We start from the raw sequence: 72,089 nt of genomic DNA on the forward strand, positions 1-72,089 counted from the left end.
ACGTTGTCTTGGTGAAGAAAGCCAATGGCAAATGGCGAATGTGCGTAGACTACACAGACTTGAATAAGGCTTGCCCTCGCGACGCCTACCCCTTACCCAACATCGATTGACTCGTAGACGGAGCGGTAGGAAACAAGGTGCTTAGCTTTTTAGATGCATATTCAGGTTATAACCAAATCCCCATGGCCACAGCAGATATGCATAAGACCGCCTTCATCACAGACGATGCCAACTACTTCTATAGGGTCATGCCCTTTGGCCTCAAAAATGCTGGGGCAACTTACCAGCGACTAATGGAAAAAGTCTTCAGCCACCTAGCAGGACACTGTGTCGAAGTATACGTCGATGACATGGTTGTCAAGTCCCCAAGCCATCATCAACACGCTGAAGACCTGGCGGCAGTGTTCCCCGCGCTGCGTCAATATAACCTCCGCCTAAATCTCGACAAATGCGTATTTGGCGTCGACCGGGGAAAATTCCTTGGTTTCATGCTAACCCAACGCGGCATAGAAGCTAACCCTGAAAAGTGCAAGGTTATCATCGAAATGCGCAGCCCCACTACCGTCAAAGAAGTCCAACGCCTCATTGGCCGCCGCACAGCCATCTCTCGCTTCCTACCCAAACTAGCTGAACAAACTCAACCCATAATCCAACTCCTAAAGAAATCTGCCTGGTTCACGTGGACTGATGATTGTGAACAGATCTTCCAAAAACTCAAAACAACCCTAACCTCACCGCCTATCCTCCACAAACCAGACACCAGCCAACCCCTGCTGGTATACATCACGACCACCGACTATAGCGTCAGCGCAACGCTTGTTCAAGAAGTAGAAGGCACACAACATCCTGTGTATTTTGTGAGCAGAACACTTCAAGATCCTGAAACCAGGTATCAGATGGTAGAAAAACTAGCCCTATCCTTGGTCTACACAGCACGTCGCCTCCGCCCATATTTCCAAAATCATACCATCACCGTCAAGACCGACTACCCAATCCAAAAAATATTACAAAAGTCGGATCTAGCCGGACGCATGTCATCATGGGCCATGGAACTGTCAGAATTCAACATCCGCTATGAACCCCATGGCCCCATCAAAGCCCAGTGTCTTTTAGACTTCGTCAACGACCTACAACAAACACCCATTGAGGACTAGTGGACGCTTCATGTAGATGGCTCCTCAAACCCAAGGGGTGCCGGCGCTGGCATCGTCTTAGAAGGCCCCAACGACATCCTCATCGAGAAATCCCTCCACTTTGCTTTCAAAACGTCAAATAACCAAGCTGAGTAGGAAGCCATCCTCGCCGGCCTTTCCCTAGCCCGTGAAGTCGGCGTCAAGAAGCTAACATGCAAAACTGACTCCAAACTCACCGTAGGTCATCTAAATGATGAATTCCAAATCAAAGACCCCATCCTCCTATAGTATTACCATCTGGTTCGTGTGATTATTCAATCCGCTTTCGAACAAGTCCGTGTCGAACACATCCTGAGAACCGACAACGTTAGGGCCGACATCCTTTCCAAATTAGCCAGCACCAAACTCAGAAACCGTAATCGATCCCTACTACAGCAAACACTCTCCACACCTTCCATCACACACACTTGCCAAATATTAACCCATAACCCATCAAGCAATGCCACCCCCTCCCAAATCCAAAACTAGACCACCCCCTACATTCAAAACGTCAAAACCGGCAACCCCCCCTCAACACGGACAAAACTTGGCTGGCTAAAGCCGCCAGGTACACTATGGTAGGCGATGACCTCTACAAACGCGAATACGGCCAACCCCTACTCAAATGTGTCACGGCAGAGCAAGCCCAATATATCATCAAAGAACTACACGAAGGAATTTGTGGTTATCATTCAGGCGCACGCACCATGGCTACAAGAGTTCTGATAACGCTGTCGTTGACGCGATCAAATTAATACTACTTATCTATAACAACTTCAGTATTGTTAAGAAAGTAGTCAACAAAATAGTAAGGGTAAAGTAACCCAAAGTCGTCTCCCAACGAACACAGAATTGATTTTTAACAAGTTAGTTCTTATAAAACTATACAAGAGTTAGTCAAATAAAATTATAAAAATATGAAGGATAAAGATAAGAAGATAAAATAAGATATAAACAATAGTAAAGAAAATAGATTGATTCCATTGCTTTTCCAAAATAGATTCATCATCGGTTATCTAAAGATTATTGCTCAATTAATTATTGTTGTAGATTTACAAATTAATCAATGTAAAGTCTCAATGAATTTGTTGGCGTTCTCACTTTTAACCAAAGTACAGTCTCAATTAAAAGTGAGAACTTTTAGATTATCCACAGTAAATTCAACCAAAGTACAGTCTCAATCAAATTTTACTATGCCTAATCATGTCTATTCTTTTATCTCCTCACCAAATAAAAAGCTTAATTAATCAAAGTAAAGTCTCAATTAATTTTCGTTAGAGTAAATACCTTTAATCAAAGTAAAGTCTCAATTATTGGTAAAAACTCATTTAATCACATGAAAGTTTCTAAATAAAATCAAAGTAAAGTCTCAATTCAATTTAAAAACCCTTGAACTCATATGACCAACATGCATATAGATTTAAAATCATTACTTTTTATGTGATTCAAAGATAAAAGACATAGATAAATTAAAACCTCAACAATAATAAAAAGAACAAAGAAATTAATTCATTCTAACCTCAGAATCCATAATGAAATTACAATGGAATCAACCCAAGAAGTTTAGAACTCCATGAATGCAAAATAAAGATAAAAGAAGAATAGAGAGAAGAAAAGAGAGAGAAAGAAATTAGGCCCCCCTAAGGGTTCCTAAATTCCGACGTGCCGAGCTTGTTTTCTGCTTCTCCCTTGGTCTCTTTATATAGGAATTGGACTGGGCTTTTCTGGTGCTAAAATCTCTCAAATATCTTTTAAAATAAAGATAAATATAAATATTTAAAAATATTTAGAGAGATATATACTATTTGACAAATATAGTTGGTTGATAATATCAATATCTAATATAATTAAATTAATTAATTACTTAAAGATATATGATAAATTATCACCAATTAATATTTGAATTAATTTTCCAAATCAACCCTTTGCAATCTCCTCAAATTATCTTCTAAATAATCCAATATCTTCAAGATATATTTGTTTGTTGTGGATCTAAAAAGATTCCAGAAGATCTTGTCATATTTAAAAAGATTTGGTAGTTAATATCTTTTAATATTTTATGATATAATTAAATAAGATAATTATTTAAAAATATCAAATAAAATATCTAAAGATATCTTTTTCCCAAATTATCTCTATCATAAAGATAAAGAAAACCGCAAGGTCCAATTTTTTTGTTCCTCTCTTCTTGGTTTAGCCAAACTTCTTCACTTTTTCAAGTTTTTCTTGCCGTCTTCATGCAATGCTTGGCTTGAATTTTTGTGCTTTTGATAATTCCTTATTCTTGGATTTATCTTTAAGGTGTCATAAAGCTTTAATCAATATATTTCCACACCTCCATGAGCTCAACTTAGCTGCAGCTGCACTAACACACCTCAAAATTTCCAACGAACATTTATGCAACTAAAAAGCTATTTTTAACATGTTTTTGTATCTCAAGCTCAATAAACCCAATTATAGGAAATCCCAATTAAATCAATCTTTAAGCACACAAATTCAATTAAATACCTATAATTAGACATTAAATGAGGGCAAAAATACGCACTCATCAAGTTCTCAGAGCCGGATACTTCTGGCCCACTATAGAAGTAGACTGCCAGGATCATGTCAGGAAGTGCAAGCCATGTCAGAAGCACGACAACCTTATTCATTAGAAACAGGAACAACTACACCACATACTATCCCCATGGCCATTCGCTAAGTGGGGAATGGACATCCTCGACCCCTTCTCACCTTGCAAGGGGCAAGTGAAATTCCTAATTGTAGCCGTTGATTATTTTACCAAATGGATCGAGGCCAAGCCGCTAACCACCATCACGACCCAGCAAGTCCAGCAGTTCGTGTGGAAGGACATTATATGCAAATATGGTGTACCACATACCATTATAACAGACAATGGCCGACAATTCATTGACAAGCACATCACAAGCTCTGTAGAACATCCATAAACCAATGGGCAAGCAGAGGCAGCAAATAAAGTTATCCTCGTAGAGCTGCGCAAGAGGTTGGATACCGCCAAAGGCCGATGGCCTGAAGAGTTAATAGAAGTACTATGGGCTTACAGATGCACCCCCCAATCATTAACAAACGAATCCCCATTCAGCTTAGTCTACGGCACAGACGCCATGATACCAGTAGAAATTGGCGAACCATCCCTGCGCCGAGAACTATACGACCCAACCCACAACCACCAAAACATGGCCTTACATCTTGACCTCCTACCCGAACTCAGAGAAAAAGCCCAAATACGCAATCTAGCTGCCAAACAACGAGCTGCCAGGAAATATAATGCAAATCTACACCCACAATCATTTGTCGTCGGGGACCTAGTATGGAGAATGACCAGCAGTGCTAGAAAGAAGGATGGCAAGTTCTCCGCCAATTGGGACGACCCGTACCGCATACGAGAAGATGTAGGAGGAGGAGCTTATCGCCTAGAACAATTATCTGGGGAAGAAATTCCCAACACATGGAATGTATCCCACCTCAAGTTCTACTTCAGCTAAATGTGTATTGTAATCGAACCAATACTTGTAACTCCGGGTGTACTCTTTTTCCTCACTTGGTCTTTTTTCCCTAAGGAGGGTTTTGGCCAAGGAGGTTTTAACGAGGCACCCCTATTCAATAAATAAAAAGAAGGGTTCCCTACTTTATGACTCTATGTTTTTATTCTTGCTTAATTCGTTTAAGTTCCCCACCCTTACCCCAAGTAAGCGGCCTGGGTCGAACACCCTTTACTCGTTGGTTAATTCGTTTAAGTTCCCCACCCTTACCCCAAGTAAGCGGCCTGGGTCGAACACCCTTTACTCGTTGGTTAATTCATTTAAGTTCCCCACCCTTACCCCAAGTAAGCGGCCTGGGTCGAACACCCTTTACTCGTTAGTTAATTCGTTTAAGTTCCCCACTCTTACCCCAAGTAAGCGGCCTGGGTCGAACACCCTTTACTCGTTGGTTAATTCGTTTAAGTTCCCCACTCTTACCCCAAGTAAGCGGCCTGGGTCGAACACCCTTTACTCGTTGGTTAATTCGTTTAAGTTCCCCACTCTTACCCCAAGTAAGCGGCCTGGGTCGAACACCCTTTACTCGTTGGTTAATTCGTTTAAGTTCCCCACTCTTACCCCAAGTAAGCGGCCTGGGTCGAACACCCTTTACTCGTTGGTTAATTCGTTTAAGTTCCCCACCTTTACCCCAAGTAAGCGGCCTGGGTCAAACACCCTTTACTCGTTGGTTAATTCGTTTAAGTTCCCCACCCTTACCCCAAGTAAGCGGCCTGGGTCGAACACCCTTAACATACAATTGCTTACGCCGTACATAACATACACCACAAATCGTCAAAATTCGATATACACAATAACATACAGAAACTAATTGCATTAAGCATAAACGCAAATAAATGTACCAACGCAACGAACATATTGTACCAGCTAATACAGACATACGCTCAATAATACTTTTACAAATTTAAGAAATCAATGTCCTACTCTGCTAAATCATGGGCCACCTCTGCAACCTCATCCGCTTTCCTCTCCTCCTCTGCCGCCTTCTCCTCCACCTCCCCAACATCCTCCTCATCCTCCCTCACCAACTTACCATCAACTATGTCCTTATCCACATCGAACCTTGAATCTGAGACGTCCACATCTGGATGGAAGAAGGCCGCCTGCCGCAACCCCTTCTCAAAACCATTGACATGCTCCTGGATGATGATGTTCTTCAGATCATCAAGTTCCCCAACAGCCCCATCATACTTATCCTTCAAGTCCTCATAATCTTCCCGCCAAAATAATACCCCAGACCAATCGACACCATCATTACGAAGGATATGACACTTCAAAATGACGGCGCCAAAACTTTTTCGATTTGACCAACTGACACCCCTTCACCTACCTTCTGACGGTTACAACTTCTTAGCCTTAACATTGTTCACCACACTTAAAGGCTGGGGGACTGGTGTACCACACCTAGCCGGTTCTGCTAGCATATTAACACATATGACCCTTGACCGACAACTCATATCGGACAAGGCTGGGGGACTAGTGTACCACACCTAGCCAAACTAGACCAAATAAGTAAACAATGTGCATATCAAGGCAGCCAAGTATCCAGCCTAGGCCGGCTTAGCCTAACCTACACCAACGTAAGCCATCAAGACAAATAGTCGGCCTTGACTGACTACTCCAACATATCTGCTAAGTTTAAAACCTAGGCCGAGCACTCTAAAGAACTCAACATAATGGAAGCGTCCACGTCTAATAAACCTTAAGGGCCTGGGTTTGGGCCCTGGCCCACTCACAAGCCCCACCTAGAGCCCAAGTCAAGGCCCAGCCCATGAAATGGTCAAACGTCATTAATGCTTTATAAATACACGTGGACCCCATCATTTAAAGGTACGCATTCATTAATCACTGATTTGACTTTCAGAGAACTTTGACTTACTTGAGCTTCAGAGACTCTTCTGCAGGTAACCCCTCCTGGGTCCAAGCTAACATGTATCGACCGGGAAGAGGCCAACTGAGGAGATAGCGGACTACATGGTAAGGTGACGCTTGTGCCTAACTTATCTTATTTGTTCTTCTGCAGGAACAACTTGATTGGGTGAGAGAGGTAGGAGTGTGAACTTCTTGCCTTGGAAGGAGAAAGCATAGGTGTTAGCATGGCCATCATAAAAGACTTTTCTATCAAATTGCCATGGCCTACCTAGCAAAATATGAGTTGCTTCCAAAGGCACAACATCACATAACACCTCATCTTTAAAATTTCCAATTGAAAAGTTAATGAGGACTTGTTGAATTACTTTAATGTCTTCTTCCTTAAACCATGATAACTTGTAGGGCTTGGCATGAGGGATAATTTTCAAGCCAAGCTTGTCCACAACCCTTGTGCTAGCCATATTTACACAACTTCCATTATCTATGATAAGGGGACATAGTTTGTCATTGATATGGCACCTTGAATGAAAAAGGTTTTGTCTTTGAGAAGGGTCAAGTTCCTTGGAAACTTCTCTTAGTTGGTGCTTTATCATTAACAATCCACATTCAAGGGGTTTAATTCTTTTGTTAACATGAAAAGCCAAGGTAGTTTGCTTCTTGAAGATTTGATGAAGACGGAATGAAGCTCTTTTGAACTATCTTGAAGCCATAAACATTGGAATGAAGCCTACATTGAGGAAGGAAAGGAGATTTGATGATATCCATGGTATCAAGGCTGGAATATGTGCTCTCCATGTAGTTACATCATTAAGAAAGTGTACTCATAGTTTGTAATTCATGTTGTAGACCTTAAAGCATTAATTAGATGTAGTTTGGTCTTTGTTGTGTTTTTAATCTGTTGAATGGTTTTTCAACAGGTTAAAATGTCTCTTTTAATCTGTTGAATGGCTTTTTAACAGGTTAAACGGTTGGCTGCAGTACTCTTAAACTGCAACAAATTCAATCAGTTGATTTAGTTGTTAATCGACTGATTTCACTTAAGTCAAGTGAAATCAACCGATTGATTTGAAAATCAACCTATTGAATTTCGTAACAGTTTGATTATAAAAGTTGTGATTTTTGAAAGAAAGGTCTGTTGATCATTTTAGAGCACGAATTGGTTCTGGAAATTTATGGAAACTCTCTCCTTCATGATCATAGGTGTTGCAGCTGTTGAAGATTGATCTTGGATCAATTCTTGAAGCTTTTGGCTTGGTTTGAAGCTTGGAGAAAGTGGTTTGTGGTAGGCAAGGCTGTGCTATCACTAAGGTTTGATCTTTCTCAAGCTTTGTGTGTGTGCCTGGTGGTTTTCCAGGTCTGCAAGAGGGTTCTTGTTGTGCTGGTGTGATTCTTGTGTGATTGAAGAGTCTTTTGTGGTGTTTTTGCATATTTTGGAAGTGTAAGGGTGGATTCTTTGTAAAACTTTTGAAATAGTGCAAAGTCAAGCTCAAGTTGCCTTGACAAACTGGATGTAGCTCAAGTTTGAGTGAACCAATATAAAAATTCATGGTGTCCTCTCTTCTCTAACCTTTCTCTCTTGCATTTTCATTTTAAAGTTTCAAGAACTTGTGCTTGAATCATCTTTTTCATGTTCTTGCATGTTTTCATAGCATCTGAAGCATTGAGCATGTTTGTATAATCATTTGGAACTGATCTTGATCATTCTTGAGCATTATTTTTGGTTTAAAATTCAAATTCACATTTCTGCATTTTTCCCAGTATTTCAGTCGACTGTTTTTCAGTTTCAATCGATTGATTATACTATAACAGAATCTGTCTAGTAAAATCAATCTGTTAGCTCTGTTTTTGATCGACTGAAAGTGTATAGTTCAGTACTGTTTGCATCCTAACTTGGTGATCTATTTGATTCAATTAAAGGACATTTTTAGTTTGCAAAAGTAGCCTAAAGTTTTAACTAGCCAATTCAACCCCCCCTTCTTGGCTTTTCAACCATTTCAAAACTAACAATTGGTATCTAGAGCAAGGTTCTTGAAATTTGATCAAGTAAGGTCCTAAATCTGTTTTGAACTTCTTGAAATGGCTGAAAACAAGTTACCCTTTGGTGAAGGTGTCTCAATTCATAGTCCCCCTATGTTTAGTGGCATTAATTACCAATTTTGGAAAATTAAGATGAAAATCTTTATTGAGTCAATAGATAAAGGGATATGGGATGTAATAATAAATGGACCATATACTCCTAAGCATATTGTTGATGATGTGCAGGTTAATAAGCCATGGACTCAATGGAATAAGGAAGAAAGGAGGAGAGCCCAATATGATTGCAATGCAAAGAATATCCTCACTTCATCTCGCAACATGGATGAGTTTTTTCGTGTTTCACAATGCAAGAGTGCCAAGGAAATGTGGGAGGTTCTTGAAGTGACTCATGAAGGAACCAATGATGTTAATAGAGCTAGAAAGCATGCCTTGATTCAAGAATATGAGCTATTCAAGATGAAACAAGGAGAATCCATAGTTGATGTGCAAAAGAGATTCACTCACATAGTCAACCATCTCATAGGCTTGGGTAAGAATTTTGACAAGGAAGAGTTAAACATCAAGGTGCTAAAGTGTCTTGATAGATCTTGGCAACCAAAGGTCACGACTATCTCAGAAACAAGAGATCTATCCACTTTGACTATAGTCGCATTGTTTGGTAAGCTTAGGGAGCATGAGATTGATATGCAAAGGCTTAATGAGCTTGAGTCAAGCGAGAAAAAGGTCAAGAACATAGCCTTGAAGACTAGCACCAAGAAAAATGAGGAAATTGAGGATGAGGTGGCTGAATCATGTGAAAGTGAGAACTTGAATCTCTTTGTCAAGAGGTTTGGTAAGTATCTCAAAAGGAAAGGTATCAAAGGTAATCCCAAGAGGTATACTTCCAAACACAATGAATCAAACTCTTCTAATTTTACATGTTATAACTGTGGAAAACAAGGACATATCAAGATTAAATGTCCAAATGCTAACAAAGAAAATGAGAAGAGTGTTGATAGGAAAAAGGAGAAGAAGCCAAAGGAGAAACGTGCATACATTGCATGGGTGGACAATGATGATTCAACAACAAGTAGCTCCTCACAAGATGAGAGTGAAGAAGCCAACTTGTGTCTCATGGCTGGTTATGAGTCATCTTCCTCAAGCCAAGTAAGTTCTATAGACTTAAATGACTATAATCAATTGTTGCATGATTTTGAAGAGTTGTATAATGAAGCAAACAAGATTTCTACATTAAACAATCGGTTGAAAGGCTTAAACAATTGGCTGGAAAACAAAGTTAGTCAACTGGAAAAAGAAACAGTTGATTTAAAAACTGATTTGGAACATTTGGAAATCATTTACAGTAATTCAACCGACTATTTTAGAAATCAGTTAACTGAAAGATCCTGTGAAAACTGCACAGTTTTGAAAAATCAAGTGAAATACCTTATAAAAACCTGTGCAAGGTTCACAAGAGGAGAAGCAAACTTAGAGGCTATTCTTGGTTCACAGAATTGTGTGTTTGGCAAAGCTGGACTTGGTTTCAATCCCTCTTTTCAAAAGAAAACCAAGAAGTTCTCTAGTTTCTTTTCTAAAAGCATGCCAAGTGACATGCCATTCATCTCATGCAACCATTGTATGCAAAAAGGTCATGTTATTAAGAACTGTCATGCTAGAAAATATGATGTTCCTAAAGGGATTATGAAATGGATCCCAAAAGGATCTAGAAAGGCATAACCATGATGGACCCAACCTATCAAAGGGTACCAAATAATCCAAATCTGTTTTGCAGGTCATGAAAGGTGATAAGAAAGATTTGTGGTACCTTGATAGTGGCTGTTCAAGACATATGACAGGAGATAAAACCAAATTTGCAAAGTTGGAGTTGAAGGAGGAAAGGTTTGTAACCTATGGAGACAACAACAAAGGAAGAATCCTTGGAAATGGAGTCATAGGCAATGGATCCTCTTTCAACATCAAGAATGTGCTGTTGGTTGAAGGACTCAAACACAATTTGATAAGTATAAGTCAACTATGTGATAAAGGCTTTAAAGTCATGTTTGAACCAAATAGTTGTTTGATATATGATGCACATGGTAGTATTGCTTTGATAGGCAAGAGAGTCAATAATATATATCTACTTGACTTGCATAATGCATCATTTAACATCCATTGTTTGCTTACAAAAGAAGATGATACTTGGTTATGGCATAGAAGACTTTGTCACATACACATGCAGCATTTCAATCGGCTGAATAGAAAATAGTTGGTTGAAGGACTACCAAAACTCAAGTTTGAGAAGGATAGAGTGTGTGAAGCATGTCAAAAAGAAAAACAAACTAATGTCTCTTTTAAATCCAAAAATGTTGTTTTAACTGAAAGACCTTTAGAGATGTTTCACATGGATCTATTTGGTCCATCTCGAACCATGAGTCTTGGTGGCAATCTTTATGCATTAGTCATTGTTGATGATTTCTCTAGGTACACATGGACTTTGTTCTTAGCTGCCAAAAATGACACATTTGATGCTTTCAAAAGACTTGCCAAGATGCTTGAAAATGAAAAGAGTTCCAAGATAGTGTCTATTCGAGGTGATCATGGTGGGGAATTTCAAAATGAAAAGTTTGAACACTTTTGTGAAAAGCATGGTATCAACCATAATTTTTCTGCACCAAGAACACCACAACAAAATGGTGTTGTTGAGAGGAAAAATAGATCACTTGAGGAGCTAGCTAGAACCATGTTGAATGAAAACTCACTACCTAAGTACTTTTGGGCTGATGCAGTCAACACTGCTTGCTATGTCTTAAATAGAGTGTTGATTAGGCCAATTTTGAAGAAAACCCGTTATGAGCTTTTCAAAGGGAGAAGGCCTATTTTAAGTCACCTAAAAGTATTTGGATGTAAGTGCTTCATCTTAAATAATGGCAAAGAAAGTCTTGGCAAATTTGATGCAAAAGCAGATGAAGGTGTTTTTCTAGGCTATGCTACACAAAGTCATGCATATAGAGTCTATAATAAGAGATTGATGACTGTTGAAGAGTCTATGCATGTTGTATTTGATGAAACTAACCCAAAATTGCAAGATCAAGTGTCAAAGAATGCAGATGAGGAAGATATACTGCAAGAGCAGATTTCTGCTGCAGAAAAGTCCACTACTGCAGGAAATCAGTTGGCTGAAAAGGAAAAACAGTCGACTGAAAAAGCTGCAGACAGCAAATTGCCCAAGGATTGGATCCAGCCTAGAGGTTTATCAAAGGACAACATCATAAGTGATATCAAACAGGGAGTATCTACTAGACGTAGGATTGTATTTTGTGAACATGTTGCATTTGTATCTCAAATTGAACCTAAGAATGTGAATGATGCTTTGAATGATAGTAATTGGATTGTGGCTATGCAATTTGAACTCAATCAATTCACAAGAAATGATTTGTGGTCTCTAGTGCCTAAAACTAATGACATGAATATAATTGGAACCAAATGGGTTTTTAGAAACAAAATGGATGAAGATGGTAATATAGTAAGAAACAAAGCTAGACTAGTTGCTAAAGGGTATAATCAAGAAGAAGGCATTGATTTTGATGAAACTTATGCACCTGTAGCTAGGCTAGAAGCTGTGAGATTACTCTTAGCATATGCTTGCATGTGTAACTTTAAATTGCATCAAATGGATGTGAAAAGTGCATTCTTGAATGGTTTCCTAAATGAAGAAGTGTATGTATCACAACCTCCTGGATTTGACGATCATCTCTATCCTAACCATGTTTTCAAATTGAAAAAGGCCTTATATGGTTTGAAACAAGCACTAAGGCAATGGTATGAAAGGCTAAGCAATTTTCTCTTATCAAAAGGTTATGCTAGAGGTGCAGTGGATAAAACACTCTTCATTAGAAAACATGATAATGATGTTATACTTGTTCAAGTGTATGTTGATGATATCATCTTTGGTTCAAATAATAACACATTGTGTGAAGAGTTTGTTGCAGCAATGCAGGGAGAGTTTGACATGTCCATGATAGGTGAGCTTGCCTACTTTCAAGGGCTGCAAGTCAAGCAACTCAAGCATGGAACATTTTTAAATCAATCAAAATACTGTTTTGACTTGTTGAAAAAGTTCAAAATGAAGGATTGCAAGGAAGCTGCCACTCCAATTGCAACAAATTGCCTTATGGATGCAGATGAGGCTGGCCAACCAGTAGATTCAACCAAATATAGAGGGTTGATTGGGTCTTTGCTCTATCTTACAACAAGTAGGCCAGACATTCAGTTTGGAGTATGCTTATGTGCTAGATTTCAAGCAAATCCTAAGGAATCACAATTTAAGGCTGCAAAAAGGATTCTAAAGTACCTCAAAGGAACAACCAATGTTGGTTTATGGTATCCATGTGATTCTAACATATCTCTTAGTGGTTTTTCAGATTCAGACTATGCAGGGTGCAAATTGGATAGTAAAAGCACAAGTGGTACTTGCCATTTGCTTGGATCAAGTCTAATCTCATGGAATAGCAAAAAGCAAGCTTGTGTGGCACTTTCCACAGCTGAAGCTGAATATATTGCTGCTGGACATGGTTGTGCACAAATCATATGGTTGAAACATCAACTTTTGGACTATGGTGTAAGGCTAAGCAAGGTACCTTTGTATTGTGATAATACTAGTGCAATCAACTTAACCAAGAATCCAATACAACATTCTAAAACCAAGCATATAGAGATTAGGCATCATTTCATTCGTGATCATGTTCAAAAGGGAGATTATGAAATCAAGTTTGTTAAAACTGAAAATCAATTGACGGATTTGTTTACAAAACCATTGGCTAGAGATAGGTTTAACAAGCTAAGAACTGAACTAGGCATTTTAGACATCAAGAATGTGGTCTGATGTGTTTGTAGCATGTTAATCTTATGTACTAATGCATTGGTTTCATAAAAAATCTGCTGCTGTATGCAAAAGCTAAAAACTGTCATAGTCAACCTGTTGATTTTGCATTTCAACGTGTTGATTTCACTTAAATCTGCCTCTGTTTGCAAAATTCATGATCTGTCAATTTGCTGTTTTTGTATTTCAACATGTTTATTTCACTTAAACTGCCACTAGATGATGAAAAATTGATCTGCTATGATTTTTGATCTACTGTTTTCATAATTCAGTATGTTGATTTCATTAAAACTGAATCTAGAAAAATGAAGTTCAATTTTACGATTTTCAATCGATTGATTTTCAAAATCAGTCAGCTGATTTCACTTAACCAGATTCTGCTTTTAATCTCTGATGCTCTGATGCTGTTTTAGTCGACTGATTCTATTTTCAACGTGTTGATTTTACTTAAACTGTGCTTTTATTCACGAATTGAATTGTTAAGCTGACTCAGTCAAAGAAAGCATCTTTTTGTCAGGTACTATCTACTATTAACTGCCCATTTCACCAGCCATGTGTTACTTTTACTGAATTGTTTGACCAAAAAGCATTCTAGTGTACAATTCCAATGTGCATGCAGCTCACATGATCTGAACTGATTGATTCTCTCATAAAAACACATTGAAAACATTTTGAATGCACGAGATACTGTTTTGGACATTATTAAATTAATTTGGGTAACATAAAACGAATTAATTAGAAAATTTTGCACCATTTAATCAACTATTTCTGAAAATCAGTTTGTTGAATTATAAATACTACACTTGTGTTGCTGCACTTTCATCATACATCTCTTAGAAACAGCCATACCAACACTCATCATGCCTCGTCGTTCCCAAAGAGCTACCCAATCTGATGATGAACACTCCACTCCTCCTACTCCAAGGTTTCCAAATCATGAAAGCCATGGGAGAATTGAAGCATGGTTTGAGGATCATGAGGACAACATTCAAGTGTTCCTCATTGAGATGAACAGGAAGCAGATCAACATTCCTAAGGTGCTGAGGTTCTCACGGCTAAGAGCTGAAGGCTTTGAGAGCCTATTCCAACAACTAAAGCATCAAAAGTTGAAGTCTTTCCTTGAACTTTCAGGGAAAATATATCCAGACTTGGTGAAAGTGTTTTTTACCAACTTGGAGTTCAAAAATGATGTCCTATTGTCCAGCATCAAGGGTGTTCAAATGGAGATCAACAAGAGAGCTTGGAAAGATGTGGTTGGACTCAAACCAAGGGGTGTGCAAGTGAGAAAATGTGAAACTGGGGCTATTCCAGAATTCAACAAGATGCAATACTATGGCCAATGCTTGAGAAATCCTATTGCTGAAATCAAACACTTCCATGTTGGTGGTCTCAAGGTGGATCAAAGGTTACTTGGTATGATTGTCACAAAAATCCTTGTTCCACATGGTAGCAACCATTCAACATTGAATGAGGGAGATTTGATACTCATGTACTGCATTCAACACAACATTCAAGTGGATTGGATCTATGTGTTTCGTGATCACATGCTCAAGGCCAAGAGGCTCACAGATTTTAGGCTTCCATATATGGTTTTGGTGTCTAAATTCATTGAATACTTTGGTATTGATGTAGAGGATGAGCTAGAGGAGTCAACTGGACTATTAAACCATACCTCCAACCAAAATCTGCACAAAATGGGCTTTATCAAGGTGGGAAATGGATGGACAGTTGCTGGAGCTGTTGTTGGTGGTGCACATGACCATGAAGCCGGTCCAAGTGGTGCAAATCAGGAGGAAGAACCAACTGCTGGACCCATGGACTTGATTCCCTACAATCCTCCAGAGGATAGAGGCCCTGTGTACTCACATTTTGAAAGGATGGTGTTGAACCAGCTACATGAGCTCAATGTGTCTCAACATGAACATCACAACTATTGCAATGAGAGGTTCAATGCATTGGATGGCCAAATCCATGATATCCAGGATATGCTCCACTCATTCTAGACTAGAAATGACCCTCATGATGACTGAGTGTGGTGGTTGTTTAAGATCATGCATTGCATTCTTGTGTTTGTGATTTTTCAATTTGAGTTTTGTCAATTTCAGTTGGTTGTTTTTTCATTTCAGTCGGCTGATTGTATCAGCTTTATGCATCTGTTTTCTGTTTTCAGTTTCTGTTGGCTGTATTTCCTTCCAGTATTAATCAAATGATATGCAATGCTTGTTATCTTTATGCATTTGTTCTGTTTGATGAATCCAAAGGGGGAGAAAAATTTGAAAATGGATAATTGATCACATTAAACTAAGCATTAAAAATTGGAATCAATAATCAAATATGTATTTGAACCCATATTATTGATAAGGGGAGCTTGATCACAGTTGTATACTTGCTAGCTTGTGTGTATTGCTGCTGTAAAATGTGTTTCAGGTTCACAAGCTTCAAGCTAAGGTGTTACTTCATCAATTGGTTTCCAACAAATGGAAGAAGCATTTTGCAAAGGAAGATAGAAGAAGATAGATGGAATAAAGGTTGGCTTCATCAAATCAGGGGGAGATTGTTGACATGAGAAGCCAAGGTGGTTTGCTTCTTGAAGATTTGATGAAGATTGAATGAAGCTCTTTTGAACTATCTTGAAGCCATAAACATTGGAATGAAGCCTACATTGATGAAGGAAAGGAGATTTGATGATATCCATGGTGATCAAGGCTGAAATGTGTGCTCTCCATGTAGTTACATCATTAAGAAAGTGTACTCATAGTTTGTAATTCATGTTGTAGACCTTAAAGCATTAATTAGATGTAGTTTGGCCTTTATTGTGTTTTTAATCTCATGAATGGTTTTTCAACAGGTTAAAATGTCTCTTTTAATCTGTTGAATGGCTTTTTAACAGGTTAAAAGGTTGGCTGCAGTACTCTTAAACTGTAACAAATTGAATCAGTTGATTTAGTTGTTAATCGACAGATTTCACTTAAGTCAAGTGAAATCAACCGATTGATTTGAAAATCAACCTATTGAATTTCGTAACAGTTTGATTATAAAAGTTGTGATTTTTGAAAGAAAGGTCTGTTGATCATTTTAGAGCACGAATTGGTTCTGGAAATTTATGGAAACTCTCTCCTTCATGATCATAGGTGTTGCAGCTGTTGAAGATTGATCTTGGATCAATTCTTGAAGCTTTTGGCTTGGTTTGAAGCTTGGAGAAAGTGGTTTGTGGTAGGCAAGGCTGTGCTATCACTAAGGTTTGATCTTTCTCAAGCTTTGTGTGTGTGCCTGGTGGTTTTCCAGGTCTGCAAGAGGGTTCTTGTTGTGCTGGTGTGATTCTTGTGTGATTGAAGAGTCTTTTGTGGTGTTTTTGCATATTTTGGAAGTGTAAGGGTGGATTCTTTGTAAAACATTTGAAATAGTGCAAAGTCAAGCTCAAGTTGCCTTGACAAACTGGATGTAGCTCAAGTTTGAGTGAACCAGTATAAAAATTCGTGGCGTCCTCTCTTCTCTAACCTTTCTCTCTTGCATTTTCATTTTAAAGTTTCAAGAACTTGTGCTTTAATCATCTTTTTCATGTTCTTGCATGTTTTCATAGCATCTGAAGCATTGAGCATGTTTGTATAATCATTTGGAACTGATCTTGATCATTCTTGAGCATTGTTTCTGGTTTAAAATTCAAATTCACGTTTCTGCATTTTTCCCAGTATTTCAGTCGACTGTTTTTCAGTTTCAATCAATTGATTATACCAGAACAGAATCTGTCTAGTAAAATCAATCTGTTAACTCTGTTTTTGATCGACTGAAAGTGTATAGTTCAGTACTGTTTGCATCCTAACTTGGTGATCTATTTGATTCAATTAAAGGACATTTTTAGTTTGCAAAAGTAGCCTAAAGTTTTAACTAGCCAATTTAACCCCCCCTTCTAGGCTTTTCAACCATTTCAAAACTAACACCTTTCACTTGAAGAAGAAGTGTGGGAAGAAGTACTTTTGGGGGAAGGAGGAGAAGAATGTTCACTCTCTACTTCTCTTTTAAGGTTTAAGGCCGTGGTTCTTTTGGTAGAACAATTTGAAGTTATGTGCCCATATCCCAAACACTTAAAACATTTTATAGAACTTGTCCTTGTACCTTGAGAATAATTAGGAGTTTCATTAGGAGGCCTAGACGAATTAGTCCTAGGAGGTGGGTCTTGGGAACTCTTAGGTGGTGATTTATCATGTTTTCTCTCTTTACCTTTCCAAGTACTAGAATAGTAGTCATTGTATGAACCACTCCTCTTGGCCTCTTTTTTTCTTTTGCAATTGAGTTTCAACTTTCACGGCCAAATGTAAAACTTTGTCAAGAAAGGAGTACTCATATAACTCTACTAAATCTTCTATGTCCCTCCTTAACCCACTCACAAATCTAGCTACCTTTTCCTCTTCACTTTTAAATTGGAGTCCTACCTTTAGAAGCATGGACTCATTAACTTGTAATATTCATATACACACATGGACCCTTGTTGAAGCCTTTGGAGCTTCAAAAGAGTCTCCCTCCTATAATAGAAAGGAACAAATCTAGCGCGCATCAAATTTTTAAGGTCCCTCCAAGAAGTCGCGAGTGACTCTTGGTTAATATTGTCCATACATAATTGATGCCACCAAGTCATGGCATAATCCTCAAACTCTAAGACTACCAAATCTACTTGCTTTTAATCACTAACTACATGAATGGTAAAATTTTGGTCCACTTTTTGTTCCCACTCAATGTAGATGTTTGGGTCATTTTCTCCTTTGAACTTAGGAATCTTTGGAGTTTGCTTCTCTTGTGATGGGTTGCGCCTAGAATGCCCTCTTTTCCTAGCCACTCTTTCCTGCTACCTAGCTTCAAGCCTTTGAATGTGCTCTTGGATTCTTAGGTCACTTTGCTCCTTGTCTTTTCTCAATTGTTCAAAGGCCTCCTTCCTAGACAACTCCAAATCCCGAAGCAATCTCATCAATGTATTGTTTTTGTTTGGTGTAGGTGCATTTGATGAACTTGCCATGATTCCTACAACAAAAGCACTCAAATCCGAGACAAAATAAATGGCTTAGGGGTTAGACAAAAAATCGAGACCAAATCCAACCCAAAATGCAACCCAAGTGTTTAGATCACACTCCCAAAGTAACAAGGCAAGGCTAGCATTCAAAATCCACCAAAGGAGTGAAGCAAATACTTTTAAAAACTTGTTCTAAACCTTTCAAATGCAAGACAAGTGATTCAACCACAACATCCCAAGAGTTTCAAGAAAAGAAAACTACTAAGACAAAACAGAGAACACCTAGTGGCAAGCAAGAAAAGCACAAAAACAAGGAAAGCTAAACTCTAAAGAACAAAAGTTTGAGACAAAACTTTTAACAAGACTAAAACAAGAAAAGCACATTTTAAAGACTCTATGGAAAGTACTTGACAAGCATCTTCAAGTCTTAAATCATGCACACACCAAGAAATATCATAACCAAGTTAAAACATGGAACTAATTAGCCAATATCACCCAATTCTCAAATATGAAAACTAGTAGCATAACACCTAGTGAAAAACACACTTTTATTTCACCAAGGAGCAAGGTTGCTCTCGGTTTTTAGGCAAAAATTGGTGCAAATTTTTCTTCTTTCACAACTAGTTTCATAAAATGGTGAGAAAGAGTTTTAGGTGGCTTGGACACTTAGTTCCTCAAGTTTTAGGCCAAAATCAATTTCATGGAGCATACATCAAGCAAGACATAAAGTGAAAACAAGATTCAAATACTTGAAAAAACAAGAATAAGAAAACTTCAAGTTAACATATGACATATGACTCAAGCAAAAGTTAGGAACATTTAAAGACTCAACATGACATACACAAGGATACAAACATGTAGTTATCATGCATTTAAACTCATGGATTTGAGGCTCAAAGACTAAGCATCCAAAGACATGTTATCCAACCACATTTAGGAGCTTAAAGAGGTGCAAAAACCGTAGTCAAACTGCCACAACAAAACTTGAAAACGCTGATTCACGTATTCTTGGCAGATCTGACCTTTGCTCACTAATTTGATCATAACATTCTCCATAGAACTCCAAATGCGTTGGTTCTTTTTTTTCTGGAAACTAGACTCAAAGAGCTTTCTTTTGACACTGAAAACGTAATTTTTGAACCGCTGAGCTGGTGCAGTTTAATATTTTAAAATTGTCACGTTTTTCTGCCAGCACTGTTTTTGTGTGTCATGGAAGTGGATTTGAACCATACCAAGATAGCTACAAGAAGACAAGGTTAGCACATGAAAAACACCATATTCAAGATAACCTAGGCTCTAGATACCAAATGATGAAGGATTATGTTGTTCCTTTTTAAGATTATTGAATATGGTGTGAGTTGATTAAGAAAGCAAAGTGAAATCCCCACTGGACATTAAGATAGCAAGCTAGCTAGATGTGAAGGTTCCTTTCACAAAGCTCAAAATAAAAAAGATGATGAATTGATTCAAAATGAAAAGGAAATGGAAAGCACATAAATCATAGAAAACCAAGAACAATTAAAGGAAGAAGAAAACATAAAATGGAAAGGAAAGAAATGGTAAAAATGTGAGAAACACGCCACTACAAGGCTAGACTAGAAGCCATGGCAACCTTGAAGATGAGTGGATGTGTGCCGCCACTTGCTATGCAAGATAAGGCTTAGAAGTATTCACTCCCAAGGGAGGAAACTCTCACAAATGGTTGAGACACAAGAGTGTTTTTACTTCAAAATGTTCAACCCTTTTACATGTCTAGGAGCACCCCTTATATAGAAGAGTTTAGGGGCCTCTAAGAAAATAAAAGATACCTAAGGATGTCTATACAAAAACCTAACCCTAGCTTCTAGAAACTAGGTCAAATAAGGTTACAAAAATGAGAGACAAAAGACCTAACTATGGTGTATGCAAGGCTAATTTCGTTCTAGCACAAAAGGAGACAAAGAATGTGTCTCATATATCTCCAAAAAGTGCCCAAAATGTGCTAAGAACAAAGGAGACCAAAGGTACATAGGTACACTTGCTTCATGCCTTTTACTTTATGCTTTATGCCTTTGCTTTACTCTCTCCTCCACATCATTTATGCTTCCCAATCACCATGCGCCACCTAGCATTGCTTTCTTACTCCTAATTAACCTACAAAGCAAATAAACATAGATTAACATGTTGGCTTAAGTCAAGTCAACTATAGTCAACAAGTCAAACCTAGTCAAAGGTCAACAAGTCAACTAAAGTTGATTCAACTAAGTCAACTTAGGGAATGAAAAATAACAAACACAAATGAAAGGGATGAAGGATTAGTGAACTTCCTTTCTAAACATGCTTAGTCTTCTTAAGCATGTGCCTCCATCCTTGGTTGGGGTCAATCCTTCATCAGTCATGGTGGCTGAAATAAGGGTTAGGGTTTCATGTGTGAGATGGAGGAGATGATGACGTGGTAGTGTATAATTGGTGGAGATGTGTTTGTAAGGATAATGACACGTGTCAGCACATGGTTGGCCTGATTTGAAAGATGAGGATTGCCACATGGCATAATCTGGTTGAGATGGGTTTAAGTGGTAGGAGGGGTGCAACTTAGTAAAAGCTGGCACTCCACTTGCAGGAGGAGTGTGTAAATAAAAATTGGGGGTGCATTTAGCTCCTGAATTATTCTTTTCCAAAATTTTCTGATTTTGGACTTATTTTGTAACTTTGATTATTTCAAATCCAAACTTTTAATGACCCAAATTAAATTCCATCTGCGTTAACAAACGTTAGAATATCTAATAATATTTTATGCAACTAAAATCAATTTTTACACCATTTTTACCTTACATACTCAATAAATTCAATAATCACAAATACTAATTAAATCAATCCTTAAGCACAAAAATTCTATTAAATCTCCAAATTTAAACATTAAATGAGGGTAAAAATTTGAACTCATCAGTTGCCAAAAAGGAACCATATATAAAGTTTAATAGAAACAGATAGGAATTTTAACGACACACTAGTACATGGGCCGTAGCCCTAAAGAAAAGCCCCATAAACATGAAGTCCAACCCTGGTAAACTATGCAGCGGGATCATCTCTTCCTTGTTGACCACGAGTACCTCTCGCATATGCTCACATCAATAAATTGATTATCATTGCAAAGGTAGAGGAACGACATACAAAGCAATCAAACAAGCAAAGGGTAAGCTAGAGCCAAAAATGGTTTTATCATGCAATCAAATATACTTTCACAATCCAATATACATACATCATTCAAGCATGTTATGACCTTTCAATCAATACACTAAGACTCGACTCATCCGGATACATATAATCTGGTCAGATTCAGCGGATGCTTGCAGTTGTGGTGGATATCTCTGCTCACCCCCGAGTTGCTCACCCCCGAGCTAAGTGTTACAAGTGTTATAATGTTTCAATCCCCCACACACAAGGTTAGCCCTTAATGAGTTTCAGGCCTCCTACTACTCTCACCACAAGAGTTAGTCCGCTCTAAGTGAGACTAACTGACTCCTTAGAGTGTCAGGATGCAACCTTACCTTGAATCTTACTAGACTATATAGATGGGGCACCACCATGGACACCCACTAACAAGGGCCATGAAATTACGTCCCGACCACTGAAGCATGACCCTGAAATCTCACCTAGAGATTTCAAGGAATTACGCACTGACCACAGACCAACCACATTCGGACAACCAAGTAATATTTATCATGCATGTATATATATATATATATATATATATATATATATATATATATATATATGTGTGTGTGTGTGTGTGTGTGTATATATATATATATATATATGTGTGTGTGTGTGTGTATATATATATATATATATATATATATATATATATATATATAATGTCAACCTTTATAACCAACCTCTTTCACATTCCAGGTCAAACCCATACCAACTCATCATACTCCATCCATGAATATAGAATTTCAACTCATCTCATTACCATGTCACTTTCATAACCAACCATTTCATGTTCATTACATGCCAAGAATTATTTAGGTTCTTCATTCACAACTCATACACCCTCCCACTCATGCATATTCATTCCCCTCATGCCATTATATAATAATTCAATCAAATGCAAGCCAAACATCTAAGAACAGGGAAAACACCAAACTAGAACGCACTCTTGCCCAACTCTTCGCTCAGGTTGAAGGGTCTCGCTCAAGCGAGAGGGTCTCTCGCTCAGGCGAGCTCCCTTCGCCTAGGCGAGAGCTCGACTCAAGAAATAGTGGCTCTTGCGCATTCTCGCTTAGGCGAGACTCCCCTTGCCTGAGCGAGACGTTCGCTCGCTCAAAAGTAAGCTGGTCGCTAGAGCGATCACTCGTGTGAAAGGAGTCTGAGCGAGTCTCTACTCATCTCGCCTAGGCAAGACAGGCTCGCTTGGGCGAGATTATCAGATCTCGCCACTGTTTCCCTACACACCCCCTCATACCAATCCAAATCAACAGATCAAAACATCCCATGCATTCACAACAGTACACCAACCATAGACTCGTAAAATAATAGCAGAACAACAAGAAAAACGAAATACATGAGTAAGCCCTAGCTTCCCTTACCTGGAAAAGGGTGAGCAAAGGACTTTAACCCCAACTACGGAGTGCAATAGCTCCAGGAACAAACTTGGAAACTGGAAGAACAGCGGGACAGTAAAAGAACGAGGTTATTATGGAACCCTAAATGGAAGAATACGAAAATAAGCTTTAGGGAGTAAAGGTACGAGCTTGAGAATCACCTACACGGAGTGGAAAAACAAGACTAAGCTTGAGCAACCTTGACCAAGATCGGGGTTAAACCCTAGCAGAGCGTTCTATTGAGAAAATGAGAGTGTGAGAGAACCGTGTCTGCGAGAATGAGGGCTGAATGGAAGACCTTGGCAGCTTTAGGGGCCTTAGCACCCTATGGGCCAGCCCTTAGGCCCAACAGATTAAGGCCAACCCTTAAAACATTAGGGCAGAAAAGAAAACTGTAGCATCCCGACTGGATATTACTGATTTGAAGTAAATAAAGAAAATGTAAGATTATAAAGACATCACATTTATGAATAATTCCTCATTTCCCAAAACATGGGAAATTTAAAACTTCATTTTTTTAATAAAGCATCCATAATCCATAATTACAAAATCTGAAAGTCTAATCAAAATAGGCCATGAGCCTTTACAATTTATTTCAATTCAAAGATAGAAAACATAAATATAAAAATCCCATGATATCCCCGCTCCGCGGCTAAGCCTCACTAGCACCACCTGCATCAACATCATTTGCTCACGTGTACCGCGTACACGATCATCGCCACACACAAGCAGATAGGGTGAGCTTAACAATTAAAGCATATAAAATCTATTAATAATACAATTCAAGGTAGCACAAAAGGCAAGTTTTTAAATAACCCACAAAAAGCAAAACACAAAAAATTAAATCAAAATAGCATTTTCTAACAATCTATTTCTTTGACAAGTGGCAAAGCTTCGTGATGACACATGTCACTCAAATTCTAAACCCTAATTCCTTCACACTCCACTCTTCTCTCACTCTCTACCGTCAACACTCTTTTCTCACCCTCTACTGTAACACCCCCGGATCCTCTTGGGCTTACCAGGCATCCCACCTGCCACCCTCAAACCGGTTGTGTTAGGTCTGCAGCCCAATACACCCCAACCCATCACCCTTCTCCGTCCATTCATACTGGGTGGGTTGTTGCCAGTGGGAATCGAACCCCCAACCTGACCTTTAACACCTCTGGCTCACCAGCAGATGCTACCAGTAACTGGTAGCATCTGCTGGTGAGCCAGAGGTGTTAAAGGTCAGGTTGGGGGTTCGATTCCCACTGGCAACAACCCACCCAGTATGAATGGACGGAGAAGGGTGAGGGGTTGGGGTGCATTGGGCTGTAGTAACCTGACAGCCTCTGGGGCCCGAGGAGGGGTAGCCAGGGATGTTACAAAAAAGTGCACTTTTTTGTAACACCCCCGGATCCTCTTGGGCTTACCAGGCATCCCACCTGCCACCCTCAAACCGGTTGTGTTAGGTCTGCAGCCCAATACATCTGCCATCACCCTACTTCTTTCACTCTCTTCACACTCAATTTCTTTCACTCTCTTCACGCTCAACTCTTCTTAACCACACCACATTCATCTCCGATCATGTTTTTACATTCTGATTTCACATTTTTTAGGATTTTTCCGATCATTTTTTGGTTTTGCCTTCACCATTTACTCTTTATGTTTTTTCTATCATCTCCGATCATGTTTTCGTTTTGTTTTTATGGTTTTTTTTAGGTTTTTTCCGATCAGTTTTTGGTTTTGCCTTCAGCGTTTACTCTTTATGTTTTTTCTATCATCTCCGATCATGTTTTCATTTTGTTTTTATGGTTTTTTTAGGTTTTTTCCGATCAGTTTTTGGTTTTCCATCATTTTCGACCACTACTTCGTAAGTTTTTGTTGTTTTATGTTTCAATGATAATTTCTTTGTTTTTACAGGCTGATTTCACATTTTTTAGGGTTTCTCCGATCAAGTTTTGGTTTTGCCTTTACCGTTTACCATTTATTTATTTTTCTCTAATCTCCGATCAAGTTTTGGTTATTGTTTTTAGGGTTTATTTGTATCTTTTTATGTTTTCCATCATATTCGACCACTAATTCTTAATTTTTTGTTATAATATTTGTATCCATGCTAATTTCTTTGTTTTGACAGGCTGATTTCACATTTTTTAGCGTTTCTCCGATCAGGTTTTGGTTTTGCCTTTACCGTTTACCCTTGATGTTTTTACTATCATCTCTGATCATCTCCGATCAGGTTTTGGTTTTAGTTTTTATGGTTTATTTTTCTATTTTTCTATTTTCCATCATATTCGACCACCACTTCTTAATTTTTTGTTGTTTTATGTTTCCATGCTAATTTCTTTGTTTTTACATGATTATTTAACATTTTTAGTGATTACCTATTTTGTAGGTTTTGAAGATTGATATACAGGATGTCTCAAAATGACAGTCATTAGTTTAGTCTGAAGTTGGAACTCATTGGAACTCATTGAGTTCTGTTAAAGTTCATTTAGTCGAAGTTAGAACAATGATTATTCCTTTTAATTTTGATATGCATTGATATTATTTACATCTCAATTTATTCTGTTCATCTTTTATTGTCAGTGTTTGTTGATTTCTTGGTTGTTGATGTTGTTGTATTGTATCAGATGTAACGGTATTAATACATAATTAGTTTTTAAGTGTATGTTTGGTTTTTGTTTTTTCATTTTTTTAAAAGGACTTGCTCAGTTTTCTTCATTGCAACCCAAGGTGGATCTGTTTTCTCAGGCAGTGTTGGAATTCAATGAAGAGGAAGTAATGTTTTTTATGAAAAAGATATCATTTTAGTTTTGATAACTAATAATGTAGAAGTTTTGAAACCAGTATTAGATATCATCTTAATTTTGAAACCAATATTGGATCTCTTAATTATTTTATTCAACCTTATAATTTATTTGTAACCTTATGATGGATTTTTTTTGTGTAGGTTTACCCATATTTTATGTTGAGTCCTTAGTTAATTAACATAAGGTCTTTTCTTTCCTTTATCTTCGATGTAGCTACATCACTGCATCAAGTTACTTCTTTCCTTTTTCAGCTTTCTAATCTCTTCATAGTTTTGTTTTTCTTCTTTGTTGTCTTCATATTTCCTTTTCTTGAAACCTTCAAACAATATCTTTATTTCCTTTTAAATGTCCTGCAGCTTTTATTTTTCTTTTGCTCTCTGCCATATTTTCCTTTTATTCCACAACATTGAGCCATTGGAAAAAGAGCTTTTGTTTTTTTCTCTGGTCTTGATATGTTTGCCCAGTTGCTTTTCCCACATTTTACTCACTTTGGGAAACCAAAACCAGAGTATGCGTATGGTTTTGGTTTGAATGAACCATAGTAGCCATTTTATAAAAGTTGTTTTTCTTTCTTCTGTCCTCTTCATATGTTTGACAGTTGCTTATCCCCATTTTTACTGAATTTGTGTAACCAAAACCACAACATGCATACGGTTTTATTATTGATGTATTATCTCTACAAATACATCAGACTATTCTTTTGTTTTTATGTTCTCTACAAATACATCTATCCACAACTTCCTTTCTTCACTATTTTCTATTTTCCATTTTCTTTACACCATGTCTGCTTTGCAAAAACAAACCTAGTCATTACAAGAACTGAACCTGGAGAAGGAAAGCTGGAATATTGTTACAAGAGTGGTAAGGTTATGGTTTGTAGAAGATTACACAAGGAAAATCTCCATTTTCCATGGAGATTGTTCTTCAAGACAAAGAGGTACTACACCATACTATAAACGTCCGTCATTTGTTTACTTTTCTTTATTTTTTTAGTTTCCATGTTATATTATAATGTGATATATAAAACTGTTTGTGCAGGGTGTCCTAATCCATGCGTCTATTAGACGCACACTAATATACAAATTTCAATATGAAATCAAAGAGGATAAGGTTTACTCCATTCAGTCTTTTAGTGTTTCATGTAATGGTGGTTCTTATAGAACTACAAATCACGCCTATAAGATCAACTTCCAATTCGGAACCAAGGTCAATTTGATAGAATCTACCTTAGTTCCCAAAACTAGTACTACATACACCCTTTTTTCAACCATCAAAGCACCTGGTTTTGACGTAGATTACTTAGTTAGTAAGTATATTAATTTTTTTTCTTTCCGTTTAAATTTTTATTCATGTTTTATTTTTTTATTGTTTTTTTTTGTTTAGATGTCATTGGAATGTTTACTGGTGTTGGAACAGAGAGAGAGTTAGAGAAAGGTGGTAAGAAGACCAAGATGAATGTCATCCTTATTGAATCTGATGGGTAAGAGTATTGTTCTTCTTTTATTTGATGTTTAACATTAGTCTTATTTAACCAAGTTTTACATCATGCAATAGTTATCGACTGGAGTGTACTTTATTTGGTCAATATGTTGATATGTTAAATGCATTTCTTGCCTCTGGAGAGGATCAATATGTTGTCATTGCTTTACATTATTGCAATGTCAAGATCTTCCAAAGTAACTAACTTTTTGACATTTTGTACACTTGTAGTAATTTTTTAAAAAGTGTTTGACATCTTTATATATTTTATAGATAAAGTTTCTATTCAAAATTGTATGAACTGTACGAGGATAATTTTTAACTGTTATGGTGAAGATGCTACGAAGTTGAAAAAAATGTGAGTACATTTTGCATTTTTTTTATTTTCATTTATTATTTTCGTTTAATTTGCATGTTTGTTTTTGTAGGATGTGGGATAGTATTGAATCTCCTTCTCAACCTCTTACCCAACTTGGTCAGTCTTCAAAAGTTAGCTTAGAAGAAGATTTCATTAAGCTACATCCTAGATGCTCAATTGAACGTCTCAAAGATTTTTAACAGGTTGAATTCTTTTCCTCTCCCTTTCATTTAAATTGTTTAGTTTGAATGTTGTGCTTTATAATGTTGCATTATTTATGTTCCAGGAAAGTACTTTTGTAGTGAAGGCTACTATCAAACATGTTCTAGATCATGATGATTGGTGGTACACAACATGTATCTGCAACAAAGTTGTGTATCCTGATTCCAATTTTTTTTTTTGTGAAAAATGTAACAAACATTTCATTAAGGTTACACCTAGGTAATATTATTAATCTTCATAATTCTTATTTTTCTAATTTTACTAATTTGAGTAATAGACAAATTTGAATAAATGAATAATGTTATATTTTTTTTGTTAGGTTTAAACTTAGACTTCGTGTAATTGATGCTACTGATTCTACAACTTTTGTTGTATTTGATCGTGATGCAAGTGCAATGTTGAAGAAATCATGCTCTGATATTCTTGACTTACAAGACAAGGTTAAGTATCCTATATAGTCAAAGAAATCATGCTCCGATTATTATATACACAAATTTTTGATGAAGTTAAATCATTTGAATTTCTATTTCTTTTTATAGAACACTGCTGCTGGTAACTTGCCTAAAGAGTTTGAAGTCCTCATTGATAAAACCTATTTGTTCAAAGTTGAGTGCAAGAATGATTATAATAGCAAATTTGAGCAATCATCCAGAGTTAAAAAAGTCTGCATGGATGAAAAATATCATTGAAAGCTTTAGTGATGTTGAAGTTAAGTCTTTGGTAAGATCTGATTTATTTCTTTTTAGGTCTTTTCATATATATAATTTTAATTATACTCTTTTTTTACTTATAATATATTTGTTAGGATGTATACTTTGGAAATGAAGAAGAAAGTAAACTTAAGAAGATTACAAATGAGATGGCATCTGATACCATTGTAGAGGTATGTTAATATTACAACTATACTTCTTTTTCTAAAAGTTTTTATATGCTAACTTTTTCAAGTTTATTTTTAGGATTTACTGATCAAATTCACTGAAGAATCAAATGATGTTGAGGCTCTAAGTGATCATTTGAACACTATAGGATCAAGCCTTGTTTCTACAGAGGAGGTGTTGGTCAATAAACCAGTAACTGATGTTGAAAATGATGAGTTAACCCAGAAAGAATCATCTCATCTGGAGAATCTTAGCTTTGATTTGGCTACCAAAGCACGTGTCCCAACAATTAAAAGGCAAAATTAATATGTGGTTCGAGAAAACAAGAAGATCCCAATGAAGATATTGAAGAAGAACATCAAGATTGAAAAGTGAATTGTGTTAATTCAATCTGGAAATTGTACTAGACTTTATTTGTGTTTTTATCTTGGTTATGTTATTTTTTTTGGAAAACATTTGCTGATACTCATGACCAATATGTTTTGTTGTTCTTAAGTTGTTATCATTTTGAAAACATTCACTTGAAGTTTCTGTTTATTTATTTATGAACTATATTACTTATTGTTGAACAAGAATCCCTATTTATTTTTGCTTTCACAATTTGCTAGCAGAGTCAAACTGTGTTGATATTATTTTGTATTATCAACACCATAATCATGCTAGCTACATCAAAGGAAGTGTATTGTATTTGTATTTTGTTTTAAAATATTTTAGTCTTTCAACATTTGTTTACATTTCAATTTTATCAATCAATTATTCGTAAAAATATATTTCAGGTTACATACATATAGTATTTATCTTTTGTTATCAGTTGATTTGTAAACATCGTTATATGTTACTAGCTGAATTTGAATGTGTTGATATTATTTATTTTGTTAACTACACTATCATGCTAGCTACAATATGTTTTGTTGTTCTTTAGTTGTTGTAATTTTTAAAACTTTCATTTCAAATTTCTTTTTATTTATTTATGAAGTATTTTACTTATTGCTCAACTTCAATCCCTAATTATTTTTGCAGTGACAATTTGCTAGGAAAGTGTAAGTGTGTTGATATTATTTTATATTGTCAACACCATAATCGTGCTAGCTTTATGAAAGCAAGTTTATTGTATGTGTATTCTTTTTAAATGATTTATGTTGCCTGCTGAATATTAGTGTGTTGATATTATTTTTTTTGTCAACTACACTATCATGCTAGCTACATCAAAGAGATTAAGTTTTGATCTATCGTACATGTTTGACTATATTTTTTTGTTGCACAACATATATAACTTATTTCATGTTTTCAAAACCATGATAGTTATATATTGTAACTCATATATAACTTATTCTTTTTATTAATGATAACGCTGTCGTCAAGCGATCAAATTAATACTACTTATCTATAACAACTTCAGTATTATTAAGAAAGTAGCCAAAAAATTAGTATGGGTTAAGTTAACCCTAAGCCGTCTCCCAACGAACACGGAATTGATTTTTAACTAGTTAGTTCTTATAATATCTATACAAAAGAGTTATTCAAATAAAATAATAAAAATATGAAAGATAAAGATAAAAAGATAAAATAAGATAGAAACAATAGTAAAGAAAAATAGGTCGATTCGACCGCTTTTTCAAAATAGGATTCATCATTGGTTTTTTAAATATTATTGTTATTGATTTATTGTTTAAGACTTCAAATTAATCAATGTAACTTCTCAATTAATTTGTTGGCATCCTTACTTTTTACCAAAGTAACTTCTCAATCAAAAGCAAGAACTTTGTAGATTAATCATAGTAAATTTAACCAAAGTAACTTCTCAATTAAATATTACTAATCCTAATCATGTCCATTATTTTACCTCTTATATCTAGTAAAAAGCTAATTAACCACCATAACTTCTTGATTACTTCTAATCTAAGTTTTCACCTCTAATCAATGTAACTTCTCAATTATTAGCAAAAATTCATTCAATCATATGAAAGTTTCTAAAATTAATCAAAGTAACTTCTCAATTAAAATTTAAAAACCCTTGGACTCATACGATTGTTATGTTATGTAGATTTAACACCGTGCTAACTTGCTACAATGTAAAAATAATTACTTTTACTAAATTAAGAACTAAAAGACATAGATGAAAATAAATCTCCACAAGAATCAAAAGAACAAACAAATTTATTCAAACCTCAGAATCCAATTAAGAAATTATAGTGGAACTAACCCTTGAAGCTTATCCTTCAATAGAATGCAAAATAAAAATAGAAGAAGAATAGAGAAAGAAAAAGGAAACGAAATTAGGCCCCCCTAAGGGTTCCAAAACTCCAAAGTCTCGAGCTTGTACTTTTCTTCTACTCCCTTGGTCTCTTTATATAGGACATAGACTGAGCTTTTCGGTTGCTAAAACCTCTCAAATATCTTTTAAAATAAAGATAAAGATAAATATTCAAAGATATTTGGAGAGATCTAAACTAATTGACAAATATAGTTTGATTAATAATTTATGATATAATTAAATAAATTAATTATTTAAAGATATCTAATAAATTTTTAACAAATAATATTTGCATTAATTTTCTCAATAAGCCATTTTTAATCCTATAGTCCAAATTTGCTGGAAAATCCAAAAAGATAAGTATTTGCACTTAAGTCCCTCTCCTTTGACCAGATTTGAATATTTGACCAGAGTTTGACTAGTTTAATTGTGCAATGAGAAGCTGACACGTGGCAATGCACTTTCTCTATCCAGAATTAGGGTTTATGCAGATTGGAGATGCAATGACGGTTGCTCCTATGCTGCCGGCGCTGGCTTGTGGTTGCCATGGCTGCACTTTCATTTTCTTCTTTGGTGAGGTGAGTGAATGCTACGAGGTGCTGCCTTCTTCTTCTTCGATCTAGTGTAGGTTCGTGACTGTTGTGGTGTTGTTGCTGGATGTGTGGGGCGAAGTTTGAAGATGGTAAAATGGTGGTTCGAATCTGGCTCGTGTTTCTGCTAGTGCGTCTGGGAACTGACGGTGGATGGTAGTGGCGGAGCAGTAGCTGCCGTGATGGTTTCCGCAAGGTGCAGGGGTGGTCTAATGCGTTTTTCGGCAAGGATGAAGCTCGCTGCAGTGGAGGCTCGTGTGCAAACCTGCAGGCGCTACGATGGTGATGGAGATGTAGTGGTGGTTGGCGAGATCCATGGTTGACGGTGGTCCGACGACGGAAACATGGTGAAGATGGAGGCTAGGGTTTCTGGTTGTGTGGAGATGAAGATGATGACATGGCAACATGTTATTGGCTCAGATTCTTTAGTGCAGATTAAGCCCACATGCCTTGTACTGGTTGGCCAATTTTAAAAGTTGAGGATCGCCACATGGCTGCATCTGAGTGCATCTATTTTATGAGTGGAAAAAGGGGTGCAAATTGACAAAGGCAAGGGTGCAGAAGTAGGTTTTGTGAGACCCATTTTGAAAGCGGGGAGTGTATAAGTAATGTATGGGGTACAAAAGTGATTTTTCTAGAACTTGCTAATTTTAGCCTTATTTAAAGGTGTTTTGTAATTTCAATCAATTTATGTTCCCACCTTTAAATAAGATTAATCTTAACTTCAATTGCATCAACAAACGTTAAAGTATCCAAAAATAATTTATGCAGCTAAAAATCACTTTTTAAGATATTTTTATCACACAAGCTCAAATAGCTTAATTATTAGAACTGTCAATTAAATCACTCTTTAAGCACACAAATTCAATTAAATACCCATAATTAAACACTGAATGAGGGCAAAAATACGCACTCATCATAACCACATACTTATCCTTTTGCACTCCTAGGCAAAATTGAGCAACTCCAAAACTTGTTCTGGGGTATTTTATTTCACATTAACACTGAATCAAAGGAATGAACATCAGTGGAGACAAATCAATACTCTAGAAATCAAGTTATCATGCATATACAAACGAAAAAGTTCTATTTTTCACACTTGAGTTAATCTTTTGAATTCACAAGACAATCAATTATGAAAGAAAGCACTCAAGTTAAGTGTGTATTTCCTCACCAAAATTCTCTCAAGTGTTTTGGCTTGTGTTTTCACTCAAAATACCCATGCAAGTAAACATTCCTAATACTTAACAAGACTCTAATATTCACAAACTTTCAGAAAATATGCAATCAAAGATCATGAGGACTTTCCTCAGGTTATAATGGGGCCATGGCAAAGGTAGGAAAAACTTTAGGATTTTTGGGTTTTTGAAATAGTAATGTTGGAAGAATAATGGAGCATAATTTCAAAAACAACTCTTTTTCGTCTATTGCTTTGTTGCTCTCTTTTTTTCAGAAAGCAATTATTTTTTTCATTTCAACACATTTTCATCAACAATTTTTCCTTTTGCCATTTTTATTAATTTATGGGTGAGGTACTCACACACACATACACACACACACACACACACTTTATTCCTCAACCAATCCTAACATAATCCATTAGCTCCTTTTTTTCTTCCTAAGGTAAGGAAAAACATGGTCTTTTTTCTTTTTAAGGATATGCAATAGGCTTAAAACAAGAAAAAGAGGTATAAAAGCTCAAAGGGGCTACCAATGGATTAATATCAAGGTGGACTTATTTGGCCAAGTAGCTAGAAACAAGAATTGCCTCAATCATATCAAATCATGCATATTTACCTAAAATGCAAAACAAAAGAATCAAGCTAAATATTTGAGTATAAACAAGCATGAGCAAGTCACTAAGGAAAAATAGGAATGACATAAGGCAGACCATCCTTTACATTAAGGCTCAAGACTCACAAGGTCAAACTCTTTCACTAAAGATTTAATCAAGAAATTCTTAAATCAACTCAATTAGCAAATCATAGAAACAAGATGCTCATATCAACATTACTTTTATTTTTCCAGAATTGTGATCATCCCAATTATTGAATTAAATCCTAAAAATCCAATGTCAATATGTTTTATTGAAAGCAGAAAAATATTTTTTGTAGATTTCTTAAGAGACATATTGTTTAAAAGAAATATCCTACCTACAGTTTGTCTCCCCCACACTTATTTCAAAAATTGTCCTTGATGGACTTATTTTGGGGAGAAGATGAAAAATTTATGATTTTTGGCTCAATCTGGCCATATGTCAAAATTTTGTTTTCTTTAATTTTATAAAGTACAAGTCAGCTTGAACAATTTTATTAAAGAAAACAAAAAAACATATTTTTGAATTTTTTTTAATATTTTTAAAATTAAAAACAGAAACAAAAAACAAACAGGCATGCATTTTTAATTTTTGATCAACAATGTTTTCAAAATTTAAATATAAGCTTTTTACCTATTGTAGCAACCTCTCTTCTTTCTCCGCAGCCAAGTCAACAAAAATCACCGAAAACTTATTTGCATCATTCACATCAATAAACTTGATGTGTGGAGTGTGTGGCTTCAACTCAATTTGAGCATCATCAGGTGCATTCAGATGGTTAACCGGATCATCAGTAATCCTTGTAATCTCATCTTGTGAGCAAAAATTTACACTTGAAGTAGTTAAATCTGCTGCTTCACTAACCAAGTCAGTTGCAATAGTTGATGCTTTAGCTGCATCTTCGAATATCGTTAGCTCTTCAATTGCACTTGGTTCCTCCATTGTATGTTCTCATAACTTTGCTCCTCAAAAAGATCATCTATACTCATATCATCATCAATAGATAAAACTTTATATTCACATTGAGCATCATCAACATATCCATTAGTAAATATATATGTGTGAGAATCTTCAATTTCATCAGTAACATTTTTAGCAAAATTGATATGTCCATCAGTAGACATATTACTATGAGCATCATTATATCTATTAGTAGATATATCAGTGTGATGTGATTCTGATGTTGGTTTATCTAACATTTGAATTGTGTACTCATTCACATCAGTGCTCAATTGTTCCATCCTTTGATTCATGCTCCTTAACATTATCATTTCATCCCTTTGCTCAACTATCGTCTTCATAAGTTTTTCTAAGGTGGCCTCCATAACTTTGTCTTTCATTAGCTGACTTAAATCTTCTGACATTTGTTCAGCTCTAATGGCCAACTTTAGAAACATATCTTTTATTTCTTGACGAAGTGCCCTAAATTCTAGGATTTCAACAAATCTCGGATGGCATTGGAGGGTGGTATTAATAGTACAAAGTAATTATACAAAGTTGTTGTTACTGGCATCCTCCATCATGTCATACAATACTTTATCATTTCCATACCATTTTTTCTCAATATCTTTGCATCGTTGATCAGCTCGCAACCTTTCATCTATGGTGTCTAATTTCTCTCTCAATCCATTCATTAATAACTCAATGTCCTTATAGGATGGTCCATTGATTGTTGCAACTTGTTGTGATGGTGCATGTTGTTGTTGTTGAGAACTAAATGGAACATATGATGGTTGAGGTGGACACTCAGAATATGGTTGTTGCTCATGGTATGATGGTTGCTCACATTCCACAAAAGATGATCTAGGATATAGATCAATAAATTGCCATAAAGTTAACCTACTTATATCAGGTGCAGAAGTAGGTGTAACAATTTGTTGTTCATAATCGTATGGATAATATGGTTGTTGTGGATTATAATTCAGTTGAAAATCACACTGTTGATTATTTTCATATGAAAAAAGATTTTACAATTTTGAAAGAGGTTTTCTGAAAAGAAATAAGTTGAAAGCTTGTTGAGTAGACTTCCAGGAAAGAGAGGTGCGTCTCAATGGACAACTTAAGTACCTTGTCTTTCCTTAGCAAAAGTATTCCCCAACTAGTTTCACAAATTTTCCAACAAAATTCCTCAAACAAAAATTATGCTTAAAAAAGAATAAAGTAACAAAAATAAATAACTAAAGAAAATAAAATAAATGTTAGAAAAAAAATTGAGATAAAAAAAATGTTAGTGATAAAAAAAAATAAAATCAAAAGAATAAAAGAAATAATAAAAAAAAGAACTAAAATGATAAAAATTCTAACCGCGTTCCCCAGCAACGACGCCAAATTTGATAGCGTCGTCATCAAGCGATCAAATTAATACTACTTATCTATAACAACTTCAGTATTGTTAAGAAAGTAGCCAAAAAATTAGTATGGGTTAAGTTAACCCTAAGTCGTCTCCCAACGAACACGGAATTGATTTTTAACAAGTTAATTGTTATAATATCTATACAAAAGAGTTATTCAAATAAAATAATAAAAATATGAAAGATAAAGATAAAAAGATAAAATAAGACAGAAACAATAGTAAAGAAAAATAGGTCGATTCCACTACTTTTTCAAAATAGGATTCATCATTGGTTTCTTAAAGATTATTGTTATTGATTTCTTGTTTAAGACTTCAAATTAATCAATGTAACTTCTCAATTAATTTGTTGGCGTCCTTACTTTTAACCAAAGTAACTTCTCAATCAAAAGCAAGAACTTTGTAGATTAATCATAGTAAATTTAACCAAAGTAACTTCTCAATGAAATATTACTAATCCTAATCATGTCCATTATTTTACCTCTTATATCTAGTAAAAAGCTAATTAACCACAGTAACTTCTTGATTAATTCTAATCTAAGTTTTCACCTCTAATCAAAGTAACTTCTCAATTATTAGCAAAAATTCATTCAATCATATGAAAGTTTCTAAAATTAATCAATGTAACTTCTCAATTAAAATTTAAAAACCCTTGGACTCATACGATTGTTATGTTATGTAGATTTAACACCGTGCTAACTTGCTACAATGTAAAAATAATTACTTTAACTAAATTAAGAACCAAAAGAACAAACAAATTTATTCAAACCTCAGAATCCAATTAAGAAATTATAGTGGAACTAACCCTTGAAGCTTATCCTTCCATAGAATGCAAAATAAAAATAGAAGAAGAATAGAGAGAGAAAAAGGAAACGAAATTAGGCCCCCCTAAGGGTTCCAAAACTCCGAAGTCCCAAGCTTGTACTTTTCTTCTATTCTCTTGGTCTCTTTATATAGGACTTGGACTGGGCTTTTCGGTTGCTAAAACCTCTCAAATATCTTTTAAAATAAAGATAAAGATAAATATTCAAAGATATTTGGAGAGATCTAAACTAATTGACAAATATAGTTTGATTAATAATTTATGATATAATTAAATAAATTAATTATTTAAAGATATCTAATAAATTATTAACAAATAATATTTGCATTAATTTTCTTAATAAGCCATTCTTAATCCTATAGTCCAAATTTACTAGAAAATTCAAAAAGTTGTGGTTGCCATGGCTGCACTTTCGTTTTCTTCTTCGGCGAGCTGAGTGAACGTGTCGAGGTGCTGCCTTCTTCTTCTTCGATCTGGTGCAGGTTAGTGACTGTTGTGGTGTTGTTGCTGGATGCCTGGAGCGAAGTTTGTAGATGGTAAAATGGTGGTTCAAATCTGGCTCGTGTTTCTGCTGGTGCATTTGCGAACTGACGGTGGATGGTGGTGGCGAAGCAGTAGCTGTCGTGATGGTTTTCGCAAGGTGCAGGGGGTGGTCTGATGCGTTTTCTAGTAAGGATGAAGCTTGCTGCAGTGTTAGCTCGTGTGCAAACCTGTAGGCGTTGTGATGGTGATGGAGATGCAGTGGTGGCCGGCGAGATCCATGGTTGATGGTGGTTCGACGACGGAAGCATGGTGAAGATGGAGGCTAGGGTTTCTGGTTGTGTGGAGATGAAGATGATGACATGGCAACATGTTATTGGCTTAGGTTCTTTAGTGAAGATTAAGCCCACGTGGCTTATGCTGGTTGGCCAATTTTAAAAGTTGAGGATCGCCACATGGCAGCATCTAAGTGCATCTATTTTATGGGTGGAAAAATGGGTGCAAATAGACAAAGGCAGGGGTGCAGAAGTAGGTTTTGTGAGACCGATTTTGAAAGCGGGGATTGTATAAGTAATGTATGGGGTACAAAAGTGATTTTTCTAGAACTTGTTGATTTTAGCGTTATTTAAAGGTGTTTTGTAATTTCAATCAATTTATGTTCCCACCTTTAAATAAGCTTAATCTTAACTTCAGCTGCATCAATAAACGTTAAAATATCCAAAAATAATTTATGCAGCTAAAAATCACTTTTTAAGAATTTTTATCACACGAGCTCAAATAGCTTAATTATCAGAGCTGCCAATTAAATCACTCTTTAAGCATACAAATTCAATTAAATACCCATAATTTAACACAGAATGAGAGCAAAACTACGCACTCATCAATTAACATTGTAATAAAATGATAATTTTTTGAATTTATCTTTTAGTATTTAAAAATAATTTATTGAACACAAATAATTTTTGAATTCTAATTAACCAAAACAAAAACCGACATTCATTGAAAATTTACACCATCAATTAATTTATTTCATGTTTTGAAAGGAATTTATTTGTAATAATTTTTTTTAATCAATTAAGACAAAAACTGACATTCATTTTCATTTATTGATTATTTTCTATTGTTGTTTGAACTTCTAATTTTTACTTTTGTTTCCAATTTTGAATTTCAATTTTGATTCTAGAATTTTTAATTAACTTGGACAAAATTTTTACTTTTGTTTCTATTTTTATTAATTTTTAATTTACATTTTATAATTATTTTAATTGTATAAATATTTTGTATATTTTGTATTAGTCGTTGAATTTCTATTTTGTATTTTTTTTTATGATTTGTATTATTTGTAATTTTAAAAAAAAAATATTTTACATTTTTAATAATCTGTAATATTTGTAATTTGTAATAAATATAAATTTTTTTATTATTTTATGCGTTTAAATTTTTTGTATTAGTCTTTCAACTATTAATTTGAATTTTTATTTCTATTAATTTTTAATATTGGTAATGTTTTTATTTTTTAAAAAATTTACATTATATTATTTGATTATTTTATTTTTATAATTTTTTTTAATTTCTTACTTTTAATAAACATATAATTTTGTATTTTTTTTATTAATTCCTAATTCTTAATTTAAAATTTTTGTAATGTTTTTAATTTGTAAGAAATATATACAAAAGTATTAAAGAAATATATACATATATTTTATTGGTAAAGTAATTAGAAATTGAAATAGTGTTTTCATATGTATAAAACTGTTGAGTATCCATCAAGTTTTGTTTATTATCCATCAACAAAACAGAACGGTCACTTCCCTTCACCCTCTATGGATACCTCTGTCCCTGTGCCTGCCAGAATAACCTTAGGAAGGTTCATTACAATGCATTTTGTTCATAATCAGGTATGTTTTCTTTACAAAAAGTTGAAATATATGTTCTTTCTTCATTAATTTGTGTCTATTAACTTAATATTAGCCGTTCAAATGTACTGTAAATGTTCTTTCTTCCTTCAGCCATTCATTTTTGAAAACATTGTTCGAACCCTTATTTATTATTATTTTTTTACATAAAAATCAAAACTTTATTTTGTAATGGTTTAAATCTATGGTTTTACTTTTTGTTCTGTAATTTTCATCTATGTCTAACTGTTTCTTCTTTCATCAGACATGCATCTCTTAATATGTTTTTTAATTTTAAAAATCTTATATTTCTTCAACAATCATTTAAATATACGACATTTGGATCATTTCAATTTTTTTTTTCATTTGTTCTTCATCTTATTTTTTTTTTCGATCACCCATTCATTCTTTTGTTCCTGGTTACAAATCTTTGTTTTCTTAGAAAAATGTTAACTTTCCAATAATAGTTTAAAATTACAAAATTTTGCTTTCGTAACCAAAGATTTTTTTTTTTTTAGTTTGCTGTATATCTGACATATTAATTTACTTTGCTTCCAATGTCAACTTTCTTCAATAATCCATAAAATCTTTTTGTTTACATGACACATGCATGTTTTTATTACTTTGGATTATATCTTATTTATTCTCTATCTTTCTTTCATGATTAGTTTAATATTTGCTTACATTCAGTTTATTATAGTCATTTTTTGAAATTTTATTGACCTTGTTTTTTGTTTGTTGACCACTGGAATTTTAGGAGTTTGGTCATGTTGATCGAATGTTTGTTGCTATATTTGCTCAAGAATTAGGACCTATTCGGCAGTTGGAAGATATTAAAGGAAATCTCCATCAATTAACTTTTAATATGGATGTCAATAATCCATTGTTGACTGATGGTTAGTCTAGCCTAAGAGTTTTTTATAAATTGCAGCATATCCATCAAATCTTATTCAGATATGTTGGAAACTCAATATTCCAGATTACTGTATTCTCGGGCATGACTGCAATATCAACTGCGACCAAATTTCTCACAAACATACATCGATTGCGAACAAAACATCTTTTGCAGCTCATGTTCAGAAACGTAGATTCAAGAGGTTGGAATTGTAGGGATCGACCAACACATGCATGGTTCAGTGTAAGCTTTTGGTGCGTAATTCACCTAAGAAGTCAACTAAGATTGGGAAGGGATGGAAGGACTTTTGCATATTCAATCGGTTGAAAGAAGTGGATGTTATTTGCTTGCAGCTCACAACTAAATGAGAAAGAAGAAGATAAAATTCTACGTCAAAAAAGAATTTAGCTTTTAATATTTTACTTTTCTTTTATTTACTTTAGATGGTAGTTATGGTTTTGTTTTGACTTTCAAGCAAGTTTGCTTTTCTTTGGTTTGTAATGGTAATTTTGTTGCTTCTAATAAGTAGAAGCCATATCTAAAAGTATTATCCGTAAGTTAATTTTGGTCAACTTTAATATTTTACTTAATTTGATTTTACTTATTTTCATGTTTCAAATTATGTATTATAGTTATATATTACTTTTATATATATATTTCTTAAAAAAAAAATCAACAGAACTAAGATTTATTTTAATATTAATTTTATACAAACAATATTCAATTGTGATAAGAAAAATTATTAAAAATTTTAATTCTTTATCAAAAATTTTAACACAGGATTGAAGTTGTAAATATTGCTAACTTGATAATTATGTTATCTTTGTATTCTAATACTATCACAGAACATTATTTGTCTTATAAAAAGAGTGCAATAAAAAAAATTTATTTGTTACTCTCAAACACACGTGTATTAAAAGTTTTAGTGTATTTATGTTTTAAAAAGTTAAACAGCACGTGTATTAATTTTTTATCAAAGGACAATTAAAATTACATTGGGCTGTCATTCTTTTTGTTTGACCTCATTTTTTAAAAATTATTTCCATTAGTTTCATGGTACACTAAATGTAGAAACAAATTTCTACTTTCATGGTTGACTATTATCAAGCATAGTACTTATGTGTTGGCCGAAAAAGGGATTATAACACAGATGCAAATTCTGAATAGAAGCATATCAGTGTCTGCAAATCATGAATTTGGACATTGCATATCAAAAGGTACGCTGTTCCATATATTAATCAAAAGGTACAGTTTCCATATTAATGACTTGGTTGTTCTTTTTTATAAAAAGATTGTACTTACATTATCTACCTTAGGAATATTCAGTGTGGAAAACTGACTATGTCCCTTTATATTCAACACATCCTCCAACAAAATGTTTATTTTATTGAACTTCTCTTCAATGTGTAAACAAACAAAACAGCAAGTGTATGTATAAACTTCTGGAAATATAACACCAAGTGTATGCATAACTGCAAGTGTATGCATAAACAAACATAAACAAATGGCTACAAATCTATCAACAAATGCAAGAACAAAAAGGAAGAGCATTGTGTTAACAATATTGTTCTATTTGTTACTTTTTATTAAGTACTCATGTTTTGTTAATTTTTTTTAAATAGAACAATATTGTCTCTTACTAATGTTAAACCAAAATTTCTATTGGTTTGAATGTTATACTAATTTTTTTTATTATTAAAAAAGACTTAATAAAATGACTTTTACCACTAAATTTTAATATAAATATCAAATACTTAATTTTTGTTAAACTTTTATACTTAATTACTTTTAATTTTATAAAAAAATTGATTTTAATTATTAAAAAAAATTGGGACAAAATTGACTCAGATACACATACTTAAGTACTAAATTGAAACAAAAAAACATATATGGGGACTAAATCGAAATCAACACAATGGCATCTGATAGTGATACTGACACGTGGCACTGAAAATGCCACGTGTCACACACAGGGACGTGACACGTGGCATTTTTATTATTATTTTTTCAAAAAATTTAAAAAAAAAATTTAAAAATTTAAAAAAAAATTTAAAAATTTTAAAAAATTTTAAAAAATTTTAAAAAAACCACAGACTGACACATGGCACATTGACTAACGGCGTTAGTCAACTCTGTCTGAAAGGGACCTAATTGAAGCACTTTTTCAAAAGTTGGGATACAATTGACACTTTTTTAAACTGGGTACCTAGTTGACACCCTAGCCCCAAACTGGGTACTATACGACTAATTATACCAATATTTTACGTCTCAATTGGATGTCAAAATATTTTAGGTGTCAAATGGGAGTTAAAATATTACAAGTGTCAAATGTAAGGCCCTATATTTTATACTACTTTTAACAAAAAGGGCTGCCCCAAAATCTAATGGGCCTAAGGGCTGGCCCAAAGGATAAAACCGAGTCCTAAGTCTGCCCTAACGCTCTCACTTTCACTCATTCAAAGAATCAGCCGTCACTCGTAATTGTTCCAAAAGAGCTCTGCTAGGGTTCAACCATTGTTTCTCATCAAGTGAGCTCAGACCAGTTTTCCGCTTCTTGTAAGTCTCTTCCAACTCATACTCATGCTCTCTTCTGTTCTTTCTTCGTGGTTCCAACTAGGGTCTGTCTTACGAAGTTCGTTTCTGAACTGGTTTCACAGTTTTCAGCTCTCGAAGCTACTACTTAAGTTGTTGTTCGTCGCGGTTCGGGTGTCGAAGTGTTTAGCCAACACTTTTCAGGTAAGGGAAGCTAGGGTTTCGGGTTTTTAAGTTATGTTTGGCTTATTCTTGAATATGCTTAGTGTTTGTATGGATTATTCGTGGTTGTTGATGTGTGTAATGTTTTATATGATTGTTTGGACACGAAAATGCATCTGCTGTAGGTGAGATCAGGGGCGAGAACTGGTAATCTCGCCCAGGTGAGTCAGGCTCGCCTAAGCGAGGCTGGCAGAGGCTCGCCTAGACCTTCTGTGCGAGTTGTCGCTCAGGCGGGTGGTTCTTGTTTTGAGCGAGAGAATGCCTCGCTCAGGCCAGTTGGAGAACTTGCCTAAGCGAGCTAGCGTGTTGGTCTTGCCCCAGATTTGTCGAGCTCTCGCCAAGGCGAAGGGGAGCTCGCCTGAGTGAGAGTCCGTCTCGCTTGAGCGACACCCTTCATCCTAAGTGAAGAGCAGGGCGAGGGTGTGTTCTAGTTTGGTGTTTCCTTTCCTGTTCTTGAATGTTTGGCATGTAATTGATGGGGTTATTGTATGATGGCATGAATGGTATAAATATGCATGAGTGGGAGGGTGTATGAGTTGTGAATCACGAACTTGAATTAATTCTTGGCATGCAATGAACATGAAATGGTTGGTTGCGAAAATGGCATGGTAATGAGATGCGTTGAGATTCTAATTCATGGATGGAGCATGATGAGTTGGTATTGGTTTGACTTGGAATATGAAAGAGGATGGTTATAAGGGTTGACAAACACACACACACACACACACACACACACACACACACACACACATATATATATATATATATATATATATATATATATATATATATATATATATATATGCGTGATAAATATTAATTGGTTTTTTGAATATGTTTGGTCTGTGGTCAGTTTTTAATTCCTTGGAATCTCTAGGTGAGTTTTCAAGGGGATCGTGCTTCAGTGGTCGGGACGTAATTCCACGGCCCCTATTAGTGGGTGTCCATGGTGGTGCCCCATCTATATAATTCGGTAAGGATTCAAGGTAAGGATTGCATCCTGACACTATAAGGAGTCAGTTAGTCTCACTTAGAGCAGACTGACTCTTGTGGTGAAAGTAGCAAGAGGCTTGAAACTCATTAAGGGCTAACCTTGTGTGTGGGGGATTGATTCATTGTGACACTTGTAACACATAGCTCGGGGGTGAGCAGAGGTATCCACCACAAGTGCAAGCATCCGCTGAATCCAACCAGATTATATGTATCTGGATGAGTCAAGTCGAGTCTTAGTGTATTTATTGGAAGGTGATAACGTGCTTGTATGATATATTTATATTGGACTATGAAGGCATATCTGATTGCTTGATAAAATGTGTTTGACTGTAGCTTACCCTTTGCTTTTTGATTGCTCTGTATGTTGTTCTTCTACTCTTGCGATGATCATCAATTTATTGATGGGAGCAGATGCGAGAGGTACTCGTGGTCAACAAAGGATAGATGATTCCGCTGCATAGTCTACACGGGCTGAACTTCATGTTCTTAATGGGTTTTTCTTTTGGGCTATTGCCCATGTACCTATCCGTCTTTTTGATTTCTATATGTTTTGTTAAACTTTATAACTTGTTTTCTTTCGGGCATCATGGTGTGCCTTGGGTTGTAAGGAGTTAAGTTTTAAACTCTAGGACTGCACTGTTATATTATCTTTATGTGACACTTCCTTTAATTTCGTTTATTAAATTAAATGGGGTGTTACATTTCTGGTATCAGAGCGGTCATTCCTTAGGTTTGTGGACTTAGATGTCCGCTTAACTTTCTATGTGTTTCTCTGAGTGTTTTTAGTTAAAATCATGTCTTATCAAGTGATTTTATGTGTGCTAGTGAACTATGGCACCTCATCGTAGGACTTCCTAATCCTCTTAAGGCGACGTACCCGATATCGCTAGAGCGATAGAAACGATTGTACCTGCTATGACCCAATAGAGCACAACTATGATGTAGCAGCACGAGGCATGAATGCAGCGACAAGCAACATCGCTTGAGCAACAACAACTGCTGATGCAATAGATGGAGGCTGCTAAGGGAAGCTAGGGTTTCGGGTTTTTAAGTTATGTTTGGCTTGTTCTTGAGTATGCTTAGTGTTTGTATGGATTATTCATTGTTATTGATGTGTGGAATTTTTTATATTATTCTTTGGACACAAAAATTTATGAAGGATTGACCCCAACCAAGGATGGAGGCACATGCTTAAGAAGACTAAGCATGTTTAGAAAGGAAGTTCACTAATCCTTCATCCCTTTCATTTATGTTTGTTATTTTTGATTCCCTAAGTTGACTTAGTTGAATCAACTTTAGTTGACTTGTTGACCTTTGACTAGGTTTGACTTGTTGACTATAGTTGACTTGACTTAAGCCAACATGCTAATCTATGTTTATTTGCTTTGTAGGTTAATTAGAAGTAAGAAAGCAATGCTAGGTGGCACATGGTGATTGGGGAGCATAAATGATGTGGAGGAGAGAGTAAAGCAAAGGCATAAAGCATAAAGAAAAAGGCATAAAGCAAGTGTACCTATGTACCTTTGGTCTCCTTTGTTTTTAGCACACTATGGCCACTTTCTAGAGACATATGAGACACATTCTTGGTCTCCTTTTGTGCTAGAACGAAATTAGCCTTGCACACACCATAGTTAGCTCTTTTGTCTCTCATTTTTGTAACCTTATTTGACCTAGTTTCTAGAAGCTAGGGTTAGGTTTTTGTAGAGACATCCTTAGGTATCTTTTATTTGCTTAGAGGCCCCTAAACTCTTCTATATAAGGGGTGCTCCTAGACATGTAAAAGGGTTGAACATTTTGAAGTAAAAACACTCTTGTGTCTCAACCATTTGTGAGAGTTTCCTCCCTTGGGAGTGAATACTTTTAAGCCTTATCTTGCATAGCAAGTGGCGGCACACATCCACTCATCTTCAAGGTTGCCATTGGCTTCTAGCCTAGCCTTGTAGTGGCGTGCTTCTCACATTTTTACCATTTCTTTCCTTTCCATTTTATGTTTTCTTCTTCCTTTAATTGTTCTTGGTTTTCTATGGTTTATGTGCTTTCCATTTCCTTTTTGTTTTGAATCAATCCATCATCTTCTTCTCTTGAGCTTTGTGAAAGGAACCTTCACATCTAGATAGCTTGCTATCTTAATGTCCAGTGGGGATTTCACTTAGCTTTCTTAATCAACTCACACCATATTCAATAATCTTAAAAAGGAACAAGATAATCCTTCATCATTTGGTATCTAGAGCTTTGGTTGTCCTTGAATATGGTGTTTTCATGTTCTAACCTTGTCTTGTGTAGCTATCTTGAGTGGTCCACATAAAAAACAGTGCTGGCAGCAACGTGTGCGTTTTTGAAAAAAATACTGCAGCTAGCTCAGTGGTCCAAAAGTAACGTTCTTTATATCAAAAGAAAGCTCTGTGAGTCTAGTTTCCAACAAAAAAAGAATTAACGCATTTGGAGTTCCGTGGAGAGAGTTATGATCAAATGAGTGAGCAAAGGTCAGAGCTGCCGAGAATACGAAAAACAACGTTTTCAGGTTATGTTGTGGCAATTTTGGCTTCGGTTTTGTGACTCTTTTGCTCCTAAATGTGGTTGGATAATGCTCGCCCAGACCTTCTGCGTGAGTTGTCGCTCAGGCGGGTGGTTCTGGTTTTGAGCGAGAGAATGCCTCGCTCAGGCAAGGAGAACTCGCCTAAGCGAGCTAGTGCATTGGTCCTGCCCTAGATTTGTCGAGCTCTCGCCTAGGCGAAGGGGAGCTCGCCTGAGCGAGACCCTTCATCCTGAGCGAAGAGTTGGGCGAGGGTGCGTTCTAGTTTGGTGTTTCCTTTCCTATTCTTGAATGTTTGGCATGTAATTGATGGGGTTATTGTATGATGGCATGAAGGGGATAAATATGCATGAGTGGGAGGGTGTATGAGTTGTTAATGACGAACTTGAATTAATTCTTGGCATTAAATGAACATGAAATGGTTGGTTGTGAAAGTGGCATGGTAATGAGATGGGTTGAGATTCTAATTCATGGATGGAGCATGATGAGTTGGTATTGGTTTGACCTGAAATATGAAAGAGATTGGTTATAAGGGTTGACATATATATATATATATATATATATATATATATATATATATATATATATATATATATATATATATATATATATATATATATGTGTGTGTGTGTGTCTGCGTGATAAATATTAATTTGTTGTTTGAATATGTTTGGTCTGTGGTCAGTGCGTAATTCCTTAGAATCTCTAGGTAAGGTTTCAGAGTCGTGCTTCATTGGTCGCGATGTAATTCCATGGCCCCTGTTAGTGGGTGTCCATGGTGGTGCCCCATCTATATAATTCGGTAAGGATTCAAGGTAAGGATTGCATCCTGACACTCTAAGGAGTCAGTTAGTCTCACTTAGAGCGGACTGACTCTTGTGGTGAGAGTAGTAGGAGGCCTTAAACTTGTTAAGGGCTAACCTTGTGTGTGGGGGATTGATTCATTGTAACACTTGTAACACATAGCTCGAGGGTGAGCAACTTAGGGGTGAGCAGAGGTATCCACCACAAGTGCAAGCATCCGTTGAATCCGACCAGATTATATGTATCCGGATGAGTCGAGTCGAGTCTTAGTGTATTGATTAGAAGCTCATAACGTGCTGGGATGATATATGTATATTGTACTGTGAAGGCATATTTGATTGCTTGATAAAATGTGTTTGACTGTAGCTTACCCTTTGCTTGTTTGATTGCTCTGTATGTTGTTCTTCTACTCTTGTGATGATTATCAATTTATTGATGGGAGCAGATGTGAGAGATACTCGTGGTCAACAAAGGAGAGATGATTCCGCGGCATAGTCTACATGGGTTGGACTTCATGTTCTTAATGGGCTTTTCTTTAGGGCTATGGCCCATGTACCTGTCCGTATTTTTGATTTCTATATGTTATGTTAAACTTTATAACTTGTTTCCTTTCGGGCATCGTGGTGTGTCGTGGGTTGTAAGGAGTTAAGTTTTAAACTCCAGGACTGCGTTGTTATATTATGTTTATGTGACGCTTCCTTTAATTTCGTTTATTAAATTAAATGGGCTGTTACATCAAATAGTGCAAAAATATTTTAGGTGTCAAGTGGGTGTAAAAATATTATAGGTGTCAAATAGGTGTGTGATGAGTGCGTATTTTTGCCCTCATTTAATGTTTAATTATGGGTATTTAATTAAATTTAGGTACTTAAAGATTGATTTAATTAGGATTTCCTATAATTGGGTTTATTGAGCATGAGATTCAAAACAAATGTTACAAATAGCTTTCTAGTTGCATAAATGTTCTTTGGATATTTTGAGGTGTGTTAGTGCAGCTGCAGCTAAGTTGAGCTCATGGAGATGTGGAAATAAATTACTTAAAGCTTCATGACACCTTTAAGATAAATCCAAGAATAAGAAATTATCAAAATCACGAAAATCCAAGCCAAGCATTGCATGAACATGACAAGAAAAGCTTGAAAAAGTTAAGAAGTTTGTCTAAACCAAGAAGAGAGGAACAAAAAATTGGACCTTGTGGTTTTCTTTATCTTTATGATAGAAAGTAATTTGGGTTAAATATATCTTTAGATATTTTATTTGATATTTTTAAATAATTATCTTATTTAATTATATCGTAAAATATTAAAAGATAATAACTACCAAATCTTTTTAAATATTACAAGATCATTTTGAATTTTTTTACTTCCACAACAAACAAATATATCTTGAAGATATTAGATTATTTAGAAGATAATTTAAGGAGATTGCAAAGGGTTGATTTGGAAAATTAATACAAATACTAATTGGTGATAATTTATCATATATCTTTAATTAATTAATTAATTTAATTATATTAGATATTGATATTATCAACCAATTATATTTGTCAAATAGTTTATATCTCTCCAAATATTTTTAAATCTTTATCTTTATCTTTATTTTAAAAGATATTTGAGAGATTTTAGCAACAGAAAAGCCCAGTCCAAGTCCTACATAAAGAGACCAAGGGAGTAGAAGGGAAAGAAGCTCGGGAGTTCAGGATTTAGGAACCCTTAGGAGGGGCCTAATTTCTTTCTCTCTCCTTTCTTCTTCTATTTTTATTTTATTTTGTATTTCATGGAGTGTTGAACTTCTTGGGTTGATTCCATTGTAATTTCATTATGGATTCTGTGGTTATAATGAAATAATTTCTTTGTTCTTTTTATTATTGTTGAGGTTTTAATTCATCTATGTCTTTTATCTTTGAATCACATGAAAAGTAATGGTTTTTACATCATAGCTAATTAGGGAGATGTTTTAATCTATATGCATATCAATCATATCAGTTCAAAGGTTTTTAATTTTAATTGAAAATTTACTTTGATTAAATTTAGAAACTTTCATGTGATTGAATGAGTTTTTACCAATAATTGAGAATGTACTTTTTTTTAGAGGTGAAAACTTTAACTAGAATTAATCAAGAATGTACTTTTAAGATGAAATTTTTCAAATTTGAAAACAATAATCCCCTCTGAGTATTGCCCAACGTATTTCTTTTGAAATTTTGAAAAATTTTCTTGTATAAAATATGAATTATTTAAATTGTAAAAGGTGAAAAAGGTAAAAAAGAAAGAGAAAAGCGTTTCCAAACGATGAATAATTTTTATATATAACTTGAGTAATTTGAATTGTAAACGGTGAAAAGGGTAAAAAAACAATTAAAAAACTGATACCATGATGAAGGATTAACTTGTTCCTTTTTAAGATTATTGAATATGGTGTGAGTTGATTAAGAAAGCTAAGTGAAATCCCCACTGGACATTAAGATAGCAAGCTATCTAGATGTGAAGGTTCCTTTCACAAAGCTCAAGAGAAGAAGATGATGGATGTATTCAAAACAAAAAGGAAATGGAAAGCACATAAACCATAGAAAACCAAGAACAATTAAAGGAAGAAGAAAACATAAAATGGAAAGGAAAGAAATGGTAAAAATGTGAGAAGCACGCCACTACAAGGCTAGGCTAGAAGCCATGGCAACCTTGAAGATGAGTGGATGTGTGCCGCCACTTGCTATGCAAGATAAGGCTTAAAAGTATTCACTCCCAAGGGAGGAAACTCTCACAAATGGTTGAGACACAAGAGTGTTTTTACTTCAAAATCTTCAACCCTTTTACATGTCTAGGAGCACCCCTTATATAGAAGAGTTTAGGGGCCTCTAAGCAAATAAAAGATACCTAAGGATGTCTCTACAAAAACCTAACCCTAGCTTCTAGAAACTAGGTCAAATAAGGTTACAAAAAATGAGAGACAAAAGAGCTAGCTATGGTGTGTGCAAGGCTAATTTCGTTCTAGCACAAAAGGAGACAAAGAATGTGTCTCATATGTCTCCAAAAAGTGGCCAAAGAGTGCTAAAAACAAAGGAGACCAAAGGTACATAGGTACACTTGCTTCATGCCTTTTACTTTATGCTTTTTGCCTTTGCTTTACTCTCTCTTCCACATCATTTATGCTCCCCAATCACCATGCGCCACCTAGCATTGCTTTCTTACTCCTAATTAACCTACAAAGCAAATAAACATAGATTAGCATGTTGGCTTAAGTCAAGTCAACTATAGTCAATAAGTCAAACCTAGTCAAAGGTCAACAAGTCAACTAAAGTTGATTCAACTAAGTCAACTTTGAGAATCAAAAATAATAAACACAAATGAAAAGGGATGAAGGATTAGTGAACTTCCTTTCTAAACATGCTTAGTCTTCTTAAGCATGTGCCTTCATCCTTGGTTGGGGTCAATCCTTCATCATCCTCCCCTTCTTGGAGAGAATTTGACCACAAATTCTTGAAGCCTTTGTGGATGGAACTTGACATGATTTGGGAGAGGATTTGCGCCTCCCTTTTATGAGCTTTTGTTCCATCCTTTCTAAGGGTATTACCCCTAGCTTTGGTTAGGCCATCTTTATTTTCTAGACTACTCTTCCTCTCTTGCTTATGCTTTGGGCCTTCCTTTTTGGCTTGGGAAGAGAAGGAAGAGTGATGCACATCTTGCTTTGGAAGAATTTTTTTGTAGGCAAGTAAAACCTTGGTGAAAGCTTGCCCCTTTTCTTTTTCTTCTTTATCTTTTCTTATTATATTTCTATCCTTATTAACTGCTTGAGGTGATAGAGGTAGTAAAGTTGTCTTTTTCCCATTTTTGAAGAAAATGTATTGGTTGGTATGGCCATCATGTAAAGTTTGTTTATCAAATTGCCATGGCCTACCTAGTAAGATGTGTGTGACTTCCATGGGAACAACATCACATAGCACCTCATCTTTGTAGCTTCCTATAGAGAAGTTAATTAGGACTTGTTTATTGACATCTATTTCTCCCTCTTTACTTATCCAAGCAAGCTTGTAGGGCTTAGCATGAGGAATGGTCTCTAAGCTAAGCTTTTCCACCAACCTTGTGCTAGCTACATTGGTACTACTTCCTCCATAAATAATTAGAGAGCAAACCCATTTGTTAATTTTGCATCTAGATTGAAAAATGTTTTCTCTTTGAGTTGGCTCAAGTTCACTTTGATCTTGACCTATCATGCGCGTTAATAACATAGGGTCTTTCTCAAAAATTTTTGTTTTACTAGAGGAAGAAGGTTCTTTTGAAAGAGAATGGGGAGATGGGTGTTCACTTTCAACATCATTACTCTTCTTTAAGATCATGGTCCTCTTGGTTGGGCAATTTAAAGCAATGTGATTATAACCCAAACATTTAAAACATTTAATAGAACTTGATCTTGGAGAAGTGGAATGGTGAATGTGATCACTTGGTGACTTACTTTTACTTGGTGGTTCTTGATGAGAGTTAGAAGGGAACTTATCATGTTTCATTTTATTCTTTCCCTTCCATGAGTGACTAAAGTAGTGGTTGGGTGAGTAACTCTTCCTTGCCCTTCTTTTTCTTTTCAATTGAATTTCAATCCCAAGGGCAAGTGTGAAAACATTTTCAAGAGTGGAGTACTCATACAACTCTACTTGGTCTTGTATGTCTCTCCTAAGACCACTCACAAATCTTTTTATTTTTTCTTTGTTAGTTTCTTTTATTTCAACCCTACGCATTTGAGACTCTAATTCTTTAAAGTACTCACTCACACTCATAGAACCTTGGTGAAGCCTTTGGAGCTTCAAAAGAAGTTCCTTCCTATAGGAGGGAGGAACAAATCTAGGGCGCATAAGAGTTTTAATGTCCATCCAAGAAGCCGCGGGTGGCCCTTGGTCATAATTCTTACAAAGTTTATGCCACCAAGTATTGGCTTACTCCAAAAATCCTAAAACTACTAGATCAACTTGTGCTTGATCCTTTACATTTTCAATGAAAATTTGATCAACTTTAGCTTCCCAATCAAGGAAGATTTTGGGATCACTTCCACCATAGAACTTAGGAATCTTTGGAGTTTGCTTCTCTTGTGATGGGTTGTGCCTAGAATGCCCTCTTTTCCTAGGATCTCTTTCTTTCTCCCTAGCTTCAAGCCTTTGAATGTGCTCTTGGATTCTTAGGTCACTTTGCTCCTTGTCTTTTCTCAATTTTTCAAAGGCCTCCTTCCTTGACAACTCCAAATCCCGAAGCAATCTCATGAATGTATTATTTTTGTTTGGTGTAGGTGCATTTGATGAACTTGCCATGATTCCTACAACAAAAACACTTAAATCCGAGACAAAATAAATGGATTAGAGGTTAGACAACATGAAAACCGAGACCAAATCCAACCCAAATTGTAACCCAAGTGTTTAGATCACTCTCCCAAAGTAACAAGGCAAGGCTAGCACTCAAAATCCACCAAAGGAGTGAAGCAAACACTTTTAAAAACTTGTTCAAAACCTTTCAAATGCAAGACAAGTGATTCGGCCACAACATCCCAAGAGTTTCAAGAAAAGAAAACTACTAAGACACAACAAAGAACACCTAGTGACAAGCAAGAAAAGCACAAAAACAAGAAAGTTTAACTTCTAAGGAAATTTTTTTTTAAAGACAAAACTTGAACAAGACTAAAGCAGTGAAAAACACTTTTAAAGACTCTATGGAAAGCATTTAAGCAAGCCAAGATTATACCTCAAATTATGCATACACCAAGAAAGATCATAACCAAGTTAAAGCATGGAACTAATTTGCCAATATCACCCAAAATCCAAGTATAAAATTTGGTAGCATAACACCTAGTAAAAATGGCCAAATGGATTCACCAAGCAACACATTAGCTCTCTTCCAAACTGTTTTTGGTCATGAAAATAATTTTTCTTTTCAAAACTAGGTACTTAAGATGATGAGAAGGATATTTTAGGGTGTCTTGAACACTTAGTTCCTTAAAAATTAGGTCAAAATCAATTTCAAGGAGCATGCTACAACAAAAGGCATAGATCTCATGCAATAGCTCAAATACTTAGAAACAAGAATAAGAAAACTCAAAGAAGCATATGACATATGACTCAAGCAAAAGTTAGACACATTTAAAGACTCAACATGACATACACAAAGACACAAACATGTAGCTATCATGCATATAAACTCATGGATTTGAGGCTCAAAGACTAAGCATCCAAAGACATGTTATCCAACCACATTTAGGAGCAAAAGAGTCACAAAACCGAAGCCAAAATTGCCACAACATAACCTGAAAACGTTGTTTTTCCTATTCTCGGCAGCTCTGACCTTTGCTCACTCATTTTATCATAACTCTCTCCACAGACCTCTAAATGCGTTAATTCTTTTTTTGTTGGAAACTAGACTCACAGAGCTTTCTTTGGATATAAAGAAAGTTACTTTTGGACCACTGAGCTAGTTGCAGTAATTTTTTCAAAAACGCACACGTTGCTGCCAGTACTGTTTTTATGTGGACCATTCAAAGATAGCTACACAAGACAAGGTTAGAACATGAAAACACCATATTCAAGGACAACCAAAGCTCTAGATACCAAATGATGAAGGATTAACTTGTTCCTTTTTAAGATTATTGAATATGGTGTGAATTGATTAAGAAAGCTAAGTGAAATCCCCACTGGACATTAAGATAGCAAGCTATCTAGATGTGAAGGTTCCTTTCACAAAGCTCAAGAGAAGAAGATGATGGATTGATGCAAAACAAAAAGGAAATGGAAAGCACATAAACCATAGAAAACCAAGAACAATTAAAGGAAGAAGAAAACATAAAATGGAAAGGAAAGAAATGGTAAAAATGTGAGAAGCACGCCACTACAAGGCTAGGCTAGAAGCCATGACAACCTTGAAGATGAGTGGATGTGTGCCGCCACTTGCTATGCAAGATAAGGCTTAGAAGTATTCACTCCCAAGGGAGGAAACTCTCACAAATGGTTGAGACACAAGAGTGTTTTTACTTCAAAATGTTCAACCCTTTTACATGTCTAGGAGCACCCCTTATATAGAAGAGTTTAGGGACCTCTAAGCAAATAAAAGATACCTAAGGATGTCTCTACAAAAGAGCTAGCTATGGTGTGTGCAAGGCTAATTTCGTTCTAGCACAAAAGGAGACAAAGAATGTGTCTCATATGTCTCCAAAAAGTGGCCAAAGAGTGCTAAAAACAAAGGAGACCAAAGGTACATAGGTACACTTGCTTCATGCCTTTTACTTTATGCTTTATGCCTTTGCTTTACTCTCTCTTCCACATCATTTATGCTCCCCAATCACCATGCGCCACCTAGCATTGCTTTCTTACTCCTAATTAACCTACAAAGCAAATAAACATAGATTAGCATGTTGGCTTAAGTCAAGTCAACTATAGTCAATAAGTCAAACCTAGTCAAAGGTCAACAAGTCAACTAAAGTTGATTCAACTAAGTCAATTTTGGGAATCAAAAATAATAAACACAAATGAAAAGGGATGAAGGATTAGTGAACTTCCTTTCTAAACATGCTTAGTCTTCTTAAGCATGTGCCTTCATCCTTGGTTGGGGTCAATCCTTCATCATACCAAAAGATTAAAATTTTCAAATTATAATACACATATTCCCTTTGAATAATGACCAAAGTGTTTCTTTAAAAACTTTGAACAATTATGTAAAATATGAATTATGTAAATTGTAAACAATGGAAACGGTAAAAAAAATGAAAAAAAAACATTATCAAAAATATGAAAATTTTCAAATTTAAAAACACCAATTCCCTCTGAGTGTTGCCCAACGTGTTTCTTTTGAAATGATGAACAATTTTTATTTATGAAATATAAATTATTTAAATTTTAAAAGGTGAAAATGGTAAAAGAAATGAAAAAAAAAGTTACCAAAACATAAAATATTTCATATTTGAAAACACTTATTCCCACTCAGTATTACCCAATGTGTTTCTTTTGAATTTTTGAACGATTTTCATATATAAAATATGAATTATATAAATTGTAAACGGTGAAAACGGTAAAAAAGAAATGAAAAGAGCGTGGCCAGAAGATGAAAGTTTTCAAATTTAAAAACACCAATCCTCTTTGACTATTGCCCAACGTGTTTCCTTTGAAATGTTGAATAAAAGATGTTTCATTTAAATTGTAAACGGTGAAAAGGGTAAAAAAAATAAAAAAGTAATACCAAAAGTTGACAATTTTGAAATAGTAATATACCAATTCCCTTTGAGTAACGACTAAAGTGTTTATTCGGAAATGTTGATAAATTTTTATATATAACATATGAATAATTTAAATTGTAAACGACGAAAAGGGTTACCAAAACATGCAAAATTTCAAATTGTAATACACGAATTCCCTTTCAGTATTGGCAAAAGTGGTTCTATTGAAATTTTCAACAAATTTCAATATAAAATATGAATTATTTAAATTTTACACGGTTAAAAGGGCAAAAAAAAAATGAAAAAGCCGTTACCAAAAGATGAAATTTTTCAAATTTGAAAATAATAATGTCCTCTGAGTATTGCCGAACGTGTTTCTTTTGAAATGTTGATCAATTTTTATATGTAAAATATGAATTATTTTAATTGTAAACGATGAAAACGGTAAAAAAAATGAAAAAAGCTTTAGCAAAAGATGAAAATTTTCAACTTTAAAAATACTAATCCCCTCTGAGTATTGCCCAGCGCGTTTCTTTTGAAATTTTGAACAATTTTTATATATAAAATTTGAATTATTTAAATTGTAAACGGTGAAAATAGTAAAAAATAAAAACAAATTGGTACCAAAAGATAAAATTTTTCAAATTTAAATACCCCAATCTTCTCTCAGTATTGCCCAATGTGTTTTTTATTTAAATATTGAAAAAAATTTATATATAACATGAGTAATTTAAATTGTAAACGGTAAAAAGGGTAAAAAAAAAATGAAAAAAGTGATACTAAAATATTAAAAATTTCAAATTGTAATACACCTATTCCCTTTGAGTAACGGAAACAATGTTTCTTTTGAAATATTGAACAATTTTCATAAATAAAATATGAATTGTGTAAATAGTAAACGGTAAAAACAGTAAAAAACTTGAAAAAACGTTACCAAAAATTTGATATTTTTCAAATTTAAAAACACCAATCCCCTCTGAGTATTGGCCAACATGTTTCTTTTGAAATGTTGAACAATTTTTATATATAACATGAGTCATTTAAATTTTAAACGGTGAAGAGGGGAAAAAAAATAAAAAAGTGTTACCAAAGATGCAAAATTTCAAATTGTAATACACCAATTCCCTTTGAGTATTGGCCAAAATGTTTTGTTTGAAATGTTGAGAAATATTTATATATATAATATGAATTATTTAAATTGTAAACAGTGAAAACCGTAAAAAAATGAAAAAAGTGACACCAAAAGATGAAAATTTTAAAATTTGAAAACACCAATCCCCTTTGAGTATTGTCCAACGTGTTTCTTTTGAAATTTTGAACAATTTTCTTGTATACAATATGAATTATTTAAATTGTAAACAGTGAAAACGGTAAAAAAAGTGAAAAAAAGTGTTTCCAAAGGATGAAATTTTCAAATTTAAAAACACCAATTCCTTTTGAGTAATGGCCAAAGTGGTTTTGTTGACATTTTGAAGAAATTTCATATATAAAATATCAATTATTTAAATTGTAACGGTGAAAACGTCACAAAAAATGAAAAAAAGTTTTACTAAAAAATGAAAAATTTCTAATTTGAAAACACCAATCCCCTTTGAGTTTTTCACAATGTGTTTCTTTTGAAATGATGAACAATTTTTATTTATAAAATATAAATTATTTATATTCTAAAATGTGAAAAGGGTTAAAAAAATGAGAAAAGCGTTACCAAAAGCTAAAATTTTTCGAATTTCAAAACACCAATCCCCTATGATTAATGACCAAAGTGGTTCTATTGAAATTTTTAACAAATTTCACGTATAAACATGAATTATTTCAATTGTAAACGGTGAAAAGCATAAAAAAATGAAAAAAACGTTACCAGAAGATAAAATATTTCAAATTTGAAAACACCAATTCCCACTGAGTATTACCCAATGTGTTTGTTTTGAAATTTTGAACAATTTCCTTGTATATAATATGAATTATTTAAATTCTAAACGGTGAAAACAGTAAAAAAATGAAAAAAACATTTCCAAAAGATGGAAATTTTCCAATTTGAAAACACCAATCCCCTTTGAGTATTGCCCAACGTGTTTCTTTTGAAATGATGAACAATTTTTATTTATAAAATATAAATTATTTAAATTGTAAAATGTGAAAATGGTTAATAAAACGAAAAAAGTGTTTCCAAAAGATGAAATTTTTCAAATTTGAAAATACAAATCCCCTCTGAGTATTGCCCAACGTGTTTTTGTTGCAATGTTGAACAATTGTTATATATAACATGAGTCATTTAAATTGTAAACAGTGAAAAGGGTATAAAAAATAAAAAATGCGTTACCAAATGATTAAAATTTTCAAATTTGAAAACACCAATCTATCTGAGTATTGCCCAACGTGTTTGTTTTGAAATTTTGAACAATTTTCTCATATAGAATATGAATTATTTAAATTGTAAACGTTGAAAATGATAAGAAAATTTAAAAAAACGTTTGCAAAAGATGAAAAATTTCTAATTTAAAAACACCAATCCCCTCTAAATATTGCTCAACGTGTTTCTTTTGAAATGTTGAGCATATTTTATATATAACATATCAGTAATTTAAATTGTAAACGGTGAAAAGGGTAAAACACCATATCCCTTGGCGGAACGACCAAAGTGGTTCTGTTGAAATTTTGAACAAATTTCACATATACAACATGAATTATTTCAATTGTAAATGATGAAAAGCGTAAAAAAAAAAAACGTTACCAAAAGTTGAAATATTTCAAATTTGAAAACACCAATTCCCACTCAGTATTGCCGAACATGTTTCTTTTGAAATTTTGAACAATTTTCATATATAAAATATGAATTATATATTTTTATAAATGGTGAAAACGGTAAAAAAAATGAATCAAGCATTGCCAAAAGATGAAATTTTTCAAATTTAAAAACACCAATACCCTCTAACTATTGCCCAACTTGTTTCTTTTGAAATGCTTAACAACTTTTATATATAATGTTTGAGTCATTTAAATTCTAGAAGGTGAAAAGGGTAAAAAAACATATATAAAATACCAATTGTAATATACCAATTCACTTTTACACCCATTTGACACCTAAAATATTTTTACACTCATTTGACACCTAAACAATTTTACAACCATTTAACACCTAAAATCTTTTTATACCCATTTGACACCTAATTTTTTTTTACTCCCATTTCACTTGACACCTAATTTTTTTCACTCCAATTTCACACCTAAAATATTCTTACACCCATTTGATAACTAAAATACTTTTACACCCATTTGACACCTAAAATTATTTTACTCCAATTCAATGTAAGACATGTAGAAATTAATTAATTAATATAATACTTCTTTCACACATTGTCTTGCACTGAAGTTGATCTTTGCTTGATTCGGATGAAAGCTTGTTGGTAACTTGAGTTTCTCCACCAATCTTTGGCTTACAACATTGTTGTCGCTTTCGTAAACGAATGCAACTAAACATGGATGGCTTTTGATTAAACACCTTGTTCCCTACTACCTTTTCCATAATCTTTTTCTTTCCTTCCTTTTCTTTTTCTTCAATTTCCCTTCCTTCTGCAGTTTATATTTCTTCTTTTTCTATTCTTTCTTTTTCTATTTTCTCCTTCAACGTATGTTGATCATTCTTGGCTTGTCTTGGTGTCATAAATTTCAACTTCATTTCATGTCCCTCATGCCTCAAATAATGGGAACGTTCATCAAGATTGAGCGTTTTAAAATGAAGCCATGCCCATCTCCAAAGAAGATGACAAGAGTTCGTGGGAGCAATATCACACAATACTTCTTTCACAAAATGTCATGTACTGAATTTGATCCTTGCTTAATTCGGGTGAAAGCTTGTTGGTAGCTGTAGTTTCTGCACCAATCTTTGGCTTACAACATTGTTGTCGCTTTCGTAAAAGAATGCAACTAAACATGGGTGGCCTTCGGTTAAACACCTTGTTCTCTACTACCTTTTCCATAATCTTTTTCTTTACTTCCTTTTCTTTTTCTTCAATTTCCCTTCCTTCTACAGTTTATATTTCTTCTTTTTCTATTCTTTCTTTTTCTATTTTCTCCTTCAACGTATGTTGATCCTTCTTGGCTTGTCTTGGTGTCATAAATTTCAACTTCATTTCATGTCCCTCATGCCTCAAATAATGGGAACGTTCATCAAGATTGAGCGTTTTAAAAAAAAGCCATGCCCATCTCAAAAGAAGATGACAAGAGTTCGTAGGAGCAATATCACATAATACTTCTTTCACAAAATGTCATGTACTGAATTTGATCCTTGCTTGATTCGGGTGAAAGCTTGTTGGTAGCTGTAGTTTCTCCACCAATCTTTGGCTTACAACATTGTTGTCGCGTTCGTAAAAGAATGCAACTAAACATGGGTGGCCTTCGGTTAAACACCTTGTTCTCTACTACCTTTTCCATAATCTTTTTCTTTACTTCCTTTTTTTTTCTTCAATTTCCCTTCCTTCTACAGTTTATATTTCTTCTTTTTCTATTCTTTCTTTTTCTATTTTCTCCTTCAACGTATGTTGATCCTTCTTGGCTTGTCTTGGTGTCATAAATTTCAACTTCATTTGATGTCCCTCATGCCTCAAATAATGGGAACGTTCATCAAGATTGAGCGTTTTAAAATGAAGCCATGCCCATCTCAAAAGAAGATGACAAGAGTTCGTAGGAGCAATATCACATAATACTTCTTTCACAAAATGTCATGTACTGAATTTGATCCTTGCTTGATTAGGGTGAAAGCTTGTTGGTAGCTATAGTTTCTCCACCAATCTTTGACTTACAACTTTGTTGTCGCGTTCGTAAAAGAATGCAACTAAACATCGGTCGCCTTCGGTTAAACACCCTGTTCTCTACTACCTTTTCCATAATCTTTTTCTTTACTTCCTTTTCTTTTTCTTCAATTTCCCTTCGTTCTACAGTTTATATTTCTTCTTTTTCTATTCTTTCTTTTTCTATTTTCTCCTTCAACGTATGTTGATCCTTCTTGGCTTGTGTTGGTGTGATGAATTTCAAATTCATTTCATGTCCCTCATGCGTCAAATAAAGGGAAGGTTCATCAAGATTGAGCGTTTTAAAATGAACCCATGCCCATCTCAAAAGGAGATGACAAGAGTTCGTGGGAGCAATATCACATAATACTTCTTTCACACATTGTCCTGTACTGAATTTGATCCTTGCTTGATTCGGATGAAAGCTTGTTGGTGACTTGAGTTTCTCCACCAATCTTTGGGTTACAACATTGTTGTCACTTTCGTAAACGAATGCAACTAAACATGGGTGGCCTTCGATTAAACACCTTGTTCTCTACTATCTTTTCCATAATCTTTTTCTTTACTTCCTTTTCTTTTTCTTCAATTTCCCTTCCTTCGACAGTTTATATTTCTTCTTTTTCTATTCTTTCTTTTTCTATTTTCTCCTTCAACATATGTTGATCCTTCTTGGCTTGTCTTGGTGTCATGAATTTCAAATTTATTTCATGTCCCTCATGCGTCAAATAAAGGGAAGGTTCATCAAGATTGAGCGTTTTAAAATGAAGCCATGCCCATCTCAAAAGAAGATGACAAGAGTTCGTGGGAGCAATATCACATAATACTTCTTTCACACATTGTCCTGTACTGAATTTGATCCTTGCTTGATTCGGATGAAAGCTTGTTGGTGACTTGAGTTTCTCCACCAATCTTTGGGTTACAACATTGTTGTCACTTTCGTAAACGAATGCAACTAAACATGGGTGGCCTTCGATAAAACACCTTGTTCTCTACTATCTTTTCCATAATCTTTTTCTTTACTTCCTTTTCTTTTTCTTCAATTTCCCTTCCTTCGATAGTTTATATTTCTTCTTTTTCTATTCTTTCTTTTTCTATTTTCTCCTTCAACGTATGTTGATCCTTCTTGGCTTGTCTTGGTGTCATGAATTTCAAATTTATTTCATGTCCCTCATGCGTCAAATAAAGGGAAGGTTCATCAAGATTGAGCGTTTTAAAATGAAGCCATGCCCATCTCAAGAGAAGATGACAAGAGTTCGTGGGAGCAATATCACATAATACTTCTTTCACACATTGTCCTGTACTGAATTTGATCCTTGCTTGATTCGGATGAAAGCTTGTTGGTAACTTGAGTTTCTCCACCAATCTTTGGCTTACAACATTGTTGTCGCTTTCGTAAAAGAATGCAACTAAACAGGTGGCCTTCAGTTAAACACCTTGTTCTCTACTACCTTTTCCATAATCTTTTTCTTTACTTCCTTTTCTTTTTCTTCAATTTCCCTTCCTTCTACAGTTTATATTTCTTCTTTTTCTATGCCTTCTTTTTCTATTTTCTCCTTCAACGTATGTTGATCCTTCTTGGCTTGTCTTGGTGTCATGAATTTCAAATTCATTTCATGTCCCTCATTCGTCAAATAAAGGGAAGGTTCATCAAGATTGAGCGTTTTAAAATGAAGCCATGCCCATCTCAAAAGAAGATGACAAGAGTTCGTGGGAGCAATATCACATAATACTTCTTTCACACATTGTCCTGTACTGAATTTGATCCTTGCTTGATTCGGATGAAAGCTTGTTGGTAACTTGAGTTTCTCCACCAATCTTTGGCTTACAACATTGTTGTCGCTTTCGTAAAAGAATGCAACTAAACAGGGGTGGCCTTCAGTTAAACACCTTGTTGTCTACTACCTTTTCCATAATCTTTTTCTTTACTTCCTTTTCTTTTTCTTCAATTTCCCTTCCTTCTCCAGTTTATGTTTCTTCTTTTTCTATTTTCTCCTTCAACGTATGTTGATCCTTCTTGGCTTGTCTTGGTGTCATGAATTTCAAATTCATTTCATGTCCCTCATGCCTCAAATAAAGGGAACGTTCATCAAGATTGAGCGTTCTAAAATGAACCCATGCCCATCTCAAAAGAAGATGACAAGAGTTCGTGGGAGCAATATCACATAATACTTCTTTCACACATTGTCCTGTACTGAATTTGATCCTTTCTTGATTCGGATGAAAGCTTGTTGGTAACTTGAGTTTCTCCACCAATCTTTGGCTTACAACATTGTTGTCGCTTTCGTAAACGAATGCAACTAAACATGGGTGGCTTTCGATTAAACACCTTGTTGTCTACTACCTTTTCCATAATCTTTTTCTTTACTTTCTTTTCTTTTTCTTCAATTTCCCTTCCTTCTGCAGTTTATTTTTCTTCCTTTTCTATTCTTTCTTTTTCTATTTTCTCCTTCAACGTATGTTGATCCTTCTTGGCTTGTCTTGGTGTCATAAATTTCAACTTCATTTCATGTCCCTCATGCCTCAAATAAAGGGAACGTTCATCAAGATTGAGCATTGTAAAATGAAGCCATGCCCATCTCAAAAGAAGATGACAAGGGTTCGTGGGAGCAATATCAAATAATACTTCTTTCACACATTGTCTTGCACTGAAGTTGATATTTGCTTGATTCGGATGAAAGGTTGTTGGTAACTTGAGTTTCTCCACCAATCTTTGGCTTACAACATTGTTGTCGCGTTCGTAAAAGAATGCAACTAAACATGGGTGGCCCTCGGTTAAACACCTTGTTCTCTACTACCTTTTCCATAATCTTTTTCTATACTTCCTTTTCTTTTTCTTCAATTTCCCTTCCTTCTACAGTTTATATTTCTTCTTTTTCTATTCTTTCTTTTTCTATTTTCTCCTTCAACGTATGTTGATCCTTCTTGGCTTGTCTTGGTGTCATAAATTTCAACTTCATTTCATGTCCCTCATGCCTCAAATAATGGGAACGTTCATCAAGATTGAGCGTTTTAAAATGAAGCCATGCCCATCTCAAAAGAAGATGACAAGGGTTCGTGGGAGCGATATCACATAATACTTCTTTCACACATTGTCTTGTACTGAATTTGATCTGTGCTTGATTCGGATGAAAGCTTATTGGTAACTTGAGTTTCTCCACCAATCTTTGGCTTACAACATTGTTGTTGCTTTCGTAAAAGAATGCAACTAAACAGGGGTGGCCTTCGGTTAAACACCTTGTTCTCTACTACCTTTTCCATAATCTTTTTCTTTACTTCCTTTTCTTTTTCTTTAATTTCCCTTCCTTCTACAGTTTATATTTCTTCTTTTTCTATATTCTCCTTCAATGTATGTTGATCCTTCTTGGCTTGTCTTGGTGTCATGAATTTCAAATTCATTTCATGTCCCTCATGCCTCAAATAAAGGGAACGTTCATTAAGATTGAGCGTTTTAAAATGAAGCCGTGCCCATCTCAAAAGAAGATGACAAGAGTTCGTGAGAGCAATATCACATAATACGTTTTTCAACACATTGTCCTGTACTGAATTTGATCCTTGCTCTATTCGGATGAAAGCTTGTTGGTAACTTGAGTTTCTCCACCAATCTTTGGCTTACAACATTGTTGTCGCTTTCGTAAACGAATGCAACTAAACATGGGTGGCCTTCGGTTAAACACCTTGTTCTCTACTACCTTTTCCATAATCTTTTTCTTTACTTCCTTTTCTTTTTCTTCAATTTCCCTTCCTTCTGCAATTTATTTTTCTTCTTTTTCTACTCTTTCTTTTTCTATTTTCTCCTTCAACGTATGTTGATCCTTCTTGGCTTGTCTTGGTGTCATGAATTTCAAATTCATTTCATGTCCCTCATGCCTCAAATAAAGGGAACGTTCATCAAGATTGACCGTTTTAAAATGAAGCCTTGCCCATCTCAAAAGAAGATGACAGGAGTTCGTGGGAGCAATATCACATAATACTTCATTCACAAATTGTCACGTACTGAATTTGATCCTTGCTTGATTCGATTGAAAGCTTGTTGGTAACTGTAGTTTCTCCACCAATCTTTGGCTTACAACATTGTTGTGGCTTTCGTAAACGAATGCAACTAAAGATGGGTGGCTTTCGATTAAACACCTTGTTCTCTACTACCTTTTCCATAATCTTTTTCTTTACTTCCTTTTCTTTTTCTTCAATTTCCCTTCCTTCTACAGTTTATATTTCTTCTTTTTCTATTTTCTCCTTCAATGGATGTTGATACTTCTTGGCTTGTCTTGGTGTCATGAATTTCAAATTCATTTCATGTCCCTCATGCCTCAAATAAAGGGAACGTTCATTAAGACTGAGCGTTTTAAAATGAAGCCATGCCCATCTCAAAAGAAGATGACAAGAGTTCGTGGGAGCAATATCACATAATACGTTTTTTAACACATTGTCCTGTACTGAATTTGATCCTTGCTTGATTCGGATGAAAGCTTGTTGGTAACTGGAGTTTCTCCACCAATCTTTAGCTTACACCATTGTTGTCGCTTTCGTAAACGAATGCAACTAAACATGGGTGGCCTTCGGTTAAACACTTTGTTCTCTACTACCTTTTCCTTAATCTTTTTCTTTACTTCCTTTTCTTTTTCTTCAATTTTCCTTCCTTCTGCAATTTATTTTTCTTCTTTTTCTATTCTTTCTTTTTCTATTTTCTCCTTCAACGTATGTTGATCCTTCTTCGCTTGTCTTGGTGTCATGAATTTCAAATTCATTTCATGTCCCTCATTCGTCAAATAAAGGGAAGGTTCATCAAGATTGAGCGTTTTAAAATGAAGCCATGCCCATCTCAAAAGAAGATGACAAGAGTTCGTGGGAGCAATATCACATAATACTTCTTTCACACATTGTCCTGTACTGAATTTGATCCTTGCTTGATTCGGATGAAAGCTTGTTGGTAACTTGAGTTTCTCCACCAATCTTTGGCTTACAACATTGTTGTCGCTTTCGTAAAAGAATGCAACTAAACAGGGGTGGCCTTCAGTTAAACACCTTGTTGTCTACTACCTTTTCCATAATCTTTTTCTTTACTTCCTTTTCTTTTTCTTCAATTTCCCTTCCTTCTCCAGTTTATGTTTCTTCTTTTTCTATTTTCTCCCTCAACGTATGTTGATCCTTCTTGGCTTGTCTTGGTGTCATGAATTTCAAATTCATTTCATGTCCCTCATGCCTCAAATAAAGGGAACGTTCATCAAGATTGAGCGTTCTAAAATGAACCCATGCCCATCTCAAAAGAAGATGACAAGAGTTCGTGGGAGCAATATCACATAATACTTCTTTCACACATTGTCCTGTACTGAATTTGATCCTTGCTTGATTCGGATGAAAGCTTGTTGGTAACTTGAGTTTCTCCACCAATCTTTGGCTTACAACATTGTTGTCGCTTTTGTAAACGAATGCAACTAAACATGGGTGGCTTTCGATTAAACACCTTGTTGTCTACTACCTTTTCCATAATCTTTTTCTTTACTTTCTTTTCTTTTTCTTCAATTTCCCTTCCTTCTGCAGTTTATTTTTCTTCCTTTTCTATTCTTTCTTTTTCTATTTTCTCCTTCAACGTATGTTGATCCTTCTTGGCTTGTCTTGGTGTCATAAATTTCAACTTCATTTCATGTCCCTCATGCCTCAAATAAAGGGAACGTTCATCAAGATTGAGCATTGTAAAATGAAGACATGCCCATCTCAAAAGAAGATGACAAGGGTTCGTGGGAGCAATATCAAATAATACTTCTTTCACACATTGTCTTGCACTGAAGTTGATATTTGCTTGATTCGGATGAAAGGCTGTTGGTAACTTGAGTTTCTCCACCAATCTTTGGCTTACAACATTGTTGTCGCGTTCGTAAAAGAATGCAACTAAACATGGGTGGCCCTCGGTTAAACACCTTGTTCTCTACTACCTTTTCCATAATCTTTTTCTATACTTCCTTTTCTTTTTCTTCAATTTCCCTTCCTTCTACAGTTTATATTTCTTCTTTTTCTATTCTTTCTTTTTCTATTTTCTCCTTCAACGTATGTTAATCCTTCTTGGCTTGTCTTGGTGTCATGAATTTCAAATTTATTTCATGTCCCTCATGCGTCAAATAAAGGGAAGGTTCATCAAGATTAAGCGTTTTAAAATGAAGCCATGCCCATCTCAAAAGAAGATGACAAGAGTTCGTGAGAGCAATATCACATAATACGTTTTTCAACACATTGTCCTGTACTGAATTTGATCCTTGCTCTATTCGGATGAAAGCTTGTTGGTAACTTGAGTTTCTCCACCAATCTTTGGCTTACAACATTGTTGTCGCTTTCGTAAACGAATGCAACTAAACATGGGTGGCCTTCGGTTAAACACCTTGTTCTCTACTACCTTTTCCATAATCTTTTTCTTTACTTCCTTTTCTTTTTCTTCAATTTCCCTTCCTTCTGCAATTTATTTTTCTTCTTTTTCTACTCTTTCTTTTTCTATTTTCTCCTTCAACGTATGTTGATCCTTCTTGGCTTGTCTTGGTGTCATGAATTTCAAATTCATTTCATGTCCCTCATGCCTCAAATAAAGGGAACGTTCATCAAGATTGACCGTTTTAAAATGAAGCCTTGCCCATCTCAAAAGAAGATGACAGGAGTTCGTGGGAGCAATATCACATAATACGTTTTTTAACACATTGTCCTGTACTGAATTTGATCCTTGCTTGATTCGGATGAAAGCTTGTTGGTAACTGGAGTTTCTCCACCAATCTTTAGCTTACACCATTGTTGTCGCTTTCGTAAACGAATGCAACTAAACATGGGTGGCCTTCGGTTAAACACTTTGTTCTCTACTACCTTTTCCTTAATCTTTTTCTTTACTTCCTTTTCTTTTTCTTCAATTTTCCTTCCTTCTGCAATTTATTTTTCTTCTTTTTCTATTCTTTCTTTTTCTATTTTCTCCTTCAACGTATGTTGATCCTTCTTCGCTTGTCTTGGTGTCATGAATTTCAAATTCATTTCATGTCCCTCATTCGTCAAATAAAGGGAAGGTTCATCAAGATTGAGCGTTTTAAAATGAAGCCATGCCCATCTCAAAAGAAGATGACAAGACTTCGTGGGAGCAATATCACATAATACTTCTTTCACACATTGTCCTGTACTGAATTTGATCCTTGCTTGATTCGGATGAAAGGCTGTTGGTAACTTGAGTTTCTCCACCAATCTTTGGCTTACAACATTGTTGTCGCGTTCGTAAAAGAATGCAACTAAACATGGGTGGCCCTCGGTTAAACACCTTGTTCTCTACTACCTTTTCCATAATCTTTTTCTATACTTCCTTTTCTTTTTCTTCAATTTCCCTTCCTTCTACAGTTTATATTTCTTCTTTTTCTATTCTTTCTTTTTCTATTTTCTCCTTCAACGTATGTTAATCCTTCTTGGCTTGTCTTGGTGTCATGAATTTCAAATTTATTTCATGTCCCTCATGCGTCAAATAAAGGGAAGGTTCATCAAGATTAAGCGTTTTAAAATGAAGCCATGCCCATCTCAAAAGAAGATGACAAGAGTTCGTGAGAGCAATATCACATAATACGTTTTTCAACACATTGTCCTGTACTGAATTTGATCCTTGCTCTATTCGGATGAAAGCTTGTTGGTAACTTGAGTTTCTCCACCAATCTTTGGCTTACAACATTGTTGTCGCTTTCGTAAACGAATGCAACTAAACATGGGTGGCCTTCGGTTAAACACCTTGTTCTCTACTACCTTTTCCATAATCTTTTTCTTTACTTCCTTTTCTTTTTCTTCAATTTTCCTTCCTTCTGCAATTTATTTTTATTCTTTTTCTATTCTTTCTTTTTCTATTTTCTCCTTCAACGTATGTTAATCCTTCTTGGCTTGTCTTGGTGTCATGAATTTCAAATTTATTTCATGTCCCTCATGCGTCAAATAAAGGGAAGGTTCATCAAGATTAAGCGTTTTAAAATGAAGCCATGCCCATCTCAAAAGAAGATGACAAGAGTTCGTGAGAGCAATATCACATAATACGTTTTTCAACACATTGTCCTGTACTGAATTTGATCCTTGCTCTATTCGGATGAAAGCTTGTTGGTAACTTGAGTTTCTCCACCAATCTTTGGCTTACAACATTGTTGTCGCTTTCGTAAACGAATGCAACTAAACATGGGTGGCCTTCGGTTAAACACCTTGTTCTCTACTACCTTTTCCATAATCTTTTTCTTTACTTCCTTTTCTTTTTCTTCAATTTCCCTTCCTTCTGCAATTTATTTTTCTTATTTTTCTACTCTTTCTTTTTCTATTTTCTCCTTCAACGTGTGTTGATCCTTCTTGGCTTGTCTTGGTGTCATGAATTTCAAATTCATTTCATGTCCCTCATGCCTCAAATAAAGGGAACGTTCATCAAGATTGACCGTTTTAAAATGAAGCCTTGCCCATCTCAAAAGAAGATGACAGGAGTTCGTGGGAGCAATATCACATAATACTTCATTCACAAATTGTCACGTACTGAATTTGATCCTTGCTTGATTCGGTTGAAAGCTTGTTGGTAACTTGAGTTTCTCCACCAATCTTTGGCTTACAACATTGTTGTGGCTTTCGTAAACGAATGCAACTAAAGATGGGTGGCTTTCGATTAAACACCTTGTTCTCTACTACCTTTTCCATAATCTTTTTCTTTACTTCCTTTTCTTTTTCTTCAATTTCCCTTCCTTCTACAGTTTATATTTCTTCTTTTTCTATTTTCTCCTTCGATGGATGTTGATCCTTCTTGGCTTGTCTTGGTGTCATGAATTTCAAATTCATTTCATGTCCCTGATGCCTCAAATAAAGGGAACGTTCATTAAGATTGAGCGTTTTAAAATGAAGCCATGCCCATCTCAAAAGAAGATGACAAGAGTTCGTGGGAGCAATATCACATAATACGTTTTTTAACACATTGTCCTGTACTGAATTTGATCCTTTCTTGATTCGGATGAAAGCTTGTTGGTAACTGGAGTTTCTCCACCAATCTTTAGCTTACACCATTGTTGTCGCTTTCGTAAACGAATGCAACTAAACATGGGTGGCCTTCGGTTAAACACTTTGTTCTCTACTACCTTTTCCTTAATCTTTTTCTTTACTTCCTTTTCTTTTTCTTCAATTTTCCTTCCTTCTGCAATTTATTTTTATTCTTTTTCTATTCTTTCTTTTTCTATTTTCTCCTTCAACGTATGTTGATCCTTCTTCGCTTGTCTTGGTGTCATGAATTTCAAATTCATTTCATGTCCCTCATTCTTCAAATAAAGGGAAGGTTCATCAAGATTGAGCGTTTTAAAACGAAGCCATGCCCATCTCAAAAGAAGATGACAAGAGTTCGTGGCAGCAATATCACATAATACTTCTTTCACACATTGTCATGTACTGAATTTGATCCTTGCTTGATTCGGATGAAAGCTTGTTGGTAACTTGAGTTTCTCCACCAATCTTTGGCTTACAACATTGTTGTCGCTTTCGTAAAAGAATGCAACTAAACAGGGGTGGCCTTAAGTTAAACACCTTGTTGTCTACTACCTTTTCCATAATCTTTTTCTTTACTTCCTTTTCTTTTTCTTCAATTTCCCTTCCTTCTCCAGTTTATATTTCTTCTTTTTCTATTTTCTCCTTCAACGTATGTTGATCCTTCTTGGCTTGTCTTGGTGTCATGAATTTCAAATTCATTTCATGTCCCTCATGCCTCAAATAAAGGGAACGTTCATCAAGATTGAGCGTTCTAAAATGAACCCATGCCCATCTCAAAAGAAGATGACAAGAGTTCGTGGGAGCAATATCACATAATACTTCTTTCACACATTGTCCTGTACTGAATTTGATCCTTGCTTGATTCGGATGAAAGCTTGTTGGAAACTTGAGTTTCTCCACCAATCTTTGGCTTACAACATTGTTGTCGCTTTCGTAAACGAATGCAACTAAACATGGGTGGCTTTCGATTAAACACCTTGTTGTCTACTACCTTTTCCATAATCTTTTTCTTTACTTTCTTTTCTTTTTCTTCAATTTCCCTTCCTTCTGCAGTTTATTTTTCTTCCTTTTCTATTCTTTCTTTTTCTATTTTCTCCTTCAACGTATGTTGATCCTTCTTGGCTTGTCTTGGTGTCATAAATTTCAACTTCATTTCATGTCCCTCATGCCTCAAATAAAGGGAACGTTCATCAAGATTGAGCATTGTAAAATGAAGCCATGCCCATCTCAAAAGAAGATGACAAGGGTTCGTGGGAGCAATATCAAATAATACTTTTTTCACACATTGTCTTGCACTGAAGTTGATATTTGCTTGATTCGGATGAAAGGCTGTTGGTAACTTGAGTTTCTCCACCAATCTTTGGCTTACAACATTGTTGTCTTGTTCGTAAAAGAATGCAACTAAACATGGGTGGCCCTCGGTTAAACACCTTGTTCTCTACTACCTTTTCCATAATCTTTTTCTATACTTCCTTTTCTTTTTCTTCAATTTCCCTTCCTTCTACAGTTTATATTTCTTCTTTTTCTATTCTTTCTTTTTCTATTTTCTCCTTCAACGTATGTTGATCCTTCTTGGCTTGTGTTGGTGTCATGAATTTCAAATTTATTTCATGTCCCTCATGCGTCAAATAAAGGGAAGGTTCATCAAGATTGAGCGTTTTAAAATGAAGCCATGCCCATCTCAAAAGAAGATGACAAGGGTTCGTGGGAGCGATATCACATAATACTTCTTTCACACATTGTCTTGTACTGAATTTGATCCGTGCTTGATTCGGATGAAAGCTTATTGGTAACTTGAGTTTCTCCACCAATCTTTGGCTTACAACATTGTTGTTGCTTTCGTAAAAGAATGCAACTAAACATGGGTGGCCTTCGGTTAATCACCTTGTTCTCTACTACCTTTTCCATAATCTTTTTCTTTACTTCCTTTTCTTTTTCTTTAATTTCCCTTCCTTCTACAGTTTATATTTCTTCTTTTTCTATATTCTCCTTCAATGTATGTTGGTCCTTCTTGGCTTGTCTTGGTGTCATGAATTTCAAATTCATTTCATGTCCCTCATGCCTCAAATAAAGGGAACGTTCATTAAGATTGAGCGTTTTAAAATGAACCCGTGCCCATCTCAAAAGAAGATGACAAGAGTTCGTGAGAGCAATATCACATAATACGTTTTTCAACACATTGTCCTGTACTGAATTTGATCCTTGCTTGATTCGGATGAAAGCTTGTTGGTAACTTGAGTTTCTCCACCAATCTTTGGCTTACAACATTGTTGTCGCTTTCGTAAACGAAGGCAACTAAACATGGGTGGCCTTCGGTTAAACACCTTGTTCTCTACTACCTTTTCCATAATCTTTTTCTTTACTTCCTTTTCTTTTTCTTCAATTTCCCTTCCTTCTGCAATTTATTTTTCTTCTTTTTCTATTCTTTCTTTTTCTATTTTCTCCTTCAACGTATGTTGATCCTTCTTCGCTTGTCTTGGTGTCATGAATTTCAAATTCATTTCATGTCCCTCATGCCTCAAATAAAGGGAACGTTCATCAAGATTGACCGTTTTAAAATGAAGCCATGCCCATCTCAAAAGAAGATGACAGGAGTTCGTGGGAGCAATATCACATAATACTTCATTCACAAATTGTCACGTACTGAATTTGATCCTTGCTTGATTCGGATGAAAGCTTGTTGGTAACTGTAGTTTCTCCACCAATCTTTGGCTTACAACATTGTTGTGGCTTTCGTAAACGAATGCAACTAAAGATGGGTGGCTTTCGATTAAACACCTTGTTCTCTACTACCTTTTCCATAATCTTTTTCTTTACTTCCTTTTCTTTTTCTTCAATTTCCCCTCCTTCTACAGTTTATATTTCTTCTTTTTTCTATTCTTTATTTTTCTATTTTCTCCTTCAATGTATGTTGATCCTTCTTGGCTTGTCTTGGTGTCATAAATTTCAAATTCATTTCATATCCCCCATGCCTCAAATAAAGGGAACGTTCATCAAGATAGAGCATTTTAAAAAGAAGCCATGCCCATCTCAAAAGAAGATGACAAGAGTTCATGTGAGCAATATCACATAATACTTCTTTCACACATTGTCCTGTACTGAATTTGATCCTTGCTTGATT

At 35.0% G+C, this 72,089-nt stretch overlaps 1 protein-coding gene across 1 annotated transcript; it reads left to right on the forward strand.

The window, feature by feature from the left end:
- The first annotated feature begins 26,789 nt into the window (after window positions 1-26,789).
- On the forward strand, window positions 26,790-29,122 carry LOC146884185 (uncharacterized). The gene is made up of 9 exons (XM_085665884.1): window positions 26,790-26,816; window positions 26,918-27,161; window positions 27,263-27,359; window positions 27,787-27,847; window positions 28,003-28,061; window positions 28,258-28,378; window positions 28,478-28,600; window positions 28,744-28,821; window positions 28,895-29,122. Exons 1-9 carry the CDS (start codon window positions 26,790-26,792, stop codon window positions 29,120-29,122), a joined length of 1,038 nt encoding a protein of 345 aa, XP_085522010.1.
- The last annotated feature ends 42,967 nt before the right edge of the window (window positions 29,123-72,089 follow it).

Source organism: Vigna unguiculata, chromosome 8 (assembly GCF_037176805.1).
Source record: "Vigna unguiculata cultivar grain cowpea cultivar isolate G323 ecotype 2 chromosome 8, ASM3717680v1, whole genome shotgun sequence".
Classification (NCBI taxonomy): domain Eukaryota; kingdom Viridiplantae; phylum Streptophyta; class Magnoliopsida; order Fabales; family Fabaceae; genus Vigna; species Vigna unguiculata.

Bases quoted from the DNA above. Each gene is read 5' to 3' on its own strand.
- LOC146884185 (XM_085665884.1), top strand. From the start codon at position 26,790: ATGGAGATTGTTCTTCAAGACAAAGAG. The intron at 27,848-28,002 runs GTTAGCTTAGAA...TTTATGTTCCAG, and splicing joins AACTTGGTCAGTCTTCAAAA to GAAAGTACTTTTGTAGTGAA. The intron at 28,601-28,743 runs GTCTGCATGGAT...TATATTTGTTAG, and splicing joins AATCATCCAGAGTTAAAAAA to GATGTATACTTTGGAAATGA.